Source organism: Monodelphis domestica, chromosome 3, assembly GCF_027887165.1.
Source record: "Monodelphis domestica isolate mMonDom1 chromosome 3, mMonDom1.pri, whole genome shotgun sequence".
Taxonomy (NCBI): Eukaryota; Metazoa; Chordata; class Mammalia; order Didelphimorphia; family Didelphidae; genus Monodelphis; species Monodelphis domestica.
The window spans coordinates 463,491,732-463,563,820 of record NC_077229.1 but is presented as its reverse complement, the minus strand read 5'-3'; positions in this window follow the sequence as shown (position 1 = coordinate 463,563,820).

The following is a 72,089-nucleotide window of genomic DNA, read 5'->3' as shown; positions in this document are numbered from 1 at the left end:
GAGATTTGGGAAAGGTTGAAGGAATCTAGACAAGCCAGAAAGGAAAAATAAAGACATGTTATGTTACACCTGGGAGGGTAACATAATAAGCAAGGCTTGGGGAGACAGAGTGTCATGTTCAAAGTTAATGTTGCTAGACCACAGCATATGTGAAGGGAGGTAAAGTGTAAGAAGACTGAGTAGGGGAAAAGGAGTGAATGTATCCTCACACACTTTGTGTGCTTTGCAAGATAATAACCTAAAACATTTTATGCATGCTATAGTTCAGTGATGGTGAACCTATGGCATCAATGTCAAAGATGGCACACAGAGTGTTCTCTATAGACATGCGCTTCCTCCCTCTCCCATGTGGGGTAAATTGGAAAGGGGGGCACATCTAGAATTGGCAGGGGGAGCTAGTATGACACATGATCTGGTGATGTGGGCACAGTACTTGGTCTGGAGGGGTGGAATAAGGGCAGGTCCCAGCACTCCATTTCTGAAAGGTTCCCCATCACTGTTAGAGTTCATTTGAATGGAATTTCTTTTTATATTTTTTACCTCTTACATATGTGTAAATTTTTCACAAAGGATTGATTTAACTTCTTCCAAGAAATACTGGTATATTGTTTCATCATCATCGTTATTTTACATAATTATTTTTTTCTATCTTTTGTTATTTTTCTCATTTTCTTATTTGACCCATTCATCATGCTTTTAAAAAGACATTTTATCTTCCAATTACACAATTTTTCATATGTTTTCTGAAGTTTAACATCCAAGATGTCTCCTTCCTCCTCTCCCCACCACCAGAGATGGTAAGCAACTTGATCTGGTTTATACATGTATTACCATATAAAATATATTTCCATATTGTTGTTAGAAAATACTTATATAAAACCAAAACTGTCAAATAAAAAAAAAACCTAAAGTGAAAAATAATATGCTTTGAGGTACATTCTGACTAGGATTTCACTCTTTTTAAAAAATGTTTCTTGAACTGATTTCTACCTCTAACATATTATAATTGGTATCACAATGACAACACCCACCATCACTGTTTGAGAGGTAGGTGGGTAAAGTTTCACAATTGCCCCAGGGTTCCTTCATGCCTTTCAGTGTGTGTTTATGGGAGTCATGGGGGTATCTAGTGTCTTCCATTGGCTCAATTGTTTTCCAATGGTGTGCTCTAAATTCTAGGATTTCCCAGCACCCTAGTTCCATTTAACCTTTAAATAACCAAATCAACTTTTGCAAAAGTATATTTTTAGTGGTGTTGCAATAACAAACACAGAATCCCAAAACATATAGGGAGGATACTGTCCTGTTATAATCCATTTTTTTCCTGGAAAAAGAGAAACTTTTCCAAGTATATATTATAAAACACAGTCTGATATTCCTACATAGCCAACAGGAAGTTGCTTCATCTAGCCAAGTGGTAAGGGAATGCAGGGGATCATATCTCCCAATCAGAACCCTGCTGTCTGCCACTTAGGTGCCTCCAACTTGGGTGATCTGGACATGTGAAAAGCTCCATAGTTTCTATGAAGGATACAAATTTTCTGAATTTTATTTATTTATTCTTTAATATGGCTGTTGTTGGCAGCTAGGTGGGTAAGTGGATTGAGAGCCAGGCCAAGAAATGGGTTGTCCTGGGTTCAAATGTGCCCCCAAATACTTCCTAGTTGTGTGACCCTCTGTAAGTTGCTTAGCCCCCATTTCTAGCCCTTACCACTCTTCTGCCTTGGAACCAATATACCATATTGATACCAAGACAGAAGGTAAGGGTTTGAAACAAACAAACAAATAAACAAACTAGCAAAGAAAAAAGAAAGAAAGGAAATATTTGTACTCTGGTCAGTATTTTGTAAGTTTGATGCTATGTTTAGAGAACTCAAATTCAGAAGACAAAAACAGTGTTTCATCTCATTTATGCATTTTGTGTAAATTTCAAGTTTTTTTGGCTGAAATTGAGGACATTAAGGAATTATTCATCAAAATTCAATCTCTTTAATTCTTTGAATTTTTTTTTCATTTTTGAATTTAGATATCTGGAATGATATAATTTTGTTCAGCATTTTTCATTTTAATACAGCTTCCTAGCTTATTTTTATGTTATTTTTCCATGGTTTGGTGGTTTGAATTCAACTCTTTCTTAAATTCCCTTTTTAAATCATTTTTATGTGCATCTTTTAATCTCAAGCAAATTCAGAATTTCGTTTTGGCCTCTAATATTTATTATGATGTATTTTGTGATTATGTGTATTTCTTATAAATAGGAGATTGTAGGTTTTTGGCTTCTCCCCAATCTGTGACTTTTTTTTTCATTTTTAAAAAATCCATTCACTTTTAAGCTTATGAATGCTTATGTATAAGTGCTTTTGTCTGTAATATTTCTTTTTTCCTGGATTAAATTTTTTTGTTATTATTATTTCATTTCCACTGTAAAAATAGTATGTTCTTTTATTTTTTCAATCTATTATGAGACAAACCTATCTCCACAGAATATGTTTCTTCTTTCCTTCAAGCTCCACAGCCTACTGTCATCATTTTTCCTCATGATGAATTTTACTAAACTTATTAATTATTCATTTCTTCCTTCTTCCTCTCTTTTTTCCTTCTCAGTCAAATAACAGAATAAAGTCAACTTTTCCTCTTTCACCTTTAAACTTATCTTATTATTTTCTTTTTCTTTTCACTTCACCTTTTTCTTAAAAAAGATTGCTTTCTATTCTTTTTCTGTTCTGTTTACTAAACTTTTGATTTCTTGATTAATGATCTTTATATCTATTTGTTCCTTTTTTAGTCTTTGTATTCTTCATAGGACTCAAATTTTCATGGTATATATTTTGAATACCCTCTTCTAGTGTCTCTGAGTTTTGATTTTTACATTTTACCCATTACTTTTTTCTTCTCTTTGATGCCTCACTATTAGAAGTATCAATTATTTTGAGAGATATAGAGGATATAAGTATTTCCCAATGGTAAACATTTCCCTGTGTCTGGTTGTGCCATTAAATTACTATCCCCTGTCTTCCCATGATCTTTTTTTTTCCCTCTCTTCATTCACCATGTGATTTCCTTTTCAGGTCTATGTATTCCCACCTTTCTAGATGTCATTTGCTACTAAGAGCTCTGATTCCACTTGTTTTTTAGGGAGGACAGCATTTTCTTAGAGGTGGTGGTCTCTTTAAAGATGAAATCTTTGCATATTACACAAATTGCCGAATCATCATCTCCCATTTTGTAATATTTTTCCTCACCCTCTCTCTATGAATGTTCTTCAGTGGGAACTCTTCTCATCTCTGAAATGACAAAGTGGTGCAGGGGTTATAGTACAGCATCTGGAGTCAGGAAGGCTCAGCTTCCTTAGTTCAAATCTGGCCTCAGACACTTACTCTCTTGTCCGGGGCAAGTCACTTAACCATTCTTGCCTCAGTTTTCTCACAGGTTAAATGAGCTGGGGAATGAAATGGTAAACCTCCCTAGTATTTTTTCCAAGTAAACTTCAAATGAGGTCACCAAAAAACTGAACATAATGGAAAACAATTGTACAACAACACTCCATTTCATTCTCTCCCTTTGTTAACTTATTTATTGTCTTGTAGAGCAGGGATTATTTTCCTTTCATTGTTTACCACTAAGTTGAGTATGGTACATCATGCCTTTCCTTCCAACTTCTTTTCTTTTTGTACTTTTCCATTCTTCAGTTTAGTCCAACTTAACAACACTGATTCACCTAAGGCAGGGTGTTGTGAAATCTTGTTAAAAATGTAATGGTAGATATTTTACAACTGCCTATCAGGAAAAAAAAAGTACACACTGCACACTTTACAATTTAATCTGCATTATTACCATTTCCCCATCACTTTTGAATTTTGCTAATTCGTATTAATTAGTTAATATGTTAATAATTAATTATTATTTATATAAATATAAATATATAAAATAATTAATAATTAAGTAATTAATTAATAATCGGTATAAATGGTTATGTTAAAATTTTAATACTCAGCTTTTATGAACTAATTGAGTTGGCTCCACCACACCCCTGGACTTAATCTAGGATGTTTATGGTCCCTTCTTTCATCAATATTTCTATTTAAATTTTATTTTATAATCTATCATCTATCTATCTATCATTTACCAACATTGTTGATTAAGAAGTAAATCTCGTAATGGTTTCTCTATTGTTACTTTATTGATATTATTGTCTTATTCTGCTACACTTGTTAATGCCATTGTTTTGCCCATCAAGTATTTTTCACTTTCTATTCTGTGTGGAGAAAATAGTTTATTATATTGTTCAGAAAAAAATTACATCCTTTAAATTTAACCTTAAAACCAGAATGTCAACTGATTCAAGTAACTCTTTAAGAATGCTGGAAATGGCTATGGTAGGTATATTGGTATACAATATATTCCTCTGAGTTTTGGATCCATGCAAAGCATTCTTGTTGTGGATTACCATACCCAGGACTCATGACGGGTCCACATAATTTTATGTTTCAGATTACCTTGTTTTGTGGATTGTCTTGATTCCTGTGCAAGTACCCCTCTCAAAATCCCATAAAATGCAACCTCCTAGATTTGGATAAGAAAAAGCCACAGCTCATTTTTTTTACTTGAATTTTGTTGGCTGTTATGTTTGCAAAACAAATAATCAGTTCATATCTCATTTTCTTTATCGGAGTACATCAAATACCTCTTTTTTATTTAACATTTTTATTCTCATTAACAGTTAACCTCATGTTTATGCACTGTCACTGTGAATTGCATCTTGAGCTCTTTTGTCCTTTGGAACACATTATTTCATTCATTTTTTGGTTTCTGGGTGAAGAATAGTCTACAATTCAAATTGCCTTTCCTGAATTTTTCCCATTTTTTGTCATTGAAATTTCTAAATACAACCACTATGTGACTTATTGTTTGCAACATAGATTTTATTGTTATTATTACTCCCTGGAAGTATTACTCCCTGGAATATGTATTCATTCTTTTGAATGACATGGTTTTCAGTACTTAGAAAGTCTGAAGAGTTTTATTTTTTATTATGCCATTCAGTGTGGGGTTCAGATTTCTTGACTTGTCATATTCTGAGAGATGTATAATTTTAAAATTTATTCAGTGAATCCTGTCTTTAAGATAAATATATTTCACTTGCATAGACATCATTTCATCATCACCATCAATATCATCATAATCATCATCTTCATCATAATCATCATTATTGTTTTACGCCACCTCAGTGACCTTCAAGTCCTCAAAGACCACCTGGCCCCTGAAGCCTATTTCTCTAATTGGTTGGTTCTGCAGAAAACCTTTATTTTAATATAAATGTCCAGTCTGGCCACACTCACTCCATTCCTCTGATCTCCACTTTTATCTTTACAAAATTCATTCCCCACCATCCCTTGCCCTTCATGACCTAAGTTCTGTTTTCAACTTCATTTTAGATATTATATATGCATATTAAAATGTAAATTTCCTGATAGGAGTGACTTTTTGTAGTGATGGTTGTTGGTTCTTTGTATTTTTATTTCCTTTGGTTATCATAGTCACTGACACAAAGTAAGCACTCAATACATATCTTCTGTGTATTTATTGTTTTAAGAGTTGTTCTCTCTTTTATTGTTGTTATTTGTTCCCTCAGCATTATCATTAATTTGTCACTCTCTCATTATTTATATATTTAATCCATTGCCAAATACAAAATCTCTCCAATTGAATTATTTTACTGTAATCACATAGCCATAAACTTCCTCTCAGGATCTTTCACCAATTGCTCTCCCTGTCCCAAATCTCTGTCCCTTCAAGTTCACATTCAACTATGGTACACTGAAATAAACATATTACTCCAGGTAGAGTCCAATAAGGACAGAGGACATATAATATCCTTATTCTCAGAATAGGGAGTTAAATATTTCTAAAACAAGAAATCTCTTTCTTAATGTAACACATTTGCTTTATTGGCTTTCATATCTCAGTAGTTGGTCATAGGAACATTCAGGTACATAAATCTCATGGCGTGGGAGATAGAGTAGTTTTCCTGGAATCTGGAAAGCCAGAATTCAAATCCAGCTTCACATATTAGCTATGTGACTTTGGGCAAATCACTTAATCTCTATTCATCTCAGTTTCCTCATCTGAAAAATGGGGACAACAATAACATCCTCCTACTAGGGTTGTTTTAAGGATCATTTGAAATAATAATAGTAAGGAATATATAAATTTTTTTTTCTTTTTTTTCAGTCTTGTCCAACTCCATGACCTCATTTAGGGTTTTCTTGGCTAAAATGCTAGAGCAGTTTCCTATTTCCTTCTTAGCTCATTTTACAGATGAGGAAACTGAGACTAAACGGGTTATATTACTTGCTCAGCATCACATAGTTAGTAAATATCTAAGGCTATGTCTGAATGCAAGAAGACAAATCTTATTCAGTCTCTTTTATTTTCTATCCCACACAGTGCAAGATTTCTAGATTGTTGAGTCTAGAAAGAAACGTGCATCATTAGCACTGGAACATAGTGGGTCTTAAACACAGACTCAGAAAGTAAAGAAAATTTGACATTAGTATGTTTTATACTCTTCAGTCAGAAGCCTTCATGGTGCATGATTTAACGTTCTATGGCATAACTGGCCTATCTATTTTATTTCCCAACTATTCATTAACTATGATGAATGCAGGTGTAATATTTATCCTAGTGATTTATATAAATAGAAGTATTGTTGAATGGGCATTTTTCCAACTATAAATTGCAGCATCTTATATGTAACTGAAAAATGTGAGCTCAATATACAAGGTGCTGAAGAAAATGAGTCCTAATCACAGTGCCTGAATTCCTTTACTTACTTTTTTCTTTCTTCTAATAAACCAAACAATGATCAGGTTCTTGCTTCCTTTCTCCTCAACCTGACAAACTAAGAAACCCAATTAAATCATTAGATACTGTCTCAAAACAAGTGCCTATTCAAAGTGTATTATATATAGTGCTGTATATTTGAAGTAAATAGAATGTTGCTGTTATAAATAATCATTTGAATTTATAGGGGCTTATTTCTGATGGCAGATTTTCTGTTATATTCCTGTGAAGGGAGAAAAGCAATACTGAAGCTTTCACACCTATCCCTTAGGAGTAAAACATAAAAAATTAAGGATAAAGTAAAAATATCATTTTCATGGCAAACTATGTGTATTTTTCCTCGTTTTGACTGATCTGTGACCTCAGAAATGTGAGCACTTCCTCCTTTAAGGTAGATCATGACCCATCTATGCTTTTGCATTCCACATAATGCCTGTTTGTGCCTTTCCAAGAATCCTCTATAGGGAAGCTACCCAACATGTGAACTTCCTGATTCTTTTGTATTGCAAAGATGCTAATGGCCCATCTTCTTTTCCTATCATATATTTCACTGAAGCTATTTTGCTTCTACAGTTCTTCCTTATTGTGCTACAGTTTTGCAAACACAATTCATTACATCACTTTACATGTAAAGTTATTCATTATCAACATATTGTACTCTGGGGGTGACAGACAGCTTTAATTTTTCACAGATGTCATTATTTTATGAAAAACAACAAAACAGCACTACTAGAAAGAAAAGTATTATTTATAGAAAAAATGGATGCTTTTTTAAGGGAGTTTGGGGTCATTAAAAAAATTGTACAAATATCCAAAGGCAATTCAATCTACTTTCCTTCTATTAAATTCTTAGTTCAATTATCTTTGATCAGTATCTTTATCATAAGTAACACATATATACTATGGATTTTAATACAACTATATATAACAATTTCTCTAATATGCTTTTTCATTTTTCTCATAGAGAGGTAGACAAAAGCCTTTTAAGTGATAAAGGGTAACATTATTGGGGGGGTTATAACATTCCAGTAATTCATGTAATTATACCAGTGTAATCCACAAATGTCCTATTATATAGTCGTTATCCCTCTTCAGCTCATAACTTATACTATACTTCTGTGATAGTGGCAAATACTTAGCGTGTTTAAAGATCTTTCATTTTTATGTTTCATTGGATACTAAAAAAGGATCATTAAGCAAATCGATTTCTGTTATTTCCTATAAGGGAACTTGTTTGTGTATAAATGTGTATACACAAATAGAGTTATATGCAAATGTGTATACACACACACACATGGGTATGTGTGTTCAAAAGTGTAGGTATGGATAGATAGAAAGATTCAGATAGAAAGATAGAGATACAGATAGACAGGCAGATACATACATACACACACAAACATAGATAGATAAGATCCTGATTTGAGGAGATACTTTAATGTAGCATATTTTTATAATCAATAAGAAATAGCATAACAAAATTTGCTTACACTGTAACTTTATGTTAATTGTATGACTGTAAAAGTATGATACGAACAATTGCCTTTTATCATCTCATTTCTTTTTTTAATTTTTATTTAGAATATTTTTCCATGGTTACATGATTCATGATTCTTCCCCCCATCCCTTCTCTCTCTTCCCACCTCCCACAGCCGACAAGCAGTTCCACGGGGTTATTCATACATCATTGTCCAAAACGTATTTCTGTGTTATTCATATTTGCAGAAGAGTGATCCTTTAACAGCAAAATCCTAGTCACATCCCCATCACACTACATATATTTTCTGAAGCATTTCTTGTTCCAGAGGTCTTTCTCTGGATGTGGATAGCATTCTTCCTCACAAGTTCCTCTAGATTGTCCTGGATCACTACATTGCTGCTAGTAGAGAAGTCCATTACATTCAATTGTACCACATTGTATCTGTCTCTGTGCACAAGGTTCTCCTGGTTCTGCTCCTCTGATTCTGCATCAATTCCTGGAATTTGTTCCAGTTCACATGGAATTCCTCCAGTTCATTATTCCTTTGAGTACAATAGTATTCCATCACAAACATATACCACAATTTATTCAGCCATTCCCTAATTGATGGAAATCCCCTCATTTTCCAAATTTTTACTATCACAAAAAGTGAGGCTATAAATATTTTTATACAAGTCTTTTTATTATCTCTTTGGGGTATAAGCCCAGCAGTGGTGTGGCTGGGTCAATGGGTAGGCATTCATTTAAAACCCTTTGGACATAATTCCAAATTGCCCTCCAGAATGGTTGGATCAATTTACAACTCCACCAGCAGTGTATTAGTGTCTGAATTTTATCATCTCATTTCTTCAACTAAAATGCCTTCAAAGCATATATAGATTTGAGGAAAATATTTAGATCAGTAGTTGCCAATATTGTCTTATTCATTTTTCTTCCTCCCTCCTTCCTCCTTCTTTATGTTTTCTTTCTTTTTCTTTCTTTCTTTCTTTCTTTCTTTCTTTCTTTCTTTCTTTCTTTCTTTCTTTCTTTCTTTCTTTCTTTCTTTCTTTCTTTCTTTCTTTCTTTCTTTCTTTCTTTCTTTCTTTCTTTCTTTCTTTCTTTCTTTCTTTCTTTCTTTCTTTCTTTCTTTCTTTCTTTCTTTCTTTCTTTCTTCTTCTTTCCTTCTTTTCTTCTTTCCTTCTTTCTTTCTTTCTTTCCTTCTTTCTTTCTTATCATAAAAGGGCCACTGGACTATAACTCTGTGAAATAGGATAGGAGATAAATAGGAAGGCAAGACATATGTGCAAATTTCTCATAATAACATTTGAGATATGAGAGGCATAGATTGAGAAAAATATAGTTGTGTTTCCTTATAAATGGTGTTGCCAAAGAGAGGTTTCCAATTCAATTCAAAACTGGCAAAGATGACTTTCTTAACAGATTTCATGACTGATGCAATTTTTAACTACTTCACAATAGAAGGCTGACTATTACACAACATAATTGATTTCAAGAGAAATATTAAAAAATCTGGAGAATATTCAGAAGAAAAGAAGCAAAATGGTGAGAAAACTGATAATCACTACAGGAAATGATTGAAAGAACCAGGGATTTAACATTGAGGAAAGAAACCTTTGGTGGGGAGGAAGAGTCATATAGAGTAATAATAGTCATAATAATTATTTTCATTATCTTATTCAACAAAATTGCCTTGTACTTGTTAATTCTAGTGTCTTCTCTCTTAAAATTATTTCCCATTTATTTTGTACACAGTTTTCTTTGTTCATATTCGTTTATATCATGTCTCCCCCCCCCATTAGATTGTAAAGTTTTGAGGGTAGGGGCTATCTTTTGGTTCTTATTGTATCCATAGCACTTATAACAGTACCTGGCTAATAGTAGGCACTTTATAAATTGTTTGTTGATTGATTATTATTAATTATTATTTTTATCTGAAATGAGAATTTGTTTGATATAGGAAACTCCTGCTGTGTAAACCTCTTACACAGTTTAGTCACAACTCTTTTGTAATTAGAATCTTAAAGAGTTGTTGAGGATACTGAGAAGTTAAATATACTAATGGACGTACAATTATGAAGTGTCTTTGGCAGGATCCAGATCTTTTTATTCTAATCCAATCATGTGGTCTCTATCACTGTCTGAAGGGATGCCATGTGAAAAAATGATTGGACTCATTTTGTCAACCTAGAGGACCTAACTAGGACCAAAAAGTAAAAAAGTTCCAAGAGAAATACTTTTCAGTCAATGAGAGCACATTTTAAGAGCAGTGTTAACAAAGGAATGAACTATCTTTGAAAGTAATGGTTACAGATTGCTTGAGATATTGAAAAGATACTGGATGAATATTCTTCAGAATGCGGTATAGAGTGACTTTCAACAAGTCACCATGGTCTTCCATTTCTTCACTGAGGTAGCTGGACTATGCAGCCTCTGAATTCAATTATTATTCATTCATATTCAACTCTTTATGACCCCATTTGAGGTTTTCTTTGCAAAGATACTGGAGTGGTTTGCTATTTTCTTGTCTATCTCATTTTACAAGATAAGGGAACCAAATAATGGTAAAGTAACTAGCTCAAGTACAGCTAGGGTGTTTCTAAGGCCATATTTGAATTTAGGAAGATGAATCTTCCTGACTCCAAGCCTCGTATTCTATCCTTTGCACCACCTAGCTGCTCCATATATAGCTTCTGAGATTGTTTCCAGTTCTAAAATTCTATGATTATGAGGCAGAAAAACAGTATACTGGATAGAGCATTGGGCTGAGAGTTAGGAAGATCTGATTTTAAATCCTGCCTTAGATACTTTCCTGGCTGATGAGTTTCCTCAGCTATTAGATAAGGATAATAATAGCACCTATAATGAGGATAAAATGAAGTGACATATGTAAAATACTTTGCAAACCTTAAACCAATATATAAATTCTATAGTCATGCAATGTCCCCACTGGTATTAGAATTCAGCTCAGCAAACTCAAATGTTATTCTAGATAACCATTCTAGATGATTTATTGGCATTGTTTCACAACAAGTCTACTTCATGGAACAAATTTTGAATCAATTGTCTTCATTTCAATACATTACTGATAATTTGCCCTCCCTCCTCTAATGATGCAAATCACCCTAATATAATTTTATGACCTCCTGATTTTGCAATGTTTTAAATGGATATATATATATATATAATGCAATTCAAGTCTCATCCTTTCAATATAATATGCATAAAATAAATAACATGCAACAGAATTAGAGAAAATAAGCACATACAAAATATTATTTAAAATACTTTTTTTAAAGCTTGGATTCAAAACCAGATGGAATTTTGATATATGCTAGATTTATATTATAATAATATACATTCTTATAAAGTATTTCATATGAATAATTTTTGTTAATATTATTGGTAAAATGCTCTTAATTCTTTTTTTCAAAAATATTTATTTTTACAATTTGCAGTCATAAAAAACAAATTTAACTTATAAAATTAATAATTAAGAAAGTAGGAAATATTTATTTGATATGTATGAATAAAATTATCTCTTTTTATAAGACAGGTTTACTGAAGGTGTAGAATGAATATATAAAAATGATTTCTATAAAAACATATATAACATTTAAAAATAAATGTTAATATCTAGTATTCATATTGTGGTTAAACATTTATAAAATACTTAACAAATATTAACTCATTTTATCCTCATAAGAAACCTAGCAAAGTTCCCAATTGATAAATGGTTAAAGAAAAAGAAAAGACAGCTCTAAAGTAATTAAAACTCTCTAAAGTCATGAGAAAAAATTATTATTGAATTAGAGAAAGAAAAGCAAAACAATTTGAGGTGCTACTCCATACCCATCAGATTGGTTATGGTGACAAAAAAAGGAAATTGGCAAAACATGGATGGGATCTGGGAAAATTGAGACACTAATGCACCAAGGTGGAAATTGTAAATTGATTCAACCATTTAGGAGAGCATTTTAGACCTATGTCCAAAGGGCTATAAAATACCCCTTAACTGGCATGACTAGGTTTGTATCCTAAAGAGATTAAGAAAAAAAAAAGAAGGTCCTATATATACAAAAATATTTAAAGTAGCTTTTGTTGTTTTTGGCCAAGAATTGGAATGTGAAGGGATATACTTCAATTGGAGAGGGACTGAGTACATTATTGTATATGATTGTATTGGAAAAGTATTATTAAATAAGAAATGATGATCAGGAAGAGCTCAGAAAAACACAGAAAGGCTTACATGAATGAAAACAGAGTGAAATATGCAGCAGGAGAACATTATGCACAGAAACAGCAATACTGTGTGATCAACAACTGTGAATAACTTAGCTATTCTAAGCAATACAGTGATCTAAAACAATGGCAAAGGAGTTTTGATTAAAAAATAGTCATCTGACACCAGAGAAAAAACTGTTGGAATCTGAATTCAGACCAAAGCACCTTTTTTAAAATTTCCTTAATTTTTTTTGTTTGGGTTTCTTTCCTCAAAAGTATTAATATAGAAAAATGTTTTACATGATTACACATGTTGCCTTTATATCAGATTGTTTGCCATCCCAGTGAGGGAGGAGAAAAAGGAAAGAAAGAATTCAAGACTCAAAATTTTTTATTAAATGTTGGAAACTGTTTATACTTATAATTGGAGGGGGGAAAGAAAAAAAAGAAAAGAAAAAAAGAGCTGTGGAAGTAAGGGCTTTTTTTTTTATACTTCAAAAATGAAACACAGATTTTTATCAAAAAGAAAAAGAAACCTAGAATTTGAGTTGAAATTGAGGAAACTGAAGCTTAGAGAATTCCAGTGACTTGCTCATCATTACAAAGGTACTAAGTCCATGGTCAGATTTTAACTCTGGTCTTTACATTCTATACCACCTAAAGATACCTTGAAGTAATGAAAATCTTTGTTGAAGGACACATCTGCCACACACTTACTCTGTGATTGTGGGGAACTTCATAGTGCCCAACAAACTCTGAAACTTCAAATTACTGAGCGTGTGTAGGTCTGTATTCGTAGAGAGAATTTCCTCATCAGGAGTTCCTAGTACTAATGAAACCTTAAGTCCAATAAAAGATCCTATTTTACTTGAAAATGGGAATATACAATTTACAGATATGATATTTGTTTGTATTAAATAATCTAATGAATAGAAATTATCAATAGGAACAGAAACAAGGCCAGAAAAAGGAGCAATTGTCTGAAAAATCTGATATAGATAAACAGGGAATTCGTTGACAATTTAAAATAGTTCAGTAAAAAAAATGAATGCATAAAAGTTGGAATCTAGGTCAGGTAACAGAAGGTTAGCCCTATACATATCAGAAGTGCTAATATTCAGAGTGAGTTGAGACTGGCAAGGAAAACTCAGCACAAAATAATAATAATGAGAAGGAAAAATATTTTTTTAATTGCATTGTGGAAAAAGAAAAATAATGAAAGATGTAGGATCATTGCTACAACAAGTGGAAGGAAAATGATGGTGGGTATTGAAAAGAAGACAAAACTACTTTTTTATTTTTAAATTTTGCTTCCATTTCCTCTGCCAAAGATAATAATCACTTTTATGGGAAAGATAAAATGATAAATGGATATCAGGAAAGTGAAATAGAAGATAAGGAAGAACTTGTTGAGAAAGCATTCAACTGTCCTTCTTGACTTCATCACCAGATCTCAAGAAACTTCCCAAACTGTAGAGAAATATGGATGTGAATGATTAATCTCTGCCAAGGTTCATATTTTGTGGTGAGGTGCTACTGCAGGACTGAATGAGAACAATCTCCTAATTTTCAATAAAATAAGCACAATATTAACATTATAGACACAGAATTTTGATTTCAATTAAAGCTCTAGAAAAAGTTTACTTAGAAATTTAACAATATCTCATGCTAATACTGTTGAAAGATGTGGACTGGACAATAGTATAACTCAAGACTTTGGGAAGTACTTAAATAATCAGACTTCCAAATAAGAAAACAATCATTAATAGTCGATTTCAACTTTCACTCAGTTCTTTCCTGGAGTACTCTATGTCTCTGCCCAAAGCTAACATTTTTTTGTTTTTATTCTTTTATTTGTTTCTATCAATGATTTAGAAAATGACTTTAAAAAGTTGCAGATTACACAATGATGACAGTGGGGTACAGATAACTAAATGAATTACACAGAGAGTTTTTTTTTTACAGCCCTATGGTTGATAATAACTACACAATTGAATGAGATATATTTGATAGTGATAAATGAAAGGTCCTACATGTTAGATTAAAAAATGAATTTAAGAAAACTAGAATTAGGAAGGAGTGACTTAGAAACCAACCATCACAAAATAAATATCATGAGAGTTTGATTAATTTCAAGACCAAAATGAGTTGAAGCATGTAAACACAGTAATCAATAATGCTAATATAAATTCTATGTTGCCTTAAGAGAGATATACAGATAAAGTGAGTTGAAAATATTACAGTATGTAGTCCTATTCAGAAATATAATGTTGAAATCTTGATGATATATTTTAGGTGGGACATTGCAAAGCTAGAAAGCATTCAGAAGATAATAAAAAATGAAAGAGAAACGAGTTTAGGCTATAAGAAGGAAGATAAATAAATAATCTTTCATAATTTTAAGTCATCTGGACCAAAGTCACTTTGGTTTCTGTATTTTTTTTTACTGAAGGTCATCTGTGAATTCTTTCAAATGGAATTTTATTTTCAGTGTTCAGAGTTCTGGGGAGTTTTCTTCTATTATTTCCTTCATTGTAATGTTAAGATTTTTTTGTTCTTGGCAAAAAATTGGAAAATGAGGGGGTGTCCGTCGATTGGAGAATGACTGGAATACTATTGTGCTGAAAGGAATAAAGAAATGGAGGAATTACATGTGAACTAGAACAACCTCCAGGAATTGATGCAAAGTGAAAGGAGCAGAACCAGGAGAACATTGTACACAGAGACAGATACACTGTGGCACAATCAAATGTAATGTACTTCTCTACTAGCAGCAATGCAATGATCTAGAATACTCCAAAACAGTGGTTCTCAAACTTTCTAATGCTGTTACCCTGCAATACAGTTCCTCATGTTGCAGTGACCCCAAACCAAAAAATTATTTTGGTGGCTACTTCAAAACTGTAATTTTGCTATGCATTATGTATTCTCATTGCTACAAATTGAGAAGTTGAGAACCGCTGCTCCAGAGGAACTTAGGAGAAAGAGCACTAACCATATCCAGAGAACGAACTGTGGAACAAGAAATACATTAGAAAAATACATGATCAATCATGAAGTGAGCTAGGGATGTGATTAGGGTTTTGATGTTAAAAGATCACTCTATTGCAAATATGAATAACACAGATATAGGTTTTGAACGATGATACATGTATAACCCAGTGGAACTGCTTGTTGACTTTGGGTGAGGGTAGGAGAAAGCATGGGAAGGGGGATTATAAATCATGCAACCATATAAAAACATTCTAAATAAAAATTAAAAAATGATTATTTGTTCTTCTGTGTTCTGGGAGATCTATGGTTTTTTTTTTCTATACATCCTGTCTTGGAGATCAATATTTTTTGCTCCCAGAGTGAGCATGTCTTCTTTTAATGTTATTGTGTTTTTAGGTTTTGCTTCTCTTATTTTAGATTACCCTTCCCTTGTATAAATTTGCTTTCAAAATCTATTATTCTTTCTATTGTTTCTTTGGTGAAGCTTGCCATTGCAAATTTTGGTTTTCCTATTCTTCCCATTATTTCTGTCGCACAGGCTGTATATTCTGCTCTTATAATTCTTACTTCTCTTTCAAACCCCTCAGAAACAGCAGGTTTTTGCTCTATGTTTTCCTCGCATTCCATATAGTCCTTCATATCATCAAGAATTGGATCATTTTCCTTTGTTTTATACTATTTATTCATTGATGGCTGAATTCATTTACTAAATTTCCATCTGTTGACACTGTTTTCCTTGTTGATATACTTGTTGATGCTCAAGGTCTTTGAGATATTTTTTTTTCCATCTGAAATCTTTGGTATTTCAGTCTTTTCCTGTTCCTTATTTTTCTTTATCACTTATTCTCTAACTCACTCCCCTTTTATTGCTATTTCCTTGGGGCATGCATATTAAAGCTTCTCAGCCTCCTCCTATGCTAGACTATCTTAGGTCTCTGCTCCAAATGACTTCTAGGAGGTCGGAACTGGCCTCACATAGATGCTATTTCTGCACAGCCCCACCCCACTCACACATACACACATATACAAGGTGACTTAGTGCAGCAGCCTTTCACACTTCCTCTGTCCTTGTTTATTTGGCCAGACAACAGCAGTAGAAAACTCTGCAGCATTGGTGCTGCTTTTGAGCCCTTCACTGTCTGTCACAGCCAGAACAAATCTTTGCAGTCTAGAGCTGCGGTGTCAGTAGCACTGGGAGGAGGAATGGGAAAATGGTCTAACGCAAACCTTGCTGTCAGTCACATGTGAGTTCACGACCAGGGAGCATTGGTTCATTTTTAAAAACTTCTTTTGGTGTTCTAGGTGCCCTAGATCATGGAAATACTTGAAACTGTTTTAGCTCTGGTGCATAATTTCTATTTTAGAGAGGTTTTGAAAACCTCTGTATCTACTCTTCTATTTTGTTAATTATATATTCTCCATTTGGCTCAAAGTAACACATGATGTATGGAAATAGCTGGTAGATATGATTTATCTTTATGGAATTCATTTTCCATTTTATCATAACCTAGAATGCTTATCATTTTCTCCTCTGGACCTCCCACCCTGAGCTTCTGTTGTCCAGATTTGACACTGAAATAGCTATTGATTCACAGGGTCCATTTCATCTAGTGAGGCTCCATCCACATTTAACTTAACTTCCTCAAATTTCCCATGAACCACCTTGTTGCTTTTACCATTACTACCACCTCACTTCTAGTTCCAGAACCATAAACCAATTAATAGATCCATTCTATTACAACATCTACATCAATCTGGTCTTCTATGGCTCTAGTCACCATTCCTACAACTTCCCAAAACAAAATACTCCTTCCTGGACACCATTCCTCTACACGTGCTGTTTCCTTTCACTAGAAGGCAAGCATTTTGAGGGTCAGAAATTTTCCTGGTTTTATAATAATGATAATAACTAACATCTATAAAGTGCTTTTTCTGTGCTAGACACTCTGCAAAGGATGTTACAATTCTTTTATTATTTGATCCTTATGGCCATCCTGGAAGGCAGGTACTATTATTATTCCCATGTTATAGATAAGCAAACTGAGGAATGAAGACCTTAACTGACAATCAAAGTTGCACAACTAGTAAGTTTGAGGCCAGATTTTAATTTGGATCCACCTGATCCCAAGGCCAGCATTTTATCCTCTAGGCACCACCTAGCTTTCCCAGTACTTACGTCCCTAATACTTAGCACAGTTTGGGATACATAGAAAGTATTTAAAGAATGTTTTTTTTTCTTTTCTTCATTTCATTTATTCATTCCTTCCCACTGAGGTCTCAATCCAATCAGTGTTAGTCTGAGCCCGGAGACCTAAAATGAAATTCAGCCAGATTTGGAGATAAATCAGGTAAATAGTCATTTAAAAAATAAGTATAGGCAGCATTTACATCAGTTTTATTTATTGTGGACCTTTTTTAAAGATTGATTTGTCCTTTTTAAAGGCAGTCATGAGCAATAGTTGAACTGCTCACAGCTTTTTTCAACTGCTCAGCTGTTGCATAGCAACAAATATGCATCCTCGATGCCAAATACAGATTAACAGCTAGTTAAACTCCCTCACATACATGACCTTTTGCTAACCTTCCACTTTGCAAAGCATTATGGGTTGCTCATATTTGAGCTATATATACTAAGCTATATTTCTATGGGTCTTACCCCTGGGGCCCTCTTCAAAAATAAAACAAATGTTGCATCTTGACTGTTAACCAATAAGACATTGAAAATGAGTGTAGGGCTATCTTAGAGGAGTTGAGTATTAAGGAGAATTCCAAAACCATTGCAGAACGGTAAGTATTCTTTACATTTTGCTCAAAAGAAGATACCTTTCTTACCAGGTTTGCTCAGTTTTTAAATGTATAAATTTTACTTTCTTTTATTTCAAATTAGTACTTTTTATTTCAGATTGGTGAACAAGTAAAGTATGGAAAAGAAGCTTAAGAAACTTTTTTCAAATTAACACAAAATACCATGTCAATTTTTTCATTTCTTTTTGTAACAGTTAATGAGACAGAGAAAAGTAATAAGAATTGCTATATATCTCTTATGAACTTCACACACACAGACCTTTTTCATTTTAAATTGTTTTAAAATGTAATCCTTGGGCAAAGGGAATCATGAAACAGCAGGATTATCAGAAAGTGTTTATAATTTGTGTGTTAAATGTAGCTCAGAAAATTCTAAACCCCAAATTCCTAAAACCAAGGAAATTATATTCTTATGTAAATTATTCTGATGAATATAAACAAATACACATAGTACATAACTGAAAGTGATACTGCTCTTCATATTTGAAGATAACAATACTAACCAATAATGCCTGACCATGCACTGGAGTTTTTCAATTCAGCATGAACATGTTCAGAGTAAGTCAATTACTGTGTCCCAGTTTTCCCATCTACAACATTGTTGGCTTAAACTAGGTGATCTCTTTGATTCATCTATATCAAACATTCCACGATTCTATGATACTGTGATTCTAATGTCCTCTTAGCAGTAATGTCCATACTATTAATGACAGATTTCCGTAGTGCACACTAATAAATACACCCAGAACTTTCTAACTTCAAGTCCATTCTTCTCTTTATACCATGTTGCCTTTCCAAGTTTGAAGAGCACTATAGAATAGAAGCTTTCCTTATTTGTAACTGGTTATTTCTGTTGGTATCACCTCAGGGATAACACACTGATTTCCTCTTAATACTGTCATCTTGGTATCATTGGCTGACCTGCCCCTCATGTTCAGTGCACAGTCTGACAATGAACTAACAGAATAACTGCATGTCTATGATCTGGCCAAACAATTAGCATAGACTAGAATTATGTCTATGGTACATTGTGTAGCATAAGAAATGTCTAAATTCTTTGTTGATTATCCTTCTTCTCCCAGGATAATTTATCTTAGAGGAAACTACTCTTCTCTAGGTTTAAGCTCAAAGTAAACTTCTTGGCAGGCCTTTCATACTCAAAGTTGGCTACTAAATTTTCCTGGCTTCAGCACTCAAAATATTCTGTTGTCATATTTCTCCCTAAATTCCACCTTCCCAAAATGTTGGTGTTGACCTCCCTACTCATCCTTCTGCTGGTTTATATTTCTGATCTAATCTCTATCTAATTAGAATTATTTCTCCTTTGTCTCCTTTGTCTTCTCTGACCTCTTACAGTGTATTTATTTCTCAAATTGATGTTTGTAGCAAATATAAGTAAGGCTATTCCATACCTAAAGGGGGTACAATTCAGATTTTCTCCACTCCGCTCTCATTAAGGAGAGCATTTGTATATAATATATACATGCATCACATTATGTCTTAAGAAATAGTATAAATACTACATCTAGGTAGCCAGAAAGTTCTTAATCTATCATCCTTCCTTCTCTATCGCCTATTCTCATTGTCTGAAATGTACTCATTGCTTTTCCGTTAAATAAATCAAAACCTTCCTTCAAAGACCAGTTCCTGAGGGCTTCCCCAAACACACCAGCCCTTGATAGTTCTCTCTCTTGAATTCTCATAAGATTAAGTGCACTTGCCCTCAGTTGACATTCATATTGCACAATATAACATCTTCTACAGTAAGTCTTCTCAAATTCTTCTTAGTTTTAATAGTATCTTCCTTTTCAATAATTTCATTTTTATCCCAGATAAAGTATGTTTTTACATATTTGTTTACTTGTTGTTTCCCCATTAGATTGTGAGTTTTTCAAGGGCAGAGGCTGTCATTTGTCCCCTTTTATATCAGTGCTTAGAACAACGCTTGGCACATATTAGGACTTTTTTTTTAAATGATTTTATTTATAGTTTGTAGAGATTGTATTGGATCCCGAATCAGGAAGATCTGAGTTGAAATGTTAACTATAATATTTATTAGGTATGCATCCATGAACAAATAATACATTATCCTCAGTTTCCTCATCTGTTAAATAGGATTTAATATACTTTCCTCTCAGGGTTACTGTGAAGACCAACAATAAAAGATAACATGTCAAGAGCTTTATAAACCTTGAAGCAGAATTAAAAAGCTAATTGCTATCATTAGCTTAATAGAAAAGGTTTCTCGAATGCAAGGAAGAGGGTTTTTTTTTTCCATTTCCTCCACTGCCTAGCAGAGTGTATCATGCATTAATAGATATGCAGTTGTATTAATGAACACCTTATTGTCTTAAATATGGTTTTTAGTTTACTGAAATTTCTGATACCTCAGAAAATTAATTAAGTCACTTGGTGGAAAGGAAAATTCCCATCAGAATCTTTGCATTTAGTAATGACCTCAAAGAACATATTAGCAATCCATGAGTGAAAAAAATACTTCATCTCAATCATACTGAAATGGTCACTCAGCCTCTATTTGAAGATATGAGGGAAACAGTTTATAAGGAAATGTTTTCCACTTTTGGATAGCTTAACTCTGGAAGTGTGATGAATGATTTGGACATCCCTTCAAAAGCATTGGGGGTCCATAGTTCTCCCCTTAATTTCACATTAAGTGTCATAAAGACACATAAGAGTAAGGAAACCTCAAAGATTATGTTAAAGACTAGGAGGTGAAGGTCCCCTCAGGCACAAAATGGGTCATAATTTAAAAGGAAGAGACAGACTCTGCATTTCTCTCATTAAATCTATGTGTACTCTGATTTACAGACCTCTGTGATCAGAGCTGCCACTGTATAAGCTGCCAGTGTACAATGAGCTTTCAAGAGAATTATGGGAAATGGCATTGCGGTAGATCTTGAGAGCAGCCATGTTCTAAAGCAGTCTCAAGAGCAATTAGTATAAGAGAATTGTAAGGGTTAAAATAAAAAGGTTGGATTACATATATAAAAATATGGTCGCCAAAATTATACTACTCAAGTCAGGATGACTTTTTATGGTAGTTTATTTACATAAGGAGAAAGCTGGAAAGTAAGGAAATAAGAGAGAGATAATAGATAATTATTCCAGCTTGGTCAGAACCAGGCAGGGTTTCAGAGGCCCCAGCAAAAGGGGCTCAGAGATAAATTAAACAGGGTTCTAGCCACAAAGCTTTCTCCAAGATGGAGGCTACAATCTCCAGAAAAGCCAGGAAAAGGAGTCAGCCTTTCCACTTACCCATAGTTCTAAGGGAAAATCCAAATGAAGTCCAAAGTCCCAAGATGGAGTTCCCTTCAGTCAAGTTTGAAGGTGAAAGAGCAGGTCACAGGAAGTTTCTCCCATTTTCACAGACCCTTCCTTTCATCACTTCCTGTGCCTTCCTTCCACTTTACATGGACCAATTGCAGCTATAGCTTTGCTTAGGACTGTCCAGGGGACAGTCAGTGGTTTTGAAATTTCAATCACTATAGCACATAGGAGTCACAGACCTCCCTATACTTAAGGATAAGTGGAGTGTATAAGCTTCTGGTGTTTAAATCTAAAAATGGGCAGAGGGAGAGTTAATTCCATCTTCACAGAAAGAAGCAAATAGTTTTGATTAACATAAGAGATAGAAGTTATATTTTGTTGTTGTTTCTTAGTTTCTTTTGCCTGAATTGCCAGACATCATAGGCTGAGAAGCTATCAGGTCAGTTCAACATTCTACCTCTATTTTATTTCTTAAAGCACAAGAATGTTTGAGAGCACTGCTCAACATATGACCTTTGAACATATCTGCTCCCATGGAAGAGGGGAAGGTTGGGTAGGGAAAGTAAAAACTCAGACCTTGCCTACCATTGCCATGTCATGTTTTAGGAATATTGATCATTCCTAAGTATATAATCCTTTCAGATAAAGTAAAGCTAAGATGGTGATCAGTCTATTCATGACATAGGGGCAAAAACAGAAATATCAATTTTATCAAAATTAATATCAAAATTAATCAATCATATTTGGAAAAAAATTTGAACCATTTTGAAAAATAGTCATACCCTTTGTCATGCTAAAGACTCTCTCATCCTTAAGACAAAAACAAACAAAATCTTCATTCTATCGTATACTCAAGCTCATTGCTTCTACTTTCTTTCCTCTGACCTATTCCTCAAATCTTTGCAATCTAGTTTACTTACTAATTGTTGAATTTGTTGATCTTCCTCTTTATTGTATGCTGAAGAGTGAAGGACAACTCATGGGCAATCTTTTGTCCAAAGGAAGAAGGAAACAAGAATATTCTCTATAGTGTCTAACAAATTTATAGGACGATATGGATTAGAAACACAAAGAGTGAGCAGAAATCAGTGGATTCTGGAATCGCTGGATTTGAGTATCCACAACAGTGAGATTATAGAACTTTTTTTCTATTGTTAGTAGGAATATTAATATTTGTGATTCACTAAAATAAATTTTAAGAATTTTCATTTTATTATGCTTTAATGCAAAAACTATTTTTTTAGTTATCACTATCCATCCAATTTTCAAGGCTTTGAATAGTTTCAAACTTAAATGTTCTTCCAATATTGCTAACTTCTTTATCTGTTCTATATAATTTCCTTCTATCACTATATCTGTGACTTGAAAATCTATTGAAACATTTTAAAGAATATCTATTATTTGGGGGAGTTTCTTCAACATATGTACTAAGTTGTCAGCTATTTTGTTTTATTTTTTCTCTTTTTTTCCGATATCTGATGTCACTAAAATTTTTAAGCATTATTTATTATTAACTTTTTTCTTTTTTTCAAAACTTTTTTGTAATTTTTATAGCAATTTCTGAAATTCTCAAAGGATATATTGTTTTTCATTCCCATTTCTCAGGAAATTTTCAGTTGAATTTTATCATTAAAAGTTCATTTTAAAGAATTGATAGTGTCTCTTTTTTAGAATGTATACTTTATTTTCCTTCTTATCTATTATCCTTGATATCCTGAGTATTTCTGTTCCACGCCTTTTGTCTTTTTGTTTTTATTTCTTTATTTTGTGGATGACATCTTTTGAGATGATGGAATAGAAACATAGTTAAATGTAAGCTCTCACTCAGCCATTTTGACCCAAATATATATTTGCATGTGTTTTAAACTCTTTGAGAGAAGTCAAGCAGGGTCATGTGGTGGGTTTGCTCACAAATATTATAACCTTCATGACAGAAGTCTGTCCAAATATCTCTGAATCAAGACCCAGCCCCACTTCTGAATCTCTCTTTCATCAAAACATTTTTCCTCCTTTTTGCTTTTTAGAACAAGGAACTGGTAAATGATTTACCCCATTTATGAATAAGGGATCTCATTAGGAAGACTTGCAGCTATTTGGAATTGAGAAAAAAAAAAAGTTCCTATGCCATCTTATGTAGGAAACAGGGAGACCTGATTATAGCTTGGAGCAATCAACAGGTTTTTGTTTTTTTGCTTTATTTTGTTCTTTTTTTTTTTAATATAAAAACATCTTATTGTACAATCCTTAATTTTTTTCTCTTCTGGTGTTTTCTTATTTACTTTTTTTAGTCATTTCTTCTCATTTTAAGCTAGCGAGGGTTAATACTGTTTGTACACATCAAAAATGATTCAACCTTACTTTTGCTATAGGATTTAAAAATGCTTTTGCATCCTGTTTTTCTCTTTGTAAATATGTGAGGTATAGACAGATAAGCAAGGATTCTTGACTCCACCCAGGAAGACTAGGAGTAGTAATAGCTATCCCCATTCATATAGTTCTTTATAATCTATCATTAAATTTCCTATAACAATTTTTGTGTGAAATGGGATGTTGATGACATTATAAATATAAAGACATGGAAATTGAGACCCTCAAAGACTGAATGATAATCCCAAAGTCATACAGCTAGAATTAGTCAGGATTTGAACCTATGTTGCCTGAATCCATCATAACATATTGTCATGCATTTCATGCCCTGTCTGTGTCTAGAAGTGAGCCATGTAAAAGATGGAGAAAAATTAATCTTTCCCTATATCTTAGGCTGATCATTCCAAGTAAATATTTAAATGCCTACTTCTTCATATTCTGACAAAGTGGTACCAGACTCAATAAAATCCCTCTAAAGAAACACTGCTCTAAGCACTTTGTTAAGCAAGCTAATTTCATTTAAAGTCCAACACTTACATATCTTACTACAACCATAGAGAACACAGTTCATTTTAGCATCCATTTCTAGACCAAGTTACTCACTTAATTCTTGTCATTGCCTGTCTGTAGCTGGAAGCAAGTTATCTATTATCCACATCTTTGAGTATTACCTGTCTAATCGTGCACAGTGAAGATGTAGGAAACTTCTTTCCTTTCTTCCTGTCACAGTGAGGGGCTCCGAAAATCCTGCCACCAACCACATAGCCTGGGGCTGCACAGCACCTTCAAGTCAAGCTTTGTGGAGGGAAGAAATTTGGTGTGACATTTACTTTGCCATTTTATTGGCTTCTCAACTGTACTTCAAAATAGACATGCCATCCATTATCTTCTTTCTCACCACCTTCCCCCCAGGTTATCAGGATGGTTCAGTTAAGAGGCAAAAACTAAAACTATTAATATTTCAGTGGTTTTTGGCAGTCACTGTGGATTCAGGTTGCTTCTCTCCTAGGTAGCAATTAAATCTGTATAACTCACAAGATTTTGTATTAAACCCCCAAAGAACTCAGTAACCTTACTAGAGATATTCCAAATTAACACCTCTGTCTGTAATTTAACTGAGAGGAGATGAAGTCGTGATCTTAGATATTGCAGAAAGGCTCATTCCCTAAACACTGACCAATTATAGATGCTTAGCACTTGTGTCTTCCTTACTGTTGCCATGACTATTACATAAAGATAGAACACAGAGAGAACACTGCCAGACACACAAGAGAAAATACTTTTAAGAGGAAAATGTTAATCCTACCTTTTATTTTTATTTCTTGATAGTACAAGATATTTTTGCTGAGGATCTAGTTGTAAAGCCATAACTTTGAGGCTTTTAAATACATACTAGTTTATTATCATTCATCACATCATATCATAATATTATCATATCATAATATATACTAGTATATTATTATTAAATATATACTAGCTTATTATCATTCTGCAAAAAGCTTTACTGTAAATATGCATGTATGAGTATGTGTATACATGAGTATTATGTTTTTTAATTTTAATATATAATTTATAAATTTAATATATAATATATGAATATAAATAATATATAATATATAATATAAATATATAAAATTTAATATGAATTTGTACCCCTCTTTAGAAAGGAAAGTTTTGAAAATCTATTGTGGTCTCAGGTCTCAGTTCCACCATTTGGTTGGGTGTGAGCACTCTGGGAGGATGCTAGAGACCTCCTGGTTCCCTGGAGTCCAGAAAGAAGCTTTCCTTGTGTCCCACATGACTCTCAGCATCTAGAAGACTGGCCTCTGTCCCAGACTGGTGTCAAGTCTGTCCAACCAGGGGGACCCAGAAGGAGTGACATCGCTGGTTATTCATTAAGGATCTAGGAAGCAGCAAGAGCTCTCAATCTGAGGACTTGCCTGGTGGGGCGACTCACCAATGTCTTTGGCTTGGAAGCATCGAGATGTCTTTGTGGCTATTCCTGTTGTGGCTTCTCTTCGCTAGCCAACGGAGACACAAGGGGAGTAACAAAGTCAAAATAGCTAACCATGGCCATGTGACTATGTGCCTTTCTCTCTTTTCAACTAGCATTGACTATCTAATAAATAATTACACATTAATATACAGTCTCTGAGGAATTTTAATCCTAACAATATATACCCATGTGTGTGTTTTTATTTATTTACACCAAAGGTATTTGTGTGGAGCTTACATAGATCTATATATATACATTTTAGTTTGTATATGCTTACATAAATATGATGTATATCATAAAGAAACATTAATGTGTGCATGTATATGTACATATGTGTATGCAAAAGTATATACATAAAAACATATAGATAGATAGACATATATGTGTGTCTTTCTGGAAGAGCATTTGCCTCAAATCATAAACAATTAAGATAACTCAAGTTGAAGAAAAAGCAAGCTGATTTAGTTCATCTCAATTTTAAATTTCTAAAATATTAACTATTAGACTAGATTGGGCTTACATATTAACTTCATCCAGGAATGGATTTGCATCTCAAAGGTTAGAAAAGAGGTCATTTTAGACTATGATTATTTCAGTGTCTCTTCTCTGTTAATGCTTTGGTAGAAATGGATAGCTTCCCAAACATACCAATAGGACCTCAGGAGTTATCTGGTCTAATTTCTTAATTTTATAGGTAAAGAAATGAGGCCCAAGGAAATTAAATTATTGTCCATTTTCACATATATACTAAGCATCAGAGGGAAGATTTGATCCTGGGTCCTCTGATTCTAAAGACAGCTCTGTGTCTACTGCAACTTACTGTTGTCCACTCATATGAAAGTTAAGTGATACCAATCAGGAGTCGAGTCAACATTGCTTACCAAGAATCTAACAGTTTAATGCAGTCCTTTTGTTCCCTCCTACCAACCATAAGCAAGTGGGAAAAAATTTCCTTTCCATGGACTTGTGGTCTTTCATAAATATTTAAAATGAGGCCCTTGTTCCTGGGACAAGCAGGTGTGGTAATAATTCCAAGCAAAAATAAAAGCCCCCCCCCCAAAAAAAAAACACATAGATTGCATAACCTAATGGCGGAATGTCTTACTGGGAAGGGGATACTGAGGTTAGCATGAATCCCTTCACTCTTCTAGAATCCCTTCACACATCTAGAATCACCTTTTTGTGATATCTTCCCATAAAATCTAGGAAGGAAGCAATCAATAAAATCACCAGCAGTGGAACAAATAAACAAACCAAAACAACCCTGATGCTGATTTAGAAAGAATACCTTTAGGGCAAAGACTGCAGCTAATCTGTCTCTGGTCATGACTCCCTGGACAGTGAGGGCAATTGCTTACAGACTGCATCTCTGAGCAGCTCAAGTTTCTCAGCCTCCTGACCTCAAAAATCATCATTGACTGCAGAGACCCTGCTGTTAACAATCTGGTGCTCAAGAATGGAGAAAAAGGTTAGGTTTATGGGAGAGTGGACATAAAGTGAGTGAACTCAAAGGAAGATGAGCTTAACAACTAGAATCCATATAAAGGCAATCACTACATCATAAAAAGGTAATGTTTCCAAAGGAAACATCAAAGTTGGTTATGTGGGAAATGGAATGTAATTCCCCATAGAACAAATGTTACATATGATTTCGGCTCCAAAAACAGGTCATGAAAAACAAATGAAAAAAACAAAACTATTTAACCCACAATATCCTAAAATGTAATATCAATACATTTGTTTCAGTTTGCAAAGCCACAAGTCACATCCTATAGTGCTTTAGTTTCCTCTTTTGTAATGAAAGGGTTAGATTAGGTTGGGCAACCAAGTGGTTCATTAGATAGAATCTGGGCTTGGAATCAGGAAGCTATCCTCATTAGTTCAAATCTGGCTTCAGCCACTTACTGTGTGACCATGGGAAAAGTTACTTAACACTCAGTTCCTCATTTGTAAAATGAACTGGGGAAGGAAATTACAAACCTCTCCACTTTATTTACCAAGAAAATTCCAAATGGTGTACTAGTGGGGAATCAAAAGGAACCAAAGTTTTGACAGATACTTGAGAGAGGGGGAACAGATAAAAAGTAACACCAATTCTCCCTCTCCCAAGGCAGAGCTGTTTGAACACTGGAGTCAGATTTGACTAGAGCTGAAGGGTAAGAGAAAATTCCCTTCAGTCTCTTTCTTCTTTAGTTGATATATTTGTAATCCCCCTTCTAGTACATTTAAGATGTTTGAGTCTTCAGTAAAGTAAAAATAACTATTTATTGGATAAAGGGTTAGGGTATAAATGAGGAGAGAGGAAACAGGAAGTCCCTGACTATTTCCCTCCTATATGTTTTCAGGGGATTTGAAGCATAAGTCTGGGAGTAAGTCCCAGACTAATTTAATGTCTTTGTGAGCTCAAGATGATGGTACTTCTTGTCTCAGAGATATGGTTTGAATGAGGGTTCTGAAGGATAGGCTATTGCCTTCCCCAAAGGGAAACAGTCTCTATCCCAACTGTAACAGATGAATGGTCTGGCTCTTCTACTGATCAACAAAAGATGTAATGGATGTAGCTTTGTAGGTTCAGTAAGAATTTTGCTCCTTCCCTCTTCAAACCAAAGAAAGACAAGACCAGCAGTCCCAGCAGTCCCCAACTGCTCTCCTTCCTCTCCTAACTGGAATGTTCCATTCCCATTCCCCGATGGCAGCAGAGATCCATCTCATCTTTTCATGAGAAAACCCCACAAAATCCAGTCCTTTGCATTCATTTTAGCATTTCTCTCTTCCACAATGGGATAACACAAAAAAATGGGCAAAACTAAAAAAATAAATGAACAACTAATGACTGAATGGACTCTGAGTTTATATCTATGATACCATGATTCTTTTATAATATTGGTTCTTTGGTGGAATGTTTTTTTAATTAAAATTTTAATGAGTACTCTGGGAAAATTATTGAGGTGGACATGAAAAGTAACAAACAAGACTATAGTCACTGGATGATCTAACTAGAGCTTGCAGGACAATGCTGATGAGTGAAGCGCACGTGGAGCTCCATTCAGCACATAATGCAGCTATCCTGTTTTTTTCCAAACCTTGCCTCTAGATGTGCCTCTTGGTTCCATCAAATTACCCTTGGAGGTTTAAAGTGAACTTGTTGGTCAAGCCACTGTCCCTCCTTCAGTATCCTCTACTTACACAATTACCATAAAAAAAAAAATTGTATGCCTCCAGCTCTAGTCCCTATTCAAAGCATTGGCTTATTTGAAGGAAATGAGAGATAGAAAAAATTCATACATAGGCTCTATTAAAAGTAGATATTTCTGGGCATTTAGCCACTTGTTAACAAATCTACATGAAAAAAATGAGATACTATCTGACAGGTCTATATTTGCAGAAGAGAAATACCTTTCTACCCTAGCAACAGTGTCACCTCTCTTTGGTATCTTTGCAAAGTTACTTTTAAAGTGATGGTTAAAGGTAAAATATCTCTAGCAGGGTAATTCTCACCTCTGAGCAGTCATAATCTAAGTTTTATTAGGATGATCAGAGTAGAACTGTCATGTTGTTAGAACCTGCCTTTCCAATATGATAATATTGTAGTCCAGGGAAAAAGAGCAATAAATTCTAGACCTTGAATTCTGTAACTGTAAAATGAGGAGATCAGACTAGATTAAATTATGGTACAGTGGAAAGAACATTCCAGTTGAAATCAGAGGATTGAGGCATATATCCTGAATCTACCACTTAATTGTATTATGGTACTATGGCTCTGATTTCCTAAGTTACAAAATAATATGGCTGGACTAGATGGCATCTGAGGCACCTTCCAGGTCTGAATTAATTACTCTGTAATCCATAAGGTTTAATTTCTTCATATATAAAGGAGGTGGAGTATAGATTGTACTATATGACCTCTAAGGTGCCAGATAGTGCCATAATTCTAAGAAGTTTTAAATATTCTTCCTTATTGAAAAAAAATTAGCATTTTTTGCTTATAAATTTGGGATAGAAGTTAAGGCAACAAATAAAAATAGTTCATAAAAGTGAGTAAGATGTCAAGGCAGTGTAGTATACTTAAGGAAGGAAGGAATTGTTAAAATAAAATTTGTGAGTCTGCCAGGAGATTTTTAAATTATTTTATTAATAGAGAGGAAAGGATGAGAGTTGAGAGAGGAAATATATCATTTTTAAAGAAAAATGACTTGGATCTTAATGTTTCCATTTAGCTGGCAGCACAGCTGTATCCTACTTAGTTCCAACATGGAAATAGAAAAGTCCTTCTTCTTCCTGGCTCAGAACAAATATATCCTGTAGTGGCGTTGTATGCTGATGCTCTGGCTGATGCCAGGGGATGTACAGGGGACACTTAGGTTTTCATCAGGGGATACCATCAAAAGGGATAGAGGTAATTTTCCTCACATAGAAGGAAGCAAGGCTAGGGGAGGAAGGTTAAGGGAAGGAAGGAGGGAGGGAGGAAGGAAAAATTACAGTGCTCTCTGAATATATTGGATTTCAACTAAACTGGTCTTGTCCTTGTGACTAAGAAGCTAATACCACTGCTTTTTGCCTCTTTGTAGTCAGATAATTTGGGTTTAGAAGAAGCATATATTATATATTTTTTCAAAAATGTTTCTTTGTGGCACCAAAGAAGGCTCCAAATTCCAAACAATAACAAAAATTAAATTTCTGGCAGGACACTTTTAAATACACATATTTACAGAGACAAAAAATTGTTATGATTCAAGTAATTAAATCCGTACACCATGCTATTGTACCTCGATTTGGTTAAACAGTTACTACCATATCTACTTTTTGTACAAAAAGATTTTCTTACATCTTTTTCTTTTTCTGCAGGTCAAGTCATTTTTTAATCATCCAAGCTGGGAATTGCAAGTATTTTCAATTCTGAGTTGACCAATAGACGGAGCTCCTGCCTTAAATAATGTGCTACCTACCTATCCCTGGAGAAGGATTCTCCGGTGATAGAGATGGCAGTCTAGTTTCAATCTTGAGATACACATACAAAAATTTTGATTACATTACGTTTTGCTATAAAATAGCCAGTTATATTGAAAAGAACCCCGTTGAGATTATTATAAGATAAAAACATATATTGCTGTTCCAAATGAAAACCTGTCTGAAGGCAATCTGAACTGAGCTTTTCTCTTCCTTGATCTCTTCTTTCCTCCTATTCTCCTATAATCCTCTTCCTTCTTCCCTTCCTCATATAGTTTGATATCTGTAAATACTTGAAAATAACAACAGAAAGGAAAAAAGATAAATTAAAATAAACTACTTTGTATTTTTGACATTTCCTAAAGAATTCCACAAGAATAATGTGTAGTTAAAGTTCACTTTTCTATTGTCCTTCATTACTGCAAAGCAAGGAGCTTTATGAATATGGATCAGGCAGAACAGCATTGCAATTTGAAGGTTACCATTTTGCAAGTCAAGAGACTCAATATGGGTGTATCTTGTTGGATGCAAATCTGACAAAAAAAAATCAGTGAATGTTAATAATTACAGTTAACATTTTAAAAGTGTTTCATGGTTGTAATGCTCCTTCATAACCTTGTAAAGTAGTTGAATTATTGTTATAATATCAACACCACCAGCCAAATATAGATCTTAATTCAATCTATTTCCTTTTCTAGTAGACCATGCTTTTTGTACTTACTTTATGCAAAAGAATCATCAAGGAGTCTGGATGACCATTTCAGAAAATTTGGAAACAAGGTCCTTAAATCAAGTAGAAAGTTAGCCTAAGTTGCTTCTAAGATTTTTCTTTCTATAGAATTTGCTAATTGTGTGTTATTGAAGTCTTCTTTAAAATACGGCATTTCTCTAATATTCTTGATATGTTTCAGTTGACAAACATGCAATTTATTTATAACTTTTCTGGGAATATATCTGCCACAAAAAATGAAAATACAGCTAGATAGTCTTCATAATGGCCACAATGATATTATGTCTACATGGATACTATGAATTTAGATCTGAATGGTCCAGCCTCAGAGATAAATGTGGTTTTATTTTCATGGAAATTACATGAAAGAAATTGCATTGCCATCTACTTCAACAGGGAACTCTGAAGAACACTGGATCTTTCCATCTGACGTCCCAGAAACATCTTGTCTATGTTTTTTTTTTTTTACCATATCCAAATGTAGATCCGTTTAAAGAATCCCTTTGTATCCTGAGCTCTTAGCACAGGCTTTGCACAAAGTACTTAATGGAAGCAGGTAACTGGCTCAATTGATATAGCACTGGACTATGTCAGAAAGGTCTGTGTTCAAATCCAGCCTCAGACACTAATTAGTTGTGTCACCATAAGCATGTTACTATAACCTCTCTCATCCTCTAAGAATAATAATAACAATAACAGCTCTTCACAGGATCATTGTGAAGACTGAATGAATTGTATTTGAAAAGTGTTTTGCAAAACTCACTGTTATATAAATGCTAAATACTATAAATTATTTTGTTTATGCATTCATTTATTCAAGAATTCAATTCCTGCCTTTTATGTTTATTTACTTGTGCGACTTTGGAAAGTCACTTAATCCCTGTGAGTCTCAGTATCTTCATCTGGAAAAAAAAAAGGCATTTGATTTGGGTGGCATCTGAGATTCCCTACAATTCTATGCCTATAATCCTATAAATATGGTCCTAATTTTAGTCACCAGATGTTATGCCCAGATATAATTTCTTCTTTCTAAAAGACATGTGCCCCTAAACAAACACATGTATTTGATTTTCATTCTTTCCATGGCATAATCAATCAAGAAAAGAGAAAGCACATTGCTGCTTTTGAGTCATTTCAGTTGTGGCTGACTCTTAATCTCCCAATTTGAGATTTTTCTTGGCAAACATAGTGGAATGGTTTGCCATTTCCCTCTCCAGCTCTTTTTGCAGATGAGGAAACTGAAGAAAAGAGGGTTAAGTGACTTGAGCAGGGTCATACAGCTAGAAAGTATCTGAAACCAGTTTTTAACTCAAGAAAAGTAGTCTTTCTGATTCTAATCTTTGCACTCCTTATCCTCTTTGTCACATAGCTACTTCAGAAAAAAAAAAAACATTAATTAAAGATAAATTTTAAGGCTTCATCCTTTTGTAGAAATACTCTTAAAGCATCAATGGCAACAGGGCTGGTTTCCTCATTTGGTTTTCAACTGCCATCCAGCTCTCATCTCTGTCTCCAAGAAGTTATTGCATGTGTAGTGCCTATGCCCCAGTAAACATCTTGTTAGGCAGGCTAATCTAGGGTTGAGGATAACCTACAGACATAAAATCTGCCGGTGGGTTTGGGGAATGTTGGTTCCAGCCATGTGAATCCCCAGCAGATGGGGGAGTGTAGGAACAATTTATTACAATGGCCATGAAGCAGTTGCTGTGGAAAACTCAGAGCCTGATTAGATGAAGAAGTCACAGTCATCCTCTGCAATATGAACCAGTGCCAGCCATCTTGACTTTTGTTTTGCCATTGGACTTTGATCACTCTGGAAAAAAGAGTAAAGATTAAAACTTTGTACAATTCTGCCTCACTTTAATCCAGTTTATGCACAGGTCAAAAGACATCATCAGTGATATCATTTTGGCACTCTTCCAGTATGAAGAACAATAAGCATTAATTATTTACAAAGGTATAATCAATTGACCATGAAATCTATTAACTGGAAGTTGAGAAACACTTTTCAGTAAAATGTCATTTGTTCAAATACATCTTTCCTTAAAAGTTAATGGCAAATATTAGATCTACTGGTAAGAATACATTAGGACGATTGTTCTAAAGCCTTCGTTCTATAATTATTGAATTAAGGGTGAGAGGTAGCACAGTGAATAGAGTGTTGGTCTTCGAATCAAGAAGTCTTGAGTTCAAATTAGGTCCATATTCTAGGTGTGTAAAACTAGATAGGTCATTTAACCTATTTGGCTTTGGTCTCTTAATCTGTAAAATAGAAATGACAATAATATCTAATGCATTGGAATGCAAGGAGGTGGAAATGAAACATTATATTTATATCACTTTGAAACCCTCAAAGTCTTATGTAATTATTAGCTGTTATTATTTATCAGATTAACCCAACAAATATTTATTTGCCCAATACTAAAAGCTAAGCATTGAGACAAACACTGATGATAGAACTACAAAAAACAAAAAGTAGTATACCTATAGGATAGAAAATATATGTATTATTTATTATGTTACATAATATGTAGATACTGTTTCTAATGTATAGAATATGTATGTAATGTAAATCTATATAACTATATCCTGACTATAAATATATCCTGGCAAAATTCATTCTATGCTTGTGTGGAAGGGAAGACAGAACCTGCAAACTGACTATTGACTGGCTATAGCATTGTCTTGGAATGAAAATAAGTCCTGGAGTTGCTGGGAAAGAACACTAAAAGTGTCACCATAGCATAGGAATAATTCGAGGAGACCTACTGACAAAAAAAGAATGACATGGAAGGTGAAAAATGTCAAGAACTGGTTCTGATTTCCTCCCCTAAAGTATTAATAAATCCTAGTACACATAGACATATAAACTAACAGGGGAGGTTGGGTTCCTTCCATAACTAAACTAGTTAAATTCAGTTTTAAATTGTGGATTTGTGTTGTGTCATTGCAGTTCAGGGGAGACTGGGCATATGGCTAAATTAATTGAAAAGTAATCTGTCCTTTTGCTGTTTTCTAGATGAGTAAAAGAATATAGAGCAGTGATGGAGAACCTTTTAGAAATGGAGTGCTGGGCTCCACTCTCCCTACCCCCAAGACCAAGTGAAGTGCACCCCCAGAGATTGAGTGCCATGCCCTTCCCCACCACCAAGTGCCACATGCACCTTACAAGGGAGGGAGAAAGCACTCCCATTGGGCTGCTGGGTGGGTGAACTGAGAAATGTCCTCAGCAACTGTTGTTAAAAGGGTAGGGCCTGAATGCTCTGCTCCCCTCCAGCTTTGCTGCCTGTGAGCTCCCCACCTTACCCCCTATGTGCTCCCTTTGGGCTGCTGGGCAGAGGGGTGGGGCATGGGAAAAATGTCATCAGGCACTGTGGAGAAGAGGAGGGGAGCAACTTCACTGGAGTCCCTCTACTTTTCTAGTAACAAACTCTGGGGGTGGGGGGTGGTTGCATGCACACAGCGAGTATGCCATCTTTGGTACCCATACCATAGGTTCACCATCACTGATACAGAACATGAACAAGTAATAAACTGTTGTTGTTGGAAGCTCTTTCTAGAGATTTGGTCATTAGAGAATTTGTCTTCTCTGAATTAGAAAATTATATTTAGTTGTTTCTAAACCCTATTCCCTACAGTCCAATCAATATAACAGAATACAATGCAATGCAATTCAATATCCTGCAATAGGATTCAATGCAATACAATACAAAACAAATAATACAATACAGTACAAAAGCAAAACATTTGAAAGGTGAGCAGTGGAGTTCCAGATATGGAGTTAGGAAGACTCATCCTCTGGAATACTTCCACAACTTATTACCTCTGTGAGTCTAGATAAATCACTTAACCTTGTTTCTCTCAGTTTCTTCATCTGTAAAACGTGCTAAAGAAGGAAATGGGCAACTTCTCTAGTATCTTTGCCAAGAAAACCTAAAATGGGGTCAGGTAGAGCCAAACAATACTGAACAAGAAAATATGAGCAATATAATATAACAAAATACAATGCAATATAAAACAATACTGAGGAATTTTCATAAAGTGGAAAAAATAGTTGACTTTGGATTGAGAAGGCCTGGAGTCAAATTCTGCCTCTGTGTTAGTTATTAATATATTTGACAAACAATCTGAAGGTCTGGGGAGTTCCAAAGTTTAAATCTATGAGTAATAAAAAGACTTATTGTGATTCATGAGAACTTGTGTTCCTTCTCAGTACCTCCATCACAATTTCCCTACAATATCCCTTAGGAAGATGAGAGGATGGACAAGGAATAATTCATCTTAAAAGTCATAATTCTTCAGATATAAATATTATAAACTACCAAATCATAAGCATTATGAAAGCAGATTTTACTGCAACACTTCCATTATACCATGGCTAAGAAGATCATATGGTGACTTTCTTTTTCTATCTTCTGGGGTGCTCAGCTGCTAGCACTACATCTGAAATGGAAATCAGTACCTACAAGTGCAAAGAAATTAGAAAATTAAATTGTGTTTCTTAAATCCTATCCAGTACATTCCAACCAATACAATACTATAAAATGTAATGCAATTCAATGTAATATAATGTTATCTAATGCAATATAGTGGTACCTTGATACACATGCACCTTAAGTCATGTGTTGGAGCTGTGTCATGACATGTGCTTCACACATTATTGAAACTCTCTGAAAGGGAGGAAGAAACAAACTTTCATGGAAAGGTTTTTGTTGGAAACAACCTCTAAATGAAATCCAGAAAAATGTGACAAAATAGCCAAAATTAAGTGAAGAAAATGATGATAAGTAAAGTAAAAAATAGCAATTAAATTTAGTAATAAAGTTACATATCATAAGGAATGTATAAGGTCAATTTTGCATTTAAATGAAGCATTGCATGTATAGAGAGTAAGTTATGTTAAGTGATAGCTCAGGAAATGAAAACTGTCTCCACCAGCATCTTTGCCTGACCTTGAAGTTAAATAATATTTCAAAAGCAAGTTTATTTCTTTACATTCTTTCTTATCTATAAATATATTTATTTGTTATTTATAAATTAGATTTTTGTATTTAAAGGGATATAAAACAAAAAAATTCATGTGGTTTTTTTTTGGGCCCAGAACCAATTAATTGCATTTCCATTAATTTAAATGGGGAAATTAGATTTGACACACAAGCAAAGTGAGTTATGAGCTTGGCTATGGAACGAATTAAATACGTGTATAAAGGTATTACTCTATATTGCAATTCAGTGCAATGAAATACTATAAAATAAAATACAGTGCAGTCTAAAATAGAAGAATTAATATTAAATTAACTTCCTTGTAAATAAATAAGTATCTTGGACTTCAATTTCGTATACTTTGCTCTTGACTATTAAGTAAGTAGCCCAAAGGAGATGTTTCATGATCCTTTAGTAAATTGTATATGTTTGACCCATAATCTTTAAGTGCTAAGATGTGTTTGGGAGTCTCTATTGACTACCTAGATTATTAACAAAAAAATATATTATATACATTTAGAGACATAAGACTTCTGGGTTCAAAGTTCTTCTTATTTGGAATCTAGTTGATTTCCTTTTGATAACACCAAAGTCCTTAAAATTTACTTTTTTACTTCAAAATTTATCTTTCTGTCCTTATGTCTCATGCTTTAAATGCAAAGGAAAAAAATTATAAATTTGCCTTTCATTAGAGATAGACTCATTATAATGAGAAGCAAGATGCTCTGTTTCTAATAAATGCCCGACTTCTTTTAAGACATCATATGATAAAGATGGCCTTTATAGAAAGTCTAGATAAAAAGTACAATGCATTTGCATATTTGAACGCCTTTTTAATCTACTGTTTGAGAATTGTATAGGGATTAGCAGACTCAATTCACTTATTATGGAAGTACCATTCAGCTTCAAGAGTTCTTAAATTAGTGAGGCAGAGCATCTGAAGCTGTGGTTCTATGTGACTACATTGATTAATACTGACCTGGCAAATGTCCAGAGAACATTGCAATGTTTTAGTACAAGGTCTAGGTGGCTCAGGAGATGCCTCTATTCCTTTCAGGTATCACTGAATTAGGCCTCATTGAAGCATTAGAAGTCCTCACTATCTGAAGATGTCATCTTTTAGATGAGCTGTAAAATCACTGTCCTGAATAATTGTGATCCCTTGTGATATTTTATCAGGCAGTTTACCTTACCTTACTGGCCAAATTCCAAGTAAGGCAATTATCATGTGCCTCCTTGGGTCTACTGCCAAGTAGCTAAATAGAGTAGCAGATAAAAGAAGGAGACTCCAAAAGATAAGATTTTTTTAAATTTGGAATTTTAAATAACAAAAAGGAAAAAAATAATATGAGGGAGCAAAAATGAAACCATTTAGCCAAAAAAGAGGAAGTAAAGCTTTAATTGCATTATTTGGTGTATATTAGAAAACAAAAATAATTTGGAGAGGATTAAATTTTTATCATATTAAGGAAAAAGTATAGAAAAAAACATAAATAAAAATAAATAAACATATAAATATCTAATCAGTTTTTAGTCTGGGTAAGGATAAATATGGATTGTTTTATGTTTGACTTTTTCTCATGCATATGTGGTAAGCCACTTTGCTCAAAATGTTTTGTCATTTTATGGATTGTTTATCTGGAGCTGATTTTTTCTTTTCTTTTTCTGTCTTTTTTCCCCCTCCCTCCTCTCTCTGTTCCATCTTCTCTCTCTCTCTCTCTCTCTCTCTCTCTCTCTCTCTCTCTCTCTCTCTCTCTCATTCCATATATATATATATAAATATATATGTATTTCTGTCACTTGAGGAAATCTTAGCTTATTTTCAGTTTTACAATGAAATCACAGAAGTCTGTTTTTGCTCACTCAAAATATAACAAAGGATATAGATCTTAATCTAAACGCAACACACTGCTTTCCAGTTATCTCCATTCCATGTTTCTGTGCTTCAACTAGTAATACAGCTCTTGCCATGTGGTCCTTGGTTTAAAATTGTTTTCCATAGCTAGCTGGGTGAGATCCACCATTCTATCTCATATATCAGTGAAAATTAATATTAAATTGAGATTTTTTATGAAATTATTTTCCACTTAGCCATCCTCAAGAAAAATCCTATTCCAAAGTGAAGCTGAAACAATTTCTCCCATAGACTTTGAAGCTGGTTTGGCTCTTTTCTTCATTTGTTTAGATATCAAGGATATCATATCAAAAGGATAAAAGGCTTAAGGGAAGGGTTGGACAGCCATCATAAATGCCTTGACCCACTTGAAAATTTAAGGTAGTCATCAATCTCTATAACAAAGTTGGACTGACCTGGGGGGGGGGGAAGCATATGTTGGAACCCTCCTTGTATGGAAAAAGACCCACCTGTGATGAAATAACAAAGAAGGAGGTCTCTAAGTCAATGTCCTGTGTGACTCTTTGCCAATCATAGAAGCCTTGAAGCGTCCAGGGAGGGACTGAATCATTCCTGAGTCATATCTATATATATCTAGATATAGATATAGATATAGATATAGATATAGATATAGATATAGATATAGATATAGATATAGATATAGATATATATGAGAGAGAGACAGAGACGGAGAGAGAGAGACAGAGAGAGACAGAGAAAAAGAGAGAGACAGAGACAGAGACAGAGAGAGAGACAGAGAGAGAGAGACAGAGAGAGACAGAGAAAAAGAGAGAGACAGAGAAAGAGAGAGAGAGAGACAGAGAAAAAGAGAGAGAGAGAGAGAGAGAGAGAGAGAGAGAGAGAGAGAGAGAGAGAGAGAGAGAGAGAGAGAGAGAGAGAGAGAGAGAGGAAAAAAGGTCGGCAGGTCACCTTAATTGAAAAACAAACAAACAGAAATAAACCCCAAAAAGCCTAGTTCCACAGTTCATTCACTCTATCTCCCAGACCAGGCTGAAATGGAGTGCTAAATGCTCCACGGAAGGGAAACAGTTGGATGTTCAAACAGACAGACATCCCTCAGTGAAAGAGAAGGAGAGGGAGCTACTTCTCTGTCCCCTTTCTCATAAAGCCAGTGATGTCACTCCCACAGGGGCTATCTGATTGCACAATCCGTGTCCTGAGACCTAATTCCAGACATGTCACCTGCCATACTGGAACTTCCTCCAGCCACTTTTGAAAGTTAGATCTCTGGGTACCCAGGTAGAACTTTAGTCACATGACTCACTGGTGTCCTGACTTAATATGCATGCATGTGGATAAGAAGTTTTAAAAAAAAAGAGGAGGTACATTTTACATTAAACTCAAACAAGATATAGAAGAGTTGTTTTCCTATGCAGATGACAGAAGTCCCTATACCAGGTAATTATTAACTTGAAGTAATCACCAATCATTTGTGTATCTCATAGATCAGCTTTTTTATATATAATATTTCATAATATATGTATATAATATATGAATATTATGTGAATATAATATAACATAACCACATATAATATAATGTAATTAATATATAATGTAAGATAAGATAACATGATATATTACATAATATATAGTATAGTATAATATAATATAACATTATATGAAATATAGGGAAGAAACTTTAGAGGTCATCTTATCCCACTTTCACATTTTACAGGTGAATTAACAGAGGTTTTGATAGGTTAAATCATTTTTCTAGGTTCACACGGCTACCACTAAGACCCTTTGATTCCAAATAATCCAGTACTCATTTTATTGTACCATGTCTCTTTTTCTATAGAGCAAAAGTCAATATTCTCCTCTAAGAAGCGTACTCAACTTTCAATCCTTCATGACATTTTTGAATGGAAAAAGAGTAGTTTTCTACACAATTTCAATTCCATATTTAACAATTGTTCATATTCAATATCATATTTAACTTAGTCCAAATAAACTCATTTCTGCATATGATCACTTCTGATATTATACAGGGTGAAAAGGGTTGGAGAAGTTGTGATACCCTTTAGTTAAAGCGGTGACCTACAACAACGAACACTCCTCCATCAGAGAAGCATTTCTAGTTATATTAGGCCCAGACTCAGTGTATATTTCTTCTATATTGAAGCAATGCATTAAGAAAATAGTTTAATTCATCTCATTAAGCATATTTTATTAATATTTTCAAAATTTATGAAACTTCCATGCATATGTAGAAAGATAGCAATTTTAGGAGTAGTAATATTTCCAAGAAATATTTAACATTTCCTGAAGAAGCTGAGTGAAAAATTAGCAAATGGATACATAGCCAAAATTGTTCCATTGCAAAGAAAGGAAATATAACATAAAAGGTAGGCTCTAGAGTGACCTTAGCTAAATTTAATACCTAATTATTTTGTCATGAATTCATGCTTTGGATTCATGTTTAGAAGAAAGCATGACTGATTTAGTTCAGTTTATACAAGTACCACTTCTCATATTGTCATATAAAATGAACTTGCATTTTACTTTAAAGAGAAAAAAACTACATTTCAAGTTATTATTCTTACTTTTCATCCCAATAATAAAAGATACATTGGCTCCTTTTGAAAATTATCAATAATAGATTTCTATGGTAATTTCCAAGTATAAGTATATTAAGTCTCAATGTTAGATAGATTGAATGGGCACTCTGAAATTCACAGAGGAAGCTCAGAGCCAAAAATCCCAGGAAGGACCTCAATTTTTAAGGATACAGAGGAGCTCAATATTATTATATTCCCAATTTCATTTGAGCTTGACTTGGGAAGTATGTGTCCTAATAATCATATTCTATGCATCTCTCTTTTTCTTCCTGGTATCAGGCAAAACTGTTCCCTTTGCTAACAAATGATACCATGCGTATCAAGGAAAAAATGAAAGTTATATTTATAGTCTAAAAGTCAGAAAGTCATTTAGTACATTCCTAAGTACATTATAGAATTTTCACCAACTTCAAAAATGCTTTTAATGATAGTACCATAGAATTATAAATTTATAATTGGAAAGGAGGACCTTATGAGCCAGCTTGTCAAATTCCTCCATTTAATGGAAGGGATACTGAGTTTTGGAGAGTAACTTGCCCAAGTTACTCAGGCAATAAATGGAAGAACTGGTATTCAAACACACATTGAATGATGCCCAAACCTTGATTCCAAGAAGTCTTGTTTCGTAACTTTAGAACTTCAGGTTGACCTTATATCTATAAATGATAAAAATGTGCTTTAGGTGTTTGTCAAAAATCAGAGATAAATTTATCTTCTATAGCTATAAAGGTCATACAGAGTTCTGCTAAGATATCAATTCTATCCTTTTTCTATCTAAACACTTAGAATACAATTTATTTTTTAATTAATCATTTTTAGCATTCATTTAGAAAAATTTTCAGATTCAAATTCTCTTAATCTCTCCAAACCCTCATTGATAAAACAGGCAATACAATATCAATTATATGTATGATCATGAAAACCATGTTTTCATGTTTATCACCAAAAAGCAATATATATATATATATATATATATATATGAAATAAAATTTTTGAATTCTGATTTATACTTCATTTTAAGAATTGCTTCTCTTTATAGTGAATTCAACCCATTCAAATTCACAGTTCTGATTTCTGTGTATTTCTCTCCATCATATTTTTTCTATTGATCCTTCCATCTTTTTTATACCTTTCTCTCCTGAAAAGTCTGTTTTGCATCTGACAACAACATCAATGAATAGATACATAGTAAAATGTGTAGCTATCTTTAACTCTGTATCTATCTTTATCTATCTATCTATCTATCTATCTATCTATCTATCTATCTATCTATCTCCTTCCCTTGAATCAATTCTTTCTGGCAGCTTTCAGTAATTTCTCCTTCATCAGGGAGTTCTGAAATTTGACTGTAATAGCCTTATGAGATTTCCTTTAAAGAACTTTTTTTTAAATAAATGTTTGGTAGATTCTTTTAATTTCTATTTTATCTGATGATACTAGGATATTATAACAGTGTTCCTTTATAATTTTTAATAGTATGTCAAGGATTTTTCTTTGATCATGGCTTTCATAAGGCAAAATGATTTTTAAATTATCTCTTTTTATCTATTTTCCAGGTTATTTTTTCTAAAGAAATATTTAACTTTTTCTTCTATATTTTCATTATTTTGACTATGTTTTATTTCTTCTTGCTGTCTTGGGGAATCATTAGCTTCAGTTTGCCCAATTCTAAAAAAAAATTTTTATTAAGTGAGATTTTGTACTTTTTTTCTATTTTGTCAATTCTGCTTTTTAAGGAGCTATTTTCATTGAGGATATTTGTAGCTCCTTTATTTTTTGTATATTTTTGGTGAGGTATTATTTTCTTCAGTATGTCTCTCTATATATCATAATTTTCTTACATCATTCTCATTTATTTTTTCAAATTTTAATATGGCAAGTTAACCACCCCACCTTCATCTTGTGCCCCCAAGGAATTCTTGTTGGACTTTTATTCATTTTTTCAAGTTTTACATGTAACTATTTTCATGTTGTGTCCTGATCTTCCCTGTCACTGTAGTATTTTTTATGGTAGATATTTTTCTTTGCTTACTTTTTAAATCTATTTTAAAAATTCTAACTCTATGTTAAATTTGGTGTCTATTCCCAGTTTAGATTTTCCACCTGATCATATTCATAAATTTCAGGCTTTTTTATGCTGCTGTTTTCATTATGGGTCCTGGGAGACTTTATTTTTTTCAATGCTTCCTATGTGGTATGATCTGAAAAGCAGTGTGACCACTGCTCTCCTGAAGAGCACTCTTGTCTTTACTCAGGAAAGACTGCTATTTCCATGTAGTCATAAATGATAGTGCTCCTCTCTGATCTTCAACTTTGGCTTCTATTTGTCCTGAAAATGAGATCTGGAATTATTTAAAAGCAATGCAACAGGCTCCTCCACTCAGTGTTAGCTCAGGTTCTTCTATCAACTCTTTCCTACCACATGACGAACTTCCAAAATTGCCATGATCATTTCAAAATCCCTCTGATGGTGTTACTTTGGGACCACTGCCACCCCAGTCTCACCAGAATAACCACTTCTGATCTTCTAAATCATTTTGGGCTTGAAACCAATGTCTTACCCAAATATTGTGTTAACTTTGCTCCTACAGAATTTGATTTGGCATGTTTTTTTAAAAGGGATTTGCAGGGAAAATGGGACACTAATACACTGCTGGTGGAGTTGTGAATTGATCCAACCATTCTGGAGGACAATTTGGAACTATGCACAAAGGGTTCTAAAGAAATGCCTACCTTTGACCCAACCATACCACTGCTGGGTTTGCACCCCAAAGAGATAATAAGGAAAAAGACATGTACAAAAGTATTCAGAGCTGCGCTCTTTGTGGTGGCAAAAAATTGGAAAATGAGGGGATGTCCTTCAATTGGGGAATGGCTGAACAAATTGTGGTACATGTTGGTGATGGAATACTATTGTGCTAAAAGGAAAAAAGAACTGTATGAATTTCCTAGGAACTAAAATGGACTCAAGGGATTGATTCAGAGTGAAAGGAGCAGAACCAGGAGAACATACACAGAGATGGATATATTATGGCATATTGGAATGTAATAGACTTTTCTACTAGCAGCAATGCAATGACCCAGGACAATTCAGAACTTGTGAGGAAGAATGCAGTCCATATCCAGAGAAAGAATTGTGGAAATGGAAATGCATTAGAAAAAATATGTGATTGATCACATAATGTGATAGGTATATGATTGGGGTTTTGATGTTAAAGTATTACTCTATTGCAGATATGAATAACACAGCAGTAGCTTTTGAACAATCATACATGTATAACCCAGTGGAACCACTTATCAGCCTCAGGATGTAGGAGTAGAGGGGGAGCCAGGATCATGAATCATGTAACCACAGGAAAATATTCTAAATTAAAAAAAAGGGGAAACAAAAAGCTGTTTGCAGGGTTGTTTGGCTTTCTGCCTCTTCTCTTCCAGCTTGACTCCACCCTGGATTTATCTGTTGGGGAAAGTTTATAAAAGATTTTAAACACAAATCACACATTTTAGGAAATACAGATTTATGCAATCTGTACTACTGAAGGGAGAATACATATCAATAAGATCACAGATTGATTAAAATTTAATGTGTGGAAGAAACATAGTTTCATCAGGGAGACAGAAATCATGAAGACCATGTTTCCATAAGCTGGTAAGCAGAAAGATAAGTAGTGAATGCTGTATTTTGACTAAATCCTTAAAAATAAACTGTTCCTTATAATAGTCCTTGAACAGAGATTCTGAGAATATGGTCATAATCATAATTTCCTTAAATTATGCAGCACATAAAAATATAAAAACTCAGCCGGAGCAAGGTGTACACTGTTGCAGAAAGATAACACTTTCTGACATTTTTCCTTGTTAATTTCTTCCATAAATTTATGTGAGGAATGATGTAATAATGGTAATAATAATGATGCATTGAAGTTAGAAGAACCCTGTATTTGTATCTGTAATTACTGAATTCTCAAGAGACAGTATTTCTTAATTTTTAAGTTAATTTATTAATCATGAAAATCTAACAGCTACTCGACTCCCTTCCTAATCTGAACAGACACCAAGGAGAGTTAGCGGGGCAAAAACAAGACAGTTCCTATAGCTCAGGCCAATATATACCCCTTATGACTTCATTATTCAGTCCCTCTCTAAGACATCTCAAGGCATTTCTGATTGAAAAATAGTTACTCAGGAGTTAGATTCAGAAACCTCAGCCTTTCATTATTTTATCATAAGAAAGGGAATATCCTTGTTGATACCTGGAAGAGACCAACATCTTCTACCATGTGGCAAGGTCAACAGGATAAGATAAGGCATTCTAGTCAGAGTTCAACATGGTATCTAGAGTTTATTAATTTAATCTTTGAAGTGGGTCATGTGGCTGCTGGGTATCATGCCCCTAATTCTATTATCCTTTCAAGATCCAAGCAAAAGAAGGGAGATCCCAACCCAGCTCCATAACCTGAGGGAGAAACTGTAGCCTCAGGTTAGAATCAGACAGTTTTTCATAAAATTAGGATACTAGAACTTGCTTTATCTAACCCACAGGCGTACTGTAAAAATATAATTTATCACACTTAAAATTATCTCTATATATTGGTATGAACACACATATTTGTATTTGTATGTGTTTCAGTCTTTATAAATATTTATTAATAGATATATATGCTAATGTGAGTTATTGCAATTATCATTATTTCATTGGATCTATGATCTCATCAGTATGAGTAGTCATATCACTATAGTCTATTGATCAAGAAGTATTTATTTAATTTCTCCAACAGTATGTGTGCCAGACCCTGGGGAAATAATGAATGAGATAATACCTCCTCTAAAGCATCTCATATCCCATAGAAAGCAAAAATATGTGTACTTGAAAACATATAAATAAATATATGCAAAAAATATACAGAATAAATATGAGATAATTTTGTAGAAGTGACACTAGCAACTTACTGGAGAAGGAAAGGCCTCACATAGGAAGGGAAAATTTGAGCTGATATTTGAAAGAAAGGATAGATTTCAGGAGGCAGAAATAAAGAAGGGATGGCTTTTAGTTAGAAAAGTCAGCCTCTGCAAAGTTATGGAAATGGAGGATGTAATGAGTGTCAGAAGAATAAAAAGAGATTAGGTGCAGAGGGACAGAAAACCTGGAGAGGTGAGTTATCAGTTTATGAAGGAATTTATTTTTTCTCACAATACTTATAATTTTTATTCTAATAAGATGTCTATAATTTTCACTAGGATACCAAAGGATCTTTCTTACAAAATTTAGTTCTAAGTCTTAATTTCTTATCCTCTGACATCAAGAGCTGTTAACTAGGAATATTTTTTTAAATTTTATTTAGTCAATTTAGAACATTATTCCTTGGTTGCAAGAATCATACTCTTTCCCTCCCTCCCCTACCCCTACCCTTTCTGTAGCCTATGCACAATTTCATTGGGTATTACAAGTGTCCTTGATCAGAACCTATGTTCATGTTGTTGATGTTTGCACTAGGGTGATCATTTAGAGTCTGCATCCCCAATCATATCCCCCTCGACCCATGTAATCAAGCAGTTGTTTTTCTTCAGTGTTTCTACTCCCACAGTTCTTTCTCTGGATGTGGATAGCATACTTTCCCCCAAGTCCCTCAGAAATGTCTCAAATCATTGCATTTCTGCTAGTAGAGAAGTCCATTACATTCAATTGTGCCATAATGTATCAGTCTCTATGTACAATGTTCTCTTGGTTCTGCTCCTTTCACTCTGCATCACTTCCTGGAGGACTTTCCAATTCACATGGAATTCCTCCAGCTCATTTTCCTTTGAGCACAATAGTATTCCATCACCAACATATACCACAATTTGTTCAGCTATTACCTAATCAAAGGACATCCCCTAATTGAAATAGTAATTTCTAACCCCTAACCCCAACTTGGACTACATTCTGGCTAGAAAATTTATGAACAAATAGAACTTAAACCAAGAGCTCGAGTAAGACCTTAGCTCTTGCCTTGCTGATATTTTTTTTAAATTTCTTTGCTGATAGAAGAAAAAAAATTAAGTAGTCCTTCATTTCTCTCAGCTTAAGAATTCCTTCAGTTTGAAACTTGGTAATTGGGTGATTTTTAGTAATAATATAATAGCCCCAGACAAGATTCTGTGTATGTAACCAAATTGAGTTACTATATGAATCCTCAGTGTATGAAACTATTTTATATCAAACCAATTTGTAAAAGGCTACAGGGACCAGAAGGTCACCCATAGAGGACAGGAGCCCTTAGAGGGCTCATGGGAATTGGGATGTGCTATGTCAGAATGACCTGTAAACACGCTCAGGTCAAAAGTGCTCTGACATGTCCATGACCTTTAAGCCTCTGTTACTCAAGAGTGACCTCTGTAAATCTTCACCCCAACTCTGTAAATTCCTCTTTTTGCCTTTAAAAACCTGTAAAGGTCAATGTTCAGGGTCTCAGGTTTTGAACTGGGAAAAAAAATCTTCAGTCCTCTGATCCTGTGATTTCTCTGTCACAATAAAGCCAGATTTTTATCTAGAAGGGTCTCCCAGAATCTTATTTTTATTTTTATTTATTTTTTTAATTATACAACCTAGAATATCCTTTGTATGCCCCATTTTATTTGAAAAATTATTTAATTAATTGATTTAGAATATTTTTCCATTATTATATGATTTATGTTCTTTCCCTTTCCTGCTCCCACCCCACTCCTGTAGCCAATGAGCAGTTCCACTGGGCTTTAAATGTGTCATTGATCAAGACCTATTTCAATATTATTGATACTTGCACTAGGGTGATCATTTAGTCTATATCCCTGACATATCCCCATTGAACCATGTGATCAAGCAATAGTTTTTCTTCTGTGTTTCTGCTCCCACAGTTCTTTCTCTGGATGTGGATAGCTTTTTTTTCTCATAAGTTTCTTTGGATTGTCCTGGATCACTGCATTGCTTTTAGTAGAGAAGTTCACTATATTTGACTGTACCACAGTGCATCAGTCTCTGTGTATAATGTTCTCCTGCTTCTTCTCCTTTCACTCTGCATCACAGAATCTTATTTTTAAAATGATCATAGATGACCAAATAGTGAATCTAAAATGGGCACTCCCAGCCCTAAGAGTCAGTTTCATAAATTTGAGAAGCAAGAGGTCCTAAGTCCTTCAGTCAGAGTTTCCTATTAAGAAAAGGTGAGCAGCAGAAGCATTATAAGTCCAAACACAGGTCTAGTTTTGCCAAAATATATTGATCTTGAGGGAGACATTAGAGTGCTTAAGTGAAGGCAGAACACCAACTTAGAACTCTCAGAGAAAGTTCCTTGTTTTGTTATTTAAGTAATTTTCAGTTACTACATGCTTAATTATTAGCAATATCTGTTTTTAAACATTATTTTTTAACATTTATTTTGTGTAGAAGAAATAAATCTTTTACACAAAAATATGTGTAATCTACATTGTGCATTAGGTACCTCTCCCTTTTGGGAGAATTGAAATATGAGAGAAATCTAAATTTAGTAAGTTACAAATGGATTCCATAGCCTCCAGAATAGAAGAAAGAGTCAGAGAGTCTTCTAAAAATGAACCTAACAGGGGCAGCTGGATGGCTTAGTGGATTGAGAGACAGACTTAGAAATAGGAGGTCCTGGGTTTAAATCTGGACTCAGACAATTCCTAGCTGTGTGACCCTGGACAAGTCACTTCAACCCCCATTGCCTAGCCCTTACCACATTTCTGCCTTAGAATCAATATGTGGTATTGATTCCAAGACTGAAGGTAAGGATTAAAAAGAAAAAAAGAATGAACTTACCACCTTTGTTTATAGGTCAGGCTCCTCCAAGACTGCACTCAGTCCATTCATGAATGGTTTAAGAGGGATCATAGTCCCTTTGGTAGAGATGGTGAGGCCATTTTGTTGTTGAGTGTATATTGACAGAGGTAAACTATAGCAAAGATAATTGATTTAGACTGCCAGGAAAGGGGAAACTCTGTTGACAAAAGTTTCCATGACTCTCGGTCCTTTGTACTTCCAAAGTAGGTAACATTTTGTTAAACTTCTAGACTACATATCAGTGATGGCAAGCCTAGGGCACAGCTGTAAAAGAGGGCATGAAGAGTACCCTCTGTGGGCACAAGGCTGCCCTCCCCCACCTCAGAGTTGGTGACTAGAAAGTCAGAGGGACTTGGGCAGAGCTGCTCACCTCCCCTTCTCCATCACACCTGATGACATTTTTTCACATTCCCCTACCCCTCTGCCAAGCAGCCCAATGGGAGCACACAGTGGGTAAGTTAGGCGGTTCACAGGTGGCAGAGCTAGAGAGGATATGAGAGCTCAGGGCACTCCCTTCCCAATCTCTACACTCACTGAGGACATTCCTCACTTCCTCTGCCACTCTGCCCAGTAGTCCAATGGGGAAGGGGAGGCAGGGCCCACCTAGCACTTGGTTGGGGATAGGGGCACAACACCCAGTCTCTGGGTGGGGGATGGGCATAGCACTTGGTTTAGGGGTTGGGTCTGGTGCTCCGTCTCTAGAAGGTTCACCATTACTGCTCTATAATCTCTTTGTGTGTGTGTGTGTGTGTGTTTTGATACACTCATCAAATGAACTCAAAGCTGCCCTAATGAGCTTATATTTTGTTGGAGAAGACAAAATATTTTTAACCATAATAACCACAAAAATAGAAGCAGCTAGGCTGCTGAAGTGGATAAAGTACTAGTCTTAGAGTCAGGAAGACCTGATTTCAAATCCAGTCTCAGAAACTTTCTACCTCTGCAACCTTAAGCAAGTCACTTACCTTCTGTTTTGCCACTTGAGAAGGAAATGGCAAACCACTCCAGTTTCTTTGCCAAGAAATCCTCATAGAGAGAAGTTCGCAGGATCAAGAAGACAGAAACAACTAAAAGGAATGAAGAATGACAATATTTTATATGGATTTATGTTTGCAAAGGGTTTTGAATATATTATAGCTTTGTCATTTAGTCATTTTTCAGTTGTTTCTGAGTCATTATAAACTCATTTGATATGTGTTTTTTGTTTTGTTTTGTTTTGTGAAGATTCAGGAGAGGTTTGCCATTTCCTTTTCCAGTTCATTTAACAGATGCAGAAACTGAGCAAACAGAGTTATGTGATTTGCTCAGGTTCACACGGATAGGAAGCGCCTACAGTCAGATTTGAACTCTGGAAGGTCAATCTTCCTGAGTCTCTTGTTTAGCACTCTGTCTACTGTACTCCTATCATTAGATTCTCACATGAATATGAGTTAGAAATTATTACTTTTTCTCATGATGTAAATGAGAAAACTAAGCCTGAGAGAAGTTAAGTGACTTTCCTATAGTCACATAGGTAGTAAGTTCCTGCGATAGGATTCAAACTCTTATTTCTTGGCTCCAGTTCTAGTCTCTCCCAACAAAGAAAATTAAATACAAAATGTACATAATGTAATTTTGAGGGATGGTGGAATGGAAAGCACTTACAACTAGGAATTCAGGGAACAGGACAAAGAAGGTTCTACTTGATCTATGCTTTGCACTGATGTAAAGATGAAACAAGGAAGTGAATCCTTGGCAATCAAACAACCTATATACTAGTACAGGAACTGGAATGTAAATGGTGTGGTCATAGAAATGCAAGACCACTACTTTTTCCCAAATAGAGAGCACATAAAATGTGGATTGAACTCGGAGCCTGATGAAAGTATGTTTCCACATTGTTCCTCTGCAATCAAGATTGATAATTGCATTTAAATTATTTTAATTTCCAGTGTTTTTTTTTCTATGTTGTTTTAATTTGCATTTTTGTAGATATTATAGATATTATTTTTCACTGATTTTGCCTCACTTGAATTTTGGCAGTCAATATTAAAGTGAAAATGTGCATCATTTGATATGTTTATGTATACAACACAAAAGTTATATAATCCTGTCAGTGACATAGTACCTTTTGAAAGAAATGTTCAATTTTGAGAGTCATGTAATATCAAGATAGAAAATTGTGCTATAGAAAAAAAGTTATGGCTTAACCTCTTTTTAAAAAATAATTGCAATAGTTTTGGTGTCTCCTCCATTCCTCTCCTTCCTCCCTCTCTGCCTCTTCCTATCTCTTTTCCCTCCTTCCTTGCATTCTTTCTTCCTCACCTTAAGCTAAAATATTTAAGCTTAAGTGTAAGCTATTATATAATATGTTTATGAGACATTGACAAAAATTTGGAATGTCTGTCTTTTAATTAAATGCCTGTCATACCAGCAGAAGTACTAATTAGCTGGGCAAATAGTTACCAATTATTTTCAGATTTCATTCTGCATGAATGCATTTGTTTCCCTAAGATGCCAGTTTGCAATCTGAGGAGTATTTTAAGTAAAAATAAAAATTCCACAAATTCAACATTTTAAAAAGTGTGTATTTCTCCATCAAAAAATGTTCACCTATTTCTTTAGTTATTCCTATAGTTACATTAATAAAAAATATCAAGATGGAACAGTAGTGAGAGATGAAGTAAGATGACTACAAATTCCTAAAAGGAAATTAATTTGAACATTATTAGATAAGCACTTTTGTGAACATTTACTTAAACACCCAGGCATGATTCTGACCCAGAGTGTATCATTTCTGATCATGTGACCAAGGTAGGCAAATTTGGCTGTGATGACCAGCTTGTTACAAATAAGATAAGCCATAGTGACTTTCTGCAATATTTGACCATCTGATAATGCTCTCTATATGAATAAAATATAAATTAAAATAAATAATATATGCAAACATTTATTTTTTAGTTACATATGGAAACGGTTTTTGACAATTATTTTCTGACATTTTAGGTTTCAGATTTTCTCCTTCCCTCCCTACCTTCCTTCTAGAGAGAGAGTCTTACTATAAAAGAACAGTTCAAAATACAGATCCAAATGTACACATTTACCCAAGTCTTTCATAAGGGTTAATGAAAAGCAAAGTACTGAAGGAGTAATTTATTTTTATAGGTATGGTAGTTTTGTGTATATAGTTAGCTTTTGCATTCATGGGTTCAAACCTATCTATGCTTTCCAGAAAGAGAAGACTGAAGGCAGTTCTGAGCAGATGTCAAACTTATGTAACATTTTTAAGCATGTTTGTTTAGGACTTGGCAATAGAATTATCAGATGTTGAAGACCAAAAATATTAGAGATTTCTAGCCAAGCTGACAGCCTGAACCGTGGTAGATTGACAAACTCCTCTATATATCTACTCCTCAAAAATACTGTTTTCCTCAGAAGGAATAAAAATCACAAAATTTCATGAAAAACCTAAATAATGTTATTTTTTTTTTATTTAAACCCTTACCTTCCGTCTTGCAGGCAATACTGTGTATTGGCTCCAAGGCAGAAGAGTGGTAAGGGCTAGGCAATGGGGGTTAAGTGACTTGCCCAGGATCACACAGCTGGGAAGTGTCTGAGGCCAGATTTGAACCTAGGACCTCCAGTCTCTAGGGCTAACTCTCAATCCACTGAGCTACCCAGCTGCCCCCTAATAATGTTATTTTATCATTCTCTGAATTACTGAAAAAATAAGTTTGAAGTCCATAGGTAATATGAAAGGAGACTATCAGTGTTGGTATAATCAAATAAGAGAGTAATCTATTAAGGATACTACAGAATATCTTCAAGGCTTTTTGGAAGAAGTTAGTGAGAGAGGGAGGGCTTTTAAAGTGATATATAGGGTAGCTATAGACCCACAGCAGGACTGGAAACCCCAGTGGGCAAAAGTATGTAGTGGAAGTGTGGCTCTATCCATACTATCTCAGGGGTATGTATTGAGATACTATAGAGGACCTTGAATATCCAGTGTTCTGATAATGAGCAGAAATATAGAATGCTTTATTTTTAGAATAATGGGGAGACCCATGTCAGATTAAGGAGTAGTTGATGGGGAACAATGTTTAAGAATACTGGAAATTTTTAGTAATGGCAGTAGGTTATAGAGGTCTTTGGCACCAAATAGTGTATTTTGTAGCTTATCCTGGATGTCATTTGGAGCCATTGGGGTTTACTGAGTATGAAAGTGACAATCAAAAGACTGAAATAAAAAGAGAGTTTAAGACAGAGGCAGAGAGACAGAGACAGAGCAACACAGAAGATGTAAGTTATATGATTTCTTTTAAGATGCTATCTTGAAAAATAAGTCAGGAAGGGAAAAAAAGGAAATTGAACATGGTGAAAACCAGATTTAAAAAAAAGAGAAATCATGGATGATATATTTCAAGCAATCATCAAATCAAATTGCCCAGATCTATTAGAAATAAAGAACAAAAGTAATAAAGAATTTTTGATCACCTTCTGAAAGACATCCAAAAAGAATTATTCCAAGAAATATTGAAGACAATTCAGAGCTCTCACATCAAAGAAAAAAGTACCATAAGTATCCAGTAAAAATTCAGGTACAAAGGACCATAATAAAGGTGACACACACATCAGTATCGTCTACCATAAGCAAGAGGAAATTGAAGAATAAAATACTATAACAGCTAAAAGTATAACAAAAATGTACTCTCAAGCTAAATATATAATCTTATAAGTAAGGAGTAGGAAATGTGACACAGGGAGGCAGAAGAAAAAGTGGTAATCTTTTAATGGGAGAGAGCATTTTCAAGAATTTCTGATGAAAAGACCAGAATCTTGTAAGAATATTGAAATGCAAATTTGAGTCAATAGAAACCCCAAAAATTACTTTTTTATGGGAAAAATCATATAATGTCATAATAACAATTTATTTAGGATTAGAGAGAAAAAATAAATGATCCTTCAGAAATTTAATATCTTAAAAATAACAACAATAAAAACACTGTGTCTGGAGTTGGATTAGATTGGACTGGACTAGTTATTTTATTTTAAGTTTTAGGAGAGGAAGGGAAAGGAAGAGTAAATGAAATATATTAGTAAAGAAAGGAGGATGAAGTAAAGCAGAAGTTCCTGTTTTCAATTGGTTTGTATAATCTAATAGCAAATAAAATATTAGACATTTATGTAATTAAGTGCTAAATTGTTAGTGAAAGCTAGAAAAGTTAGGTAATGTTTCTTGGAAGAATTAAATTGGACTTTGAAGGGGAAGTTGTAATATTTTTGCTTATGATATGTGATTTTATCCTATCTATGTTAGTAGTTTTCAGGTAGGAAGTTGGTCTTCAAGGGTCAGCACTATATGTTTGGTGATTAATAGACTTTTACCACAACCTAAAGAGTAAACATAGCTACCATGTTAGGGAAAGTTATCAGCCTTCTACCTCCATCTTGTACTTCCTCCTCAATTCCAGTTATTCGACAATCCAATTCAACAAACTTTTTTAAAGCTATTACTGTCCTAGCTACCAAAGGGACAAAGACAAAAAAAAAACATAGGCAAAAAGAAGAAAAGAAAAAGTCCCTTACTTAAAGAAATATATGTGATTGTTTTACTGCTCACTGTCATTTTTGAAAGATTTTAGAGAATGGAAGATAGGCAAATTTGCTCACATTTTCATTGCTTTCATTATTATTTCTCAACTTAAAAAGTATATCAAGTAAAATTTTCATTTCTATAAACCAAGTAGAACAGAAAGTGAAGCTCATACATAAAACTATGAATCTCAGTCAAACACTACTTGCTTTTCTATTTAACTGCATAATAAATTCAATATTTAATTTTCAAAGCTATTCTTATCTATGTCCTTTTTGACTCATGTTCTCTTACATGTATTTTCTTAAAAGTTAAAAAACTTAAATTACCTTCTTTTCTTTTCTCTCTCTTTTTGGTAATGGAGTAGCTAACTACTCTCCCACCCCCAATTTACCCCTTCTTAATTGGAAGAAAAAGAAAAGAAAGCCTCTTTTAATTACATATGAATAGTCAAGTAAATCAAACAGGTATGTTGTCTGTGTCTGAAAATGTATATCTCAATTTAGTCCATTTCTTCTGTCAGGAGTTTGGTAGCATATTTTTCATTGGTTATGAGAAATCATGTAAGTTCAATGTATGGAATAAAATTAAAATGTCATTCAAATTGTTATTTTATTTTCCTTTAGAAATCTCCATCAATTTGAGACTTCCAGGTCAAGATGACTCCAGAGTAGAAGCAGAGCTCTTTTTGTCCTCTCCACCAATCAAGACACAGTGCCTCAAAACGACAAAACCAATGTCAAATGAGCAAAGGAGTTCCATGGTAGGGCACAGCACAGGAGGTAGGTAAAGTTAGGGCATTTCCACACTAAAAGAGGACAAAATTTTCCCCATGAAGAGGCGAATTCATCACCCCTCTCCCACCTCACCTACCTTTCTAGAGTCTGAGAGAGTACAGGACAAACTTCTAAATTCTAGGAGGGAGGCTCGCTGAGGTCAACAAAGACTTACCCCTAAGAGAAACTAGACTCGGAAAACTGGGAGGCTGAAGAAATGTTGAGATAAGGCATGGACCTCTGGTAGAGGGGTTGGCTCACAGCTAAACACCACAGAGAACTGAAAAAAGCCCTTAGGCTAAAAACTCTTCAGCACTTACTAAAGTCTTGCCTACATTCCTCACCTACATCTCTTCCAGGCAATCTTTCAGTTCTCAGGGGCTGGACCTGCCCATAAGAACAGCAAGACTAGTGTAAAAAAATAGACTCGAATACAGGACTACAATCCCCATGAGCCTTTGCTCCACTTCCCCAGAATGCCTTGTAATCTCACCTGGGCCGAGATCGAGAAGATATTTAAGCAAAGGCTTTTGAAGGGCTCGGCCCTTTTTGGACTTCCGTTTTTGGAGCAGGCAGGCTCTTCCATGATGTGAGGTTATGTTGTCTAGGCCTCTGGCCTAGGCACATGTTTCTTACTTGTATATTCTTAATCTTTAACCTTTAATAAACCTCTAAAAAATATATATTCCTTGCAGAGAGAAACTAATTTCTACCTGCCTCAGTCTCCCCCTCTCCCCTAAATTTTAATCTTTACAGTTTGGCTAACCACTACGGGAAAAAGAACTTTCAGTCTTCTGATTTCTTTTCTGATCTTAAATTCAGTTTTAATATCTAGTACCAAGAAAAAAAGAAATTTTTTTGAGCCATAACTCTCTGGCCAAGGTTTTCTTCCCTCACAAAGCTGCTACGGGCTCCGGACCTGCTGCCCACCCCACCTGGCTCGGCCCCGCCGCTTCCTGCCTGCAGCCTGCAGCCCTGATCATCCTCACCTGGTACCTGGTCCCGGCCTTGCCCACCCCTGCAGCCGCTCCTCCTCCTGGCCTCTCACTGGCCCTCCGGCCCTACCTGCCTGCCAGACCCTCCAGCGTGACCCCAGACGGCTCATCACCCAGATCCTTGGAGCAGATCGCTCAGGACTCATTGCGACCAGCTGGTAACAGTATTGACCACATGGGCGGAGGGGAGAGACCAGAGGGAAAGGAGATTTTCCCTTAGGCTAAGCCTCCACGTGGCTGGGGGTATTGGCCACAGGGGTATCAGAGAGGGGAAAGACAGAAAAGACTAAAGAGAAGAAACAGATCTTTTCAAACAGAAACTTAATAGCAATGGGCTGTTTAAAAGGATTTTTGACTCTTCTGACAGTTTCATTGATTTTACCTGCCCGTCTGGGAGCAGACTCAGCCCAAAGATTCAACTTTAACTTTGGGGAGGAAAATGGGTGGCCCAGCGAACTGGAAGCCAGGCCCAGAGACCGGAGGTCTCTAGCTAAAATCTGGCCTCCGATGCTTCCCAGCCATGGGGCCCTGGACGGAGCCCTTGAACCCCATAGCCTAGCCTTTACTACTCTACCTTCGGACAATAGACATTTAAATGGATAATGAAAAACAAACAAACAAACAAACAAAAAAAACCCCAAGGAACTTTGAAGAGACTAAAGGCTATATTCTAAGGCATTTCAGACTCCAATGGTTTATTAAAAAAATCTCTGTATTCTATTGCATTTTTTGTTTAAGGTTTAACTTTGTGATTTTAAGTTCATATATTACTGGATTCAATACTATTCTGCTTGAACTGAAGGTTGATTGAATTTATTTTGAATGTACTGAGTTTTGAAATTCTGTTGTTTTTCCCCTATAACTGTGTTGAAAAAATATTATTGTGAATAAGCCCATATATGAAAAAAAACAGCCTTTTCCTATTTTGCTGAGGATAGATGGACTTCAGAACTGGTTATAATTGTATTAACAACCTTTGGAATTTTAATGTGCTAAATACCTCAAATGATTTGATTTTAAGGGTTTTTAAATATGATTTTGGAATTTTTTTTAACAGTCTGGTTATTTTTGCCTGCCCCTACCATGAGGTAAGGCCCATTCTAGTAGCTGAAGTGAAATGTATTTTATAACCCCCAACCTTCCCACATGCGAATGGAAGTTGGGCAGTTAATTTCAGGGCATTTGTACCCTTGGGAAAAGCCTCCAAAAGGAGCAGCCCTTTATTTATGCTCTTTAGCTCACTATTTTACTTCTACCAGAATGATATATAGATTTCTTGATTATGTTCTAAACCCAAGATGAGTTTTACTTTGTTTAAAAAATATGTTTAAATACCAAGGTTGAAAGATTGCTACATTTGTAAAAATTGTGACAAATGTCCATCAATTCATAGGTTTTAAAAATGTCATACAGCAACTTATGTGAAATATGAAAGTATGTTTGTTTGCTATTGTAATTAATTGGGCTATTGAGAATTTTGGGGATTTTGATATCTACATATTTGTACTACTATATTTTTAAAGATGAAAAAATTGTTAACCTTATTCAATTCATTTGCCTTCTACTCACAGTGATCATGGCCAGATACAAAGAGGAAATGGATCTCATTTTTTGGTGAGAAAGCCTTGTATTTTATATTTTCTTAACTGACACAGAGTGTCAATGGTTATAAGCTATATTTTTGAATTTTTTAAAGCTCTTTTATTGTTATATTTTTCTTGCATGTGCAATATACTTTTTCAGTTTTTTTTAATTATTTTTTCTTTCCTTTTTATATTTGAAGCACATGTCACCAGTATTAAGATTTTCTTTAACCTTTTGATTTTCAGTGCTACAAATTTAAGATACATTTTCTAATGCATGCCCTAAAAAGCTTGTGACTATGAAAATGATGCCACTAATTATTTAAATAAATTATGGGACTTTGCTTAATGATTCTGTCTGATTCTAGGACAAGATATACACAAAAGAGCCACTGCATAGTGCCAATAGAGCATAAGGTCAAAGAGACCAACTAATCCTGGAGAAATTGACGTCACTTTGAGCCTAGACAAAGAGGACTTGAACGTGTTTGGGGTTCGAGGTTGTGGCTGTTTAACATGTGTTAAAAGCAGGTCTTCCTTGTTCCACATTCTACCAAGTACCTCAAACTTGGCTCCCAGAACCTTGGCTTATATACTCTGGTCCCCTTTTCTGCCTCTCATAGTGTGGTAACTTTCTGTAGTCCTGGCTACTGACTGGGTAAATGCATCATTGCTTAGATCATTTTGATTGGGCCCTGATTCAAGGACCTGTTATAGATTTATTTTTCTTCTACTTGGAATTTTTACACATAAGACTTTGATAGTCTATATTTTCATCCAGAAATTTTTCTTTTCTTTTGGATTTTCTGATGTCTTTTTTAATATCTCTTGCCAATTGATTCATATACCTCAGCCATGCATCCCTAACTGATTCTGAATCTTTCAATCACCCACAACACGGGGGAATGTAAAAAAATATCATTATTTAAATTGCAAAGTTTAAATTCCTTTTGAGAAGAATTTTAGGTGAAGAAGATGCTACCTCTCTGAATCCAGAACTGAACTGTTGGAGAAGCCACCATGAAGAAGCCTCCAGACCACAAGTTGCACAAAATTGAACTTTGGGTGTGGTTGATTGAACATTTATTTGTATGTATACTTTTATGCCAAAGGGGACTGCCCCCTAACGGCTTTTTGTCAATGTGTTCAGAAATTATTGGTTTTATTCTTTTTTCTCTTATCCTCACACTATTGTAATCTTTTAAGTTTATTATGTTTTTATGATCCTTTTGGGGAAAAATTAATTTTTCCACAAATGATCACACGGGGGGATGTAAAAAAATAGACTCGAATACAGGACTACAATCCCCATGAGCCTTTGCTCCACTTCCCCAGAATGCCTTGTAATCTCACCTGGGCCGAGATCGAGAAGATATTTAAGCAAAGGCTTTTGAAGGGCTCGGCCCTTTTTGGACTTCCGTTTTTGGAGCAGGCAGGCTCTTCCATGATGTGAGGTTATGTTGTCTAGGCCTCTGGCCTAGGCACATGTTTCTTACTTGTATATTCTTAATCTTTAACCTTTAATAAACCTCTAAAAAATATATATTCCTTGCAGAGAGAAACTAATTTCTACCTGCCTCAGTCTCCCCCTCTCCCCTAAATTTTATTCATTACACTAGGGACCCAAGGAGGCTGAGGAAACATGGAGATAGGGCATGGAGCTTAAACAGAGAGAAGTGGCTCAAAGCAAAATGCCACAGAGACCCGAAAAATAGCCTATATGTAAAAACTTCTTCTGTGATCAATACATAGACTTGCCTACACTCCATACTCAGACCTCTGTGAGGCAATGTTTGAGTTCTTGAGGACTGGACTTGCCACTAAGAGCAGCTAGACACTGCTGAAGACTGGGAAAAATATCCTCAGAGAAAAAATCTCTCCAGAGCCCAATACAAATATCACCCTGTGAAATTTAGATTACTCCACCCTACTTAGATCTTACTTTATGGAGAAGATGAAATTGTAATCTCCTGATTGAACAATGAAGGTACTTAGTTCTTATTTTATAGTGAAGCTAGAACTTTAAGCTAAGTCTATTTTAATATCTTAATACAAAAAAAGTGTTAAGTAACTATAAAGGGTAAATTAATCACAAAAAAGTTAAGTATCTAACAAAAGGTGAACTTAACAAAGAAGTATTAAGTAACTCAAAATATATAATCTAATCAAAGAAGATGAGAATTAAAGAATGGGAAGTCCTGGAGAAAAGCCTCTGATGTGACTGCCAGATGTGAAAATTGAGAGGAGGGGACACAAGATTAAAAGGTCTATATATTTCTTGTCACTTCCTCATTCCGGTTCCTTTGGTAGCAGAGAGATGGCTGGTAGCAGCATGCTGGGCCTTTCTGTATCTTGGCATGGCTACAGCAATTGTCCAGTTTGGTGGTGAGTTTTTGGCTGAGTTTTTCCTCCTTTACTTTCCAAACTTTATCCTCTTAGAAACCTCTAATCTCCTTCAGAGGCATAGCGGCAGAGATATTAAACTGCCCCTGGAACAGGTGAGGTGGGAGAAATCCTATACCCTCTTCAATCTTTCTCCTTAAAATTCTTCCCTCTATCTTAATTAATATTACCATAAAACTCCAGACTGACTTGGGTATTTTATTTGGGATTTTTCCCTGTTGGTCAATTAATTTAGATTTTAAGTCACAACTCTAAAATTATCCTTACAACCCACATTCCTCACTTAGACATCAGACCAGGAAAGAACAAGGCCACCAACTCCCAGGAACTAAAATTCACAAACACCAAAAAGCAAAAAGCAAAAAAAAAAGAAGAAAACTTTAACCCTTCATAATTTTTATGCAGAAAATCCCAGACTAAAGAAGAGACAGCAGAAGATGACCAACAATTAAACACACTCAAACCTTCAAAAAAATGTAAATTGATCACAAGTTCTTGAAGACTTTAAATCCAAGATTGTGAGAAAAATGGACAAGATTTGGCAAGAAAAGTGGGAAATAGTTCAAAAAGCAAACAACAGTTTAAAAGACAGTATCTCCCATTTGGAAATTAATGCCCAGAAATCAAATGAAATAATAAGCAAATTGAGGATCTGCAGGAAGCCATGAAAAGTAGGATGGATCAAACTGAAAAGGAAAATCAAAAGATTGTGGCTGAAAACCAGTCATTAAAAACTAGAATTGGGCAAGTAGAAACCAAGGATCTCACAAGACAGAAAGAATTTATGAAGCAAAGTCAAAAGAATGACAGATTAGAAGGCAACACAAAATATCTCATTGGGAGGGTGGTTGACCTTGAAAATAGATCCTACATTGGAAAAAAAAAATTGAAGAAGCCATCAAAGAACTCCCTAAGAAAAAATCCCCAGAACATGGAGGATTCACAAATGAATTCTAACAAAAATTCAAACAACAACTAATCTCAATATTATACAAACTATTTGATAGAATAAGCAAAAAGTAGTTCTACCAAATTCCTTTTATGATACAAATATGGGGATAATTCCAAAGCCAGATAGATCAAAAACAGAGAAAGAAAACAACAGACAAATCTCCTTAATGAGCATAGATGCAAAAATCTTAAATAGAATACTATCAAAAAGACTCCAGAAAGTCATCAAGAGAGTTATTCATTATAATCAGGTAGGATTTATGCCAGGAATGCAAGGATGGTTCAATATTAGGAAAACCATCCACATAACTGACCATATCAACAAGCAAACCAGCAGAAAAAGCCTTTGACAAAACACAACACTCCTTCCTATTGAAAACACCAGAAAGTAAAGGAATAGATGGGCCTTTCCTAAAAATAATAAACAGTATATATCTAAAACCATAAGCAAACATCATCTGCAATGGGGATAAATTAGAATCATTCCAAATAAGATCTGGAGTAAAACAAGGATGCCCATTATCACCTTGATTATTTAACATTGTACTAGAAACACTAGCAGTAACAATCAGAGAAGAAAAAGAAATTGAAGGTATTAAAATAGGTAATGAGGAGACCAAGCTATCACTCTTTGCAGATGATATGATGGTCTACTTAAGAATCCTAGAGAATCAACTAAAAAGCTAGTAGTCTACAACTTTAGCAAAGTTGCATGATACAAAATAAACCCACATAAATCATCAGAATTCCTATATACTACCAACTTACCCCAGCAGCAAGAGTTAGAAAGAGAAATTCCATTTAAAATCATCCTAGATAATATAAAATACTTAGGAATTTATCTCCCAAGACAAACACAGGAATTATATGAACACAACTCTAGAACATTTTCCACACAATTAAAACTAGGTCTAAATAATTGGAAAAACATCAATTGCTCATGGGTAGGATGAGCTAACATAACAAAAATGTCAACCCTACCCAAACTAATGTACTTATTTGGCGCCATACCCATCAAAATACCAAAAGTTTTTTTATAGAATTAGAAAAAAACAATAACAAAATTTATTTGGAAAAACAAAAGATCAATAATATCAATGAAATAATAAAAAAATGCAAATGAAAGTGGCCTAGCAGTACCAGATCTTAAAATGTACTATAAAGCAGTGGTCATCAAAACAATGTGGTACTGGCTAAGAGACAGAATGGACGATCAGTGGAATAGACTTGGCTAAGTGACCTCAGCAAGACAGTCTATGATAAACCCAAAGATCCCAACTTTTGGGACAAGAACCCACTATTTGACAAAAGCTGATCAGAAAATTGGAAAACAGAATGGGAGCAATTAGGTCTAGATCAACATCTCATACCTTACACCAAGATAAACTCAGAAAAGATGAATGATTTGAACATAAAGAAGTAAACTATAAGTAAATTAGGTGAACACAGAATAGTTTACTTGTCAGATCTTTGGAAAAGGAAAGATTTTAAGACCAAGCAAGAGTTAGAAAAAAATTACAAAATGCAAAATAAATAATTGTTATTACATTAAATTAAAAAGGTTTTGTGCAAACAAAACCAATGCAATCAAAATTAGAATGGCAGTAACAATTTGAGAAATAAACTTCATAATAAAAACCTCTGACAAAAGCCTAATTATTCAAATTCATAAAAAGCTAAATCAATTGTACAAAAAATCAAGACATTCCCCAGTTGATAAATGGGCAAGGAATATGAATAGACAACTATCAGATAAAGAAATCAAAACTATAAATAAAGACATGAAAAATGTTCTAAATCTCTTATAATCAGAGAAATGCAAATCAAAATGATTCAGAGGTATCCCCTCACACCAAGCAGATTGGCTAACATGACAGCAATAGAAAGTAATGAATGCTGGAGGGGATGTGGCAAAGTAGGGACATTAATACACTGCTGGTGGAGTTGTGAATTGATCCGACCATTCTGGAGGGCAATTTGAAACTATGCCCAAAGGGCACTAAAAGTCTGTCTGCCCTTTGATCCAGCCATAGCACTGCTGGGTTTGTACCCCAAAGAGATAATAAGAAAAAATGACTTGTTCAAGAATATTCATAGCCACACTGTTTGTGGTGGCAAAAAATTGGAAAATGAGGGGATGTCCTTCAATTGGGGAATGACTGAACAAATTGTAGTATATGTCAGTGATGGAATACTATTGTGCTAAAAGAAATAATAAAGTGGAGGAATTCCATGGGAACTGGAATGACCTCCAGGAATTGATGCAGAGTGAAAGGAGCAGAACCAGGAGAACCTTGTACACAGAGACTGATACACTGTGGTACAATCGAATGTAATGGACTTCTCTACTAGTAGCAATGCAATGATCTAGACTTATTCAGAGGGACATATAAGAAAGAACACTATCCACATCCAGAGGAAGAACTGTAGGAATAGAAACACCAAAGAAAATCAACTTCTTGATCACATGGGTTGATGGGGATATGACTGGGGAAGTAGACTTTAAAAGATCATTCTATAGCCAATGAAATAGAACTTGATCAATGACACATGTTAAACCCAATGGAATTGTGAGTCAGATATGGGAAAGGTGGGGGGTGGACAGGGAATGAACATGAGTTGTAATCGTGGAAAAAATTTTGAAGTCATCTAATTAAATAAAATTTAAAAAAAAAGAAAAAGAAAGAAGAAATCTCCATCAGTTAATTGAAATCTTCCCAGGTCTCTCTTTAATTATCTCTTTTGTCATTCCTTATGGTATAATTAGATTCTATTTTGTTGATAAACAAATATATATATATATATGTATATATATATATATAGTCATCTCTCAGTTGATCATCCCCTTAGCTCTTTGTTAAATGAAAGAAGAAAGTGCAGCTATCATTGGATCAAAGATTTTGCAAAATTTAATGACATTTGTGGCATTGTTTCATATGGCTTCCAGAACCTTGAACCAATTCATAGTTCTACCAATAGAGAAATTGAACCAATATATTCCTGGAGCTCCTTAAATTTTTCTTCAATTTTCTTTATTATTATATATGAAAATCATAAAGATGGAATATTAGATTTGCTCTAATTTTTGTTTTTTCTGCATTTTAGTGTATGACTCTATGAATTTATTTTGCTTTATTATGCTTATGTTTTACATTTTTTCCATTCTTCATATGTTTTCAGGTTTTCTGTGAAGAAAAAAGGAATATTTTAATAATAACAATGCTAAAATAAGAAAATAGTTAAATATTTTTTAAATTGTCAGAAGAAAACAGAATGAAGTTTAGAATCCTGGAGAGACAAGCAGAACAATTTTGAAAATAATTTGAAGAGTATATTTTTTTAGGAAAAAAACAAATATATGACTTTAAGATTCAGAGTTTGATAGCTAATCATCTTCTTTGTTCTATGTTGTTTGAAAATACTCTTTCTATTCAGAGTTAGAATGAAAATAATTATAATAATTAAAAATTATGATATCAATATTGCTTATTTAGGAACAAACTGAAACTCTAACAAGGGAAAGAAAATAAAATATTTTGATTGATACTTGATGAGGCTAAAATAGGTCAACAAGTTACCAATAGACATATATATTAAGTACCTAATATGAAGCAAGCTCTTGACTAAGTATTACAAATGCAAAAGTAAAAAAAGGACAATTTCTTTCCTTTATGACCCAATAATATAATGAAGGATAACAATACCAAAAAACATTACTGAAAAGTGGTGGTACCTAATGTGGGGACATGATGAAGAAGTCTTTCAGAGACATCTAAAAGTAGTACATTCAGAAGGGAAATGAAGAGATGTCTACTGACTCCCTTCCCCTGACCCCCAATCTAAAATAGAAATTTTTTAGATCATGCTCTGCCCTCTAATCGGAGGGTCAGAGTTTAGGAATGATGTGTGAGTTCCAAGACTGAAGAGTTTTCCCAGTGATGAACTTCTTGGGATATAGTAGAGGAGTTACAAATGTCCCACTGTAGTGAATTCAGGTGAAAAATGAATAAATGAAATATAACTTGTTTTTATTTTTTAACTAAGTGATATTTTGATTAATCAAATTTGTTGAATATTACAAAGCTGTTGATCTATCACTTGAAATGGAGAAAAAGTTAGGAATCGAAATTTTCATAAATTCCTGATTTATTGATGCAGTGAGACTCCTGGTCTACAACTTATAGTCTTAGAGATTGGCTTGGAGGCACTGAGAAAGTCAAATTAACTTGCCTAGAATTACATAGTTAATATCTATCAGAGATTTGTACTCTGATCTTCCTGATTTCAGACCATTTTACTACCCACTATTAATATATATCCTTTCAAAATATAGATTACCTACAACATTTAATTCTTCCCATTTTTTCAATTCATCATTGGCTTTAGAGATAAAGATGATGAGTTCTATTTTGGCCATGTTGAGTTCAAGTTATCTGCAGGACATCTAGTGAGAAATGTATTGTAGAAAATGATGTTGCAGGAATGAAGCTTAAGGAAGAGATTAGATTTGCTCCTTATGAAAACTATATGGAATGGCATTTCTTTATGGACATAGAGTAATATTAAATCCACTAATTTACCCCTCCAAAGAAAACCTCTGAGCCAATCCTAAATTAAGGTACAATTTCATTGGTTTCTTTTGCTTTCATTTCTAGAGGTAATTTAAAGGTAGGTGTGATATCATTCCTTCAGCAATAACCAATAACCAATAACCAATGACCAATCAGTCATAAAGAGTAAAAAAGAATTAAGTTAATGTTGATTGACAGTCTGAAAACTGACCTTCTTAGCACCTCCTCCTTGCTTTTTTTTCCCTCTCTGCTGCTATCACTGGAAGTAAGGATCATAGGACTTCAGTTCATTTTGTAATTATCTTTGTTTAATAAGGGATAATGTCCAAATAATTATTCACTTATTGTTTGACTTACATTTCATAAGTACTCAGGTTAACTCATCCTGGAATTAACCTTTTGTCAGAATTATATATGAATTATATTTGGCATGGTAGAATTCGACAGTTTGTTTTATGCCATCATTACCTTTGAGAATCTATTATTATCTCCATTCTACGATGAAGGATTTAGGTATTCAAAAAAGAATTTGAGACATAAAGACACATACCATATATATATATAAAGGCACATATATACTATCTATCTAATTTGTAGTATTTATAGAATAACTTTTATATATATATTTTCTCCAGCAGAGTAGAATCTCATTTTTTAAAAATTAAAACCCTTACCTTCCTTCTTGGAGTCAATGCTGTGTATTGGCTCCAAGACAGAAGAGTGTTAAGGGCTAGGCAATGGGGGCCAAGTGACTTGCCCAGGGTCACACAGCTAGAAACTCATTTTTAATTCTGGTCTTAGAATTGACAGAATTGTCAGAGTTGTTTGGACTCAAAAAGAGTTTGACCCATTGCTAGCATGTATGAGAGATAAAACTAGAACTCATTTCTTCTTGATTCCAAGGCTGATCTATCTACTAAGAAACACTGTTTTTTAAACATATTTTTATGTTACTATTTTTAATAGTTTTCTGACTTTTTGTAATTCATGTTCTCTTTCTTCCTCCCAGCCTTCTGCACACTCCAAGAAAGCAGGTAATAAAATATAGGTTGTATGTTTGTTGTCATAAAATATACATTTTCATGTTCATCATGTATGAAAGACCCATATCATTTACCCTAGGGAAAAAAATTATGGAGGAAAAAAAGCAAAGAATGATATGCTTCAATCTTCATGTAGGCATTGAAAGTTCCGTCTATGGCAGAGGAGAGCCATTTTTTGTCTCAAATTCCTTGGAATTGTCCTGGATCCTTATATTGGTGATAACAGTTAAGTTATTCACAGCTGATCATCTTATATAATAGAAACACTGTTTTTCAAGGACATGTTGTCTATTCAAACCTAAACAAGTAACCAATTATAGGTGAAAAAAACCCATAAAGTTTAAAAGAAAAATGTTTCCCTAATTATGTGTTATAGAAAGCATTTTGACAGAGAATTAAATATACATATATATATATATATGTCAGTGGGTATGTGGGGTATTGTCACTATTTAAATATAAGACTTGGAGGTCACCTTTTGTTATTATCATGGGGTTTTGCAGATATCATCCTTGTAAAGAATCACATCAAATTAAATTTTTAGACAAAATCCTCTGGAATACTTGAGTTTTCTCTTATCTCATCCTACTTTATTTTTTATTTACACATTGATAATGTGAGGTTTAGAGAGGAAAAAAATATTTTACATCAAATTATATGATACAATTTGTCTAAATTTGCCTCCTATATGCTTATTTACAGGACTTGATTTTGTCCTCTCTTCACTCATTTTTGTTGGTCTTACACAACTGCTGTATATTCTTTTTGTCTTTTGCCTACCCTGTGTATAAATTTGGTAATGACGTTAAAATCCATTTTAATTTTTTATCTTAAAAATTCCTTGTAATTACTTATAAGTTCATTTCCACAGAGCAGTTAAAGAATATTTTAAACGATTTAACTATTCTCTTTTTGTTTTACCTCATTTGACTTAAGGAAAATTGAATTTAATGGTAATCTGTTACCTGTTGGACATGGCTTGCTTTTTTCCTAGAGCTATACTCTAAGAAATATTCACTTTATTAATCCCATAGTATTTAGATGTACTCAGGTAAGTCAGGTAATATGTTTCGGTTGAACAATGTCCATATTTGGAGTGTAAAAATGAGTTTTCATCTTGGCTACTTGCTACCGCTGTTTTTAGATAAGGAATTTAACCTTTTGGGATTTAATTTCCTCTTTTGTAGAAAAAAAGGAAATTGGACAAGGAACACAGAAGTTCCATTTCTATATAGTTATGGTAACTTTTTCATTTAATATGACTTTTATTTTTCTTCCCTTGAATTTAGGTTAACTTCACATCATGTGAATAAATTATATATAACATCAAAACATCTTATATCTATTTAGAGTTTTAAATGGCTTTTTGAAGATGTTAAGTTGTAGTCAAAGGGTAGCTTTGTTCTGATAAGTTACAGAATGGGTAAGTGGCATTCATAGGGAAATTGATTTTTTAAAAGAATTCCTTACCAGGAATGGTAGTACTTTTTGGATTACTATTTGAATAAACTTTGGATTCAATAGAGAAAAACATCTTCAATTTTTAATTTAAGATGTCATTTATCTGCATGTTAAAATAATACAAAATTTCTTGAAATTTTATTTGACAACTCAGATTTAAGGCATAGAGAAATCAGATACGTGAGTACTTGACAAAGCTGTTTGTTATTGTCATGAATGATGTTGAATATAGATTTTCAAAGTAAAAAGTACCCTTTTAAAATGATGATATTCTCTAGAAGTTCCTGTTTGAATGGTGCTGCTTGCTTTTATTTGCTTCTAAAACTCTGTGAAGTCTGTAAAAAAAGTTACTTAATCTCTCAAAAGAGTTCTGCCTAACCAATGCCTTAGGAAGAATCAAGTGGATAAGAATGTCTATTACCATACAGTGATATTCAGTTAAATGAATTGTGTTATTCAATTGTGAATCCAATGAAAGGTCACATTGACTTGGTAACATACTTTGAACTTGGCCAAATTCTGCAAAGAAACAATAGGAGAAGTTTGAACAAAAGAATAAAAGGTTATATAGTCGCTAGGAAATTTGAAAGTCATTTTTCACAAATAGGCTTTCCCCTTTAAACCAAGCTAGAGTATTAAACATGGAGTCAGGAAAATTTGCATTCAAATCTGAAATCTGTCAGCCTTGAGCCTTTGGACATGTCATTTAACTATTTTCTGCCTCTGTTCCCTCAAGTGTAAAAAGGAGGAACATAATAACTCTTATTTCATAGGGTTTATTATGAAGGTAAAATTATATAGTCATTGACTGTACTTTCAGATGTTAAGGTCCATTAAAGATCTGCTTTTCCGTTTTGAAAATTCTAAATACTTTGGAAATATTTAAATGACTCCTAACAAAGTTTTCCCCCTTTCTTTCTTAAAGAGATACACTTGGAGAAAGTAGGCTTTCTTTCTTTTTTTTTTTTTTTTGAATCTGAATAAAGTTATTAGAGGCAACAGCCAGTATTTTATCATTGTCATCAGTAGGCAAAGGATTAATTACTTTCACTGTTCTTACTATGGCACCCTGTAGGGTACAAATTACATTTTTCTAACCTCAGGACCTTAATCAAAAATAGCACCATCAGAACTAGTATTCATCTGATGCAGCCAATAGCAGCCTCTCCATTGCCTAGGAATACAAGGTCAGCAGCAGGATCTTCATCTCCAGAGGAGACGTCTCCCTTATCAGTACTTTACACCTGGTGAGATTCAGAAGCAAAGGCAAGGTGCAAAACTGGCTAGCTCCCATGAAAAGGCACAGGTATTGCAAGGACATTCCCTTTCTCCCCCTTAGGGTTAAGAATGAATAAAAATAACCATGTTTGAAGCATGTTTCCACAGGACCTTCTGGGAATGTATTTCCCTTGAGAGGCACCTAGAAACTTCAACTTCCATTAAATGTGAAGCTATAAGATAATAGTAATGTGAACAGTGGGCCTCTCAAATGGCAATTTTATTCCTGTAGAAACTGCAATGTCAGGATGTATTCAAGTATGGCTAGCTAAATTACAAAGCTGTTTTTCTTAGACAACACGTTACCACCATCCCTCTCAATGACATTCTGCTCTCAGCATCTAGTTTCTCTATGCTTTTATTTTTTTTGGCAATTGCTCCCTACTCCTCATTCCTACTCTTTACTTTAGCCCTTTATCCCTAGAATGATAATTCACATTTCATAGGATGTTGATGTTTAAAAGTGTTTTTATTTTTCACAATAACTCTGTGAGGTTAAATGAGCAGATATAATTTCCATTTGATAGATAAGCAAACATAGGACCTGGAAAGTGAAAGGAATTGCTAATAATCACAGGAGCACTAATTGGCAGAGCAAAATAGCCAAATCATAGAATTTTAGAGTTGCAAAGGACTTTAGTGGCCACTGAATTCTACTCTAACTCACAGCTGCACAAAAATACAGGGCAAGTGAAAAATAAAGTAATTCAGATTCAGTCTAAGCAGAGAACAACCAAACGATGATCTCCTCATTGCTTTATACTATTCTTAGTTTAACTTAGCTTAAGATTGCGTCAGCTTTCTTGGTGGTCATAATATACTATCAAATCAGATTATTTGCAATGCAAAACCTTGCAAGTCACTAAACCTTAATCTAAGTAAATATGTTAAATGTGTGAATTTTAGTTTACTACACCCTACTTAGTCTAACAAAAATCAGGAAATTGTGACTTTAGATTATTCCACCCTACTTAGTCTAACAAAATCAGGAATGTCTACACCCATACTTAAGGATTAAGTATTTAGAAGGATGACCTATGACATACATGTGCTAGCAAATGACAAATCAGAACAATTGACAGACCCCTGGGCTGTCCTAAGTCAAGCCTAAGATATCATTGGTACATGTGAGATACAGGAAAGTGATGTAAAACTGTCTATATATTTTGCATCACTTCCTCTCTCCAGGCTCTTGGATGGCAGAGAGGTGACTGGTGGCACCTGATTGAGTATATCGGCATGTTGGTGTGGCAGCTGCTATTGTCCGGTTTTTAGTAGTGAGTTTTCCTTGATACCATACTGGAGGAAGCCTAGTAATCTATTTCGGTGAGGCATCTTCTCTGAGATCTCTCGGAGTTTTAGACTGATTCTTTCTTTTACCCTCCAAACACTATCCAGTTAGAAGCCTCTAATCTTCTTCAGAAAACTTGTGGCGGAGTATTTTGAACTCCCCCTGGCACAGGCCAGGCAGGAGAAATCCTATACCCTCTCCCTCTCTCTTCTCCTTGATTTCTTCCCTATATATTGATTAAACCACCATATGGTTCCAAACGGTCATGACCCTAAATTATCCTTACAAATGTTTATATGCATATTTATGCACATACATATATGCATCTATATATACAACACACATACAAACTTGTACACATATGCATACATATGGGAAACGTGTATATATGTATATATGCATACATATATAATTTTATATAATACATAATGAATTTCTATTCATTCTTGTCTATCTGTGTAGATTTTTTGAAACCAGGTATAATAGCTATAGTTATTCCTGATAAAGGTTATCTTATTTGACAGTCCATTTTTCTACCTTGAAATGAAAATCTTTTTTGACTACTGAACTTGTAGCAATCCCTCCCAGATTTGTGGTATTAAATCTGATAATTCTGCTATCTGTATCTTTACCAAAATCATTGAAAAAATATTTAATATCAGTAGGTTATAAGCTGATTACTGGGACAAAATGTTTGAAAATTCTTTCTGATTATGAATATTCATTCTCTGGGTCCAGCTGGTTATTCAGACTCTTCCTAATATATGTAATAATAGGCATCCAACCAATTTATATCCATATTTTTCACAAAAATATGATGAAAGTCAAACTTTGATCTTCTAAGCCCTTGTCCTCTCTTCTTTTTGCTACATTGCATTGCCTTTCTATAATAAGATCACACATGCATATAACATTTTATGGCTCATTTCCATTATAATAACTCTATGAGTTATATGATGCAAATATTGTTATTTCAATTTTACATAAGAGGAAATAAGCATTAAAAGAAATGATTTGTACATGTTAGTACATGTACATATTAGACATGTTAACATGTCTAATAAGTGGCAGAACCAGCAGTCAAACCGGGTTCTTTTTTTATAATATCAACATCACTTTGCCTCTCTAGTTTATTTCTTTTTGCTTTCTTTGGTTTTTCATACCCATAAAATCTATGAATCTCATGTAAACTAACTACTTTGTTTCTATCCTACTATGGGCTGTT